The sequence below is a fragment of the Drosophila ananassae genome, chromosome XR, assembly GCF_017639315.1.
Source record: "Drosophila ananassae strain 14024-0371.13 chromosome XR, ASM1763931v2, whole genome shotgun sequence".
Taxonomy (NCBI): Eukaryota; Metazoa; Arthropoda; class Insecta; order Diptera; family Drosophilidae; genus Drosophila; species Drosophila ananassae.
Genome location: NC_057932.1, coordinates 19,750,990 through 19,823,078, shown reverse-complemented (window position 1 = coordinate 19,823,078; position 72,089 = coordinate 19,750,990). Strand labels below are relative to the sequence as shown.

Here is a 72,089-nt window from a genome sequence, read left to right as displayed (position 1 = left end):
CTAGGGAGGCTACTCCATTATCTGCCTCAGTATCGGCTCGAGAATCTTCTCGAATTTTTGCTCCAGTTCGCGGAGCTGGTTCTGTTATCCAATCTGCTTGGCCATCTGCTCAAGGATCTGCAGGATTGCTATCCATACAAGGAAATGAGGCAGCCAGTGCATCGGCTAAGGAGAGTACATCCTCACCAGGATCTACATCAGGATCAGGATCAGGATCAGGATCCGGATCAGATTCAAAAGGCGAGACAGGCCGAGCCAAAGACAAGGCTACATCCGGAGGCAAGACCAAGACCAAACCCAAGTCGAAGTCCAAGGGCAAAAATAAAGCCAAGACCAGCGAGAAGGATACGACCACCAACGCGGACAGCGCACAAGGATCCCAAATTGTCGGTTCCATCGTTGAGGAGGCCCTCGATATTGCCGGGAAGCAGATTTTGCCAGATCATCCTCCGGAGAAAGATGATCGCAGCGTGAACGAAGCTGACTTTGAACCCTTCTGAGTCCAATCCCATTTCATAGATCCTCCCTTTTCTGTATGTTTATACGACAATTATGGGATATTGTTACAATCTTTACAAACATCTGTTTCAAGAAGGGCTCAAAGGGCTCTTACAATAAAAACGACAAGAAAAGGAAATACTGGTATAGTTTATTACTAAGATACGACGAAATCTGACGGGACTGACGGGAAATCGATATAGAAATCGTTGAAGCTATTCCACTCAAGAATCTGTTAAGAGTTGGATAGGATATAGACATCGCCGTGGGTCAAATGGGGGTCCCTGGCACTTTTCAAGGGATCCTATGGAAAAATTGAGAAAATATCTAAAAAATATTTTGTTCTCAGATTTTGATGCAGAATGATGGGGAATCGTTTCAGAAATCGATTAAGGTATTCCGCTCAAGAATCAGATAAGAATTGGAGGAGATATAGACATCGCCGTGGGCCATAAGGGGGTCCTTTCCATTTTCCAAGGGGATCCTATGGAAAAATTGAGAAAAAATCTAAAAAATATTTTGTTCTCAGATTTTGATGCAGAATGATGGGGAATCGTTTCAGAAATCGATTAAGGTATTCCGCTCAAGAATCGGATAAGAAATGGAGGAGATATAGACATCGCCGTGGGTCAAATGGGGGTCCTTGCCATTTTCAAAGGGGATCCTATGGAAAAATTGAGAAAAAATTTAAAAAATATTTTGTTCTCAGACTTTGATGCAGGTTTATGGGAAATCGAACTAGAAATCGTTTAAGGTATTCCGCTCAAGAATCGGATAAGAAATGGAGGAGATATAGACATCGCCGTGGGCCATAAGGGGGTCCTTTCCATTTTCCAGGGGGATCCTATGGAAAAATTGAGAAAAAATCTAAAAAATATTTTGTTCTCAGATTTTGATGCAGAATGATGGGGAATCGTTTCAGAAATCGATTAAGGTATTCCGCTCAAGAATCGGATAAGAAATGGAGGAGATATAGACATCGCCGTGGGTCAAATGGGGGTCCCTGGCACTTTTCAAGGGGATCCTATGGAAAAATTGAGAAAAAATCTAAAAAATATTTTATTCTCAGATTTTGATGCAGAATGATGGGGAATCGTTTCAGAAATCGATTAAGGTATTCCGCTCAAGAATCGGATAAGAATTGGAGGAGATATAGACATCGCCGTGGGCCATAAGGGAGTCCTTTCCATTTTCCAGGGGGATCCTATGGAAAAATTGATAAAAAATTGAAAAAATATTTTGTTGTCAGATTTGGATGCAGATTGATGGGGAATCGTTTCAGAAATCGATTAAGGTATTCCGCTTAGGAATCGGATAAGAAATGGAGGAGATATAGACATCGCCATGGACCATATGGGGATTTGCCGTATTTTTGTGGCAATTATCATGACAACCTTCTTGTAATTTTTATTTTTGGAATTTTTGAACAAGTTTCCCTGCAATCACTTGGCTAACTTTCGGGGCTTATGTATTCTGACTTTTGGGGCTATTAAAATAAAAGCATCCTGTGGAGGGTGTGCGAGGCATGTGAGAGTGTGTGGGTGGGAGGCTTTAAGGCTCTTTTTATTTAATTACACACTGACTGGAAGGGGAGCGCCCTGGAAAAAGGACATTTGAAGCGTTGTACATAAATGAAAATGAAATAAATTAAAATAAGTGTCGAAGCAAAAGGCAAAGGCAAAAAGGACCAAAAGGACTATGCGTCTGCCGGTGTGTGTGTGTGTGTGTGTGGAAAAGCTTTCACATGCGACGCATAAGATTACACACACACACACACACCCATGTAAATCTCTCTAATGTGCATGCATTTGTAAAGTTCGAGTATCCTTTTTGTATATTTTTTTTGTTTTTATTTTTTTCTCATTCCATATATGGCCGTACATTTGTTTATCTTTTTTTTTATATATTATATATGTATATATTTTTTATGTTTCCCAAGGAAACTGAAAAGAACGAGCAACTCGGAAAAATCGGAGGGAGGGGGGGGGGATCATGGAATGGGAAAATAAAATCAGAAAAAAATAAAAATAAAGTTGAGAAGTCCGGTAGAGCAAAGACAAATTCATGTTGCATTTTTAGCTTAAGGATATTATTGTATCCTTTGCATCCTTTGTGTTTTTGTTTTTCACTTTTTGCTTACTTTGTTTTTATTTGTATTTTTGCTCAGTTTCTTGATTCCCTTTATTTTTTTTAGGTCTTTTGTTTTAAAGCCCAAAGTGAATCCTGGCAAAAAGGATATAACAAATGCAAGAAGAAAAAATAAAGGACAAAGGACATGAAACTCAGAGGAAGAAAATGTAAAAGTTAAGCTAGAATTTTATGCTTATTTCTTAAGTACACTATTAGTTTGATATACTTTTTGTAAAAATTGAATTGTTTTTGATCAAGATTCGTAAGTAGCAAGGTCACACTAAGATGAGATGGTCACATTTCTTGTGTTTATTAGAAGTAATATATTAAATTTTAGGTCGAACTTGACATTTTTGTTTAAGTTTACTGGCCTAGCAAGGTCACACTTAGGAGCTTTGTGGGCTAAGATGGTCACATTACTTTAAATAAGAGTGGCCATAACTATTTAGTTTTTTGATTTCCCTTTTAAAGTGTATCCAAAGAGTATCTTTTTGGAGCTCAACCAGACAAAGATAGATTCCTTTGGCTCTATGTATCCTTTCTGGTATATATATATATATAAGTATATATGCATAATGCATGTGGGTTGGATGTAAATGCAAAAATAAAACTGCGAATTGCCAACTGCGGCCAGCCCGTATCCTTGGGCGTCTGTGCGTATGGAAAGTCTATGTATATATATATAAAAATCCGTATACATTATCCATCAGAAATGTGCGAGTTTTAGATTTATTTGTAGTTGGACAAAGAAACAGGCTTTTGCCGGAAAAAAAAAAAACAGGCAAGGATAAAAAAGGACTGAAAGGGAGACTATATCCCTCAGAAAACTTTATTTTAATTTTAATGTGGGCGCTTGTAATGCAAAGTAGATGCCCAACAAAAGTTTCTCTTCTTTCCTGGGGGTCAACAAAAAATAAAGGAAAAAAAAAATAAAATAAAGGGGTTGGGCTTGGGATTTTGGGCTTGGGCCGACAGGACATAGGGGTGGCTGGAGCAGGTGTCCTGGCTTCCGTTCACATCCTGGTCTTCTTCTTAATGGGCTTGCCGCACTTTTACAAATTGGCTCAATTGCAAGTTTATGCGTCCTTGTCCAATGGATGGCCGCCGTCCGCCGGAATCCTCCAGCTCCTTGCAACTAATGCCGCCATATGTGTCCAGGACTCGTTAACCTTTTCCGATTCGATTTCTCAGTTTAAGGGTCTCAGTGCCGGTTCCGGTTTTCACACAACTGATTTGTGGGAGTTCAGTGGGGAAGGGAAATAATTTTTATTATTAAGAAAATGTATAAGTTTTAAAAAAAAATATAAAAAAAACCAAGTACTTGTTGAAACTGAAACAGAAGTGAAGAAAAATGTTAGCCATTGTTAGGGGGTATCCTGGCACAAAATTGTATTACACCTCAATAACAACATCAGGACATGGTGATATAGCATTGGGGCTATAGTCTGGAGGAAGGTCTTGTTAGGGATGTCCTTTTTGTCACTCGTCCTCCCCAACCTCCCTCCCAAAACACACACGTATCTGCTAAGTATGTGTGACAAGTGATGCGTGTTTTGTTGCGGCCACTGTCCATCGAGTCCTTCTTAAGTGATGTCCTTTTTTTCTCAATTTTTGTTTTTATCGACTAGCCAGGACACGCTCAACGACTAGCCCCCTCAGGCCGCCTTCCACCATCTTTTTTTTTGTGATATTTTTTTCATGCTTAATTGAATGGGTCAGTCATGGGCCGTTGTCCGGTTGCCCACATGGTTTCCATGGCCATAAGCGTTGTCAACATTCCAATACCAATCCCGGGGACTGATACCGATTCGGATACGGATACGGACACTCCGATACCCACCACCACCACCGCCCGGAAATGTTCAATTCAATTTTTTATTGAGCCCCCAAAAGGCCAAGGATGTTAGCTTGGCTTTTTTTAGGGGGATTATGGTTTTCTTAGAGCTGAAAAAATAGTTTAGATTTAGAGAAATATTTATAAATGATATAAAATAAAGAAATTCCATTTTAGCTATTGGGACTTTATAAAAAAAGGATTATTTATTATTTCTATAGGAAAAAAAGAATAGTATAAAAGTTTCTAGTTTAGAAATTAACATGTAATTGAACTCTTTTCTTTAGTAAATAAAAAATTTGTTTTCTCTAAACTTCCTATTAGCTAAAAGTCCTTATTTCGACCATCACTGACCACCTCTCGGCCCAATAACAGCCGTGTGGTTATTGAATATCGAGCACGTTCCGGCCCTTTCCCTTTTGAGTTTTCCGGCTTTGTTAGTCCTTAACGCTTCTGGTCATTATTAAGGTTATCTGTCTAGCTCAGTCGCTTATTATTATCCCAATGTCCTTATGGTTATTGTCCTCCTGCCACAGTTGCCTTCCACTCCCTCCTCTCCCGATTTTTTGTCTTGGACTTCGTGCCATATCCATGTCTGTGGCCATTAAAACAAATATGGATCCTGGCCGAAGGACCTTAACTATGCTTAGCACGCACCAAGAACAGCTTGGCACTTTTTTGTTTTCGTAGCAAACTCACTTTTTTATGGACCACTTGACCCCCGGGGGTCATAGGAAATTTGCCAAAAAAAAAAACTGCTAAAAATCGAACAAATTGATTCTTTTGGGAAGGCGGTAAAATGTACCATAAAAAATGTCTCTTAAAATGCTCCCCCCCCCCCCTAAAATTAAACCATAAAAATAGTCACTTAATTAAGTCACTAAAAGCTATGAATATCATCACTAACTTAAGAACTTGCTTTTATTTACAACTTTTTCCCCCAAAAACAATCAACCACCAAAAGGCAAAAAAACAGAAGGGAATGTGTCATAAACCATATTTTATCTAAAAGAGCCGTAAAAAAAAAGTAAAATACATATATATTAATGGCAGAAACTGCAATTTGTGAAATTTTGCCATTTTCATTTCCATTTTTTTTTGCTGATCTATAGCAGAGAGAAAAAAAAACAAAAAAAGAATCATAAAACGCGGTTTACAACTCCCATGTGTGTAATCGGCGACGTTTAACTCGAGGGTGGAACGACTGAGACAATCCAGCTATAGTCCTGCGAAAAGGACACTCACATCCTCACACACGAGACACTTGTGTGTCCTTTGGGTATTTGCCAAAAAGCCTGTCTACCATCCACAATGAAAATTGGTGAAAAATCAAAACAGCAGCAGCCAAGAAATTTAATGAAAATGTAAAACAATTTTAAATCTTATTTTGATTCTTTTCGAAAAAAGGCTATTAAATGGGATTTCAACTTTGAGGGATGAAAAAAAGGATATAGAGGGGAGTCCTTGGTGACTATTTTTAAGTTTAATGATCATATTTGAATAATCCTTTATTATAAAAAATATTTTCAATTAAAACTTACCTGCGAGTTAGTCCTGTCATCCCATATGATATATATCAGCAGCTTCCGCATCCTTTTCAAAATCCTTAACTTTTCACACGCACTAAGCCCTTCGGCTTCTTCACACTTTGCACCTGCCCGGTATTTATCTTTGTCTTTATGATGGCTAAGGGGTTAAAGGGGTTAAACTAGGGTTAAACGACTTGTTGTTGGCAAAGTGTTATTGCACTTGAAACGCGCTGACAAGGGTATTTGACACAAATTCGCGTAGTTTTTCAGTTTTGACACATGTCACTCGGAGCCAAAGTATACAGGAGGCACTGCAAAAAAAATCTACCCACAATTACCAGCTACATATAATTTAAAAAAAATATTTAGCAGTTACTATTTTATCATAAATTAATATTATTAATATTTCATATATTTAATATTTTAAACTTATTATTCGTATTTTTCCAAACAAGTTTCTTGTAGTTTTTGGATGTTGGCTCGTTGACAAATTACTTCAGTGGGGACTCCCCCCCTTCAAGGTAAAAACAAGAAAAACAACAACAACTACCTCCCCACCCTGTTCCCCGGGTGTTTATTATTATCCCAACGGACACACATGTCACCCCCTTTTGTTTTGAGCCAGAACCCCTTTTTTTTGCAGTTTCGGACGTAGGCTAATAAATAATAAACAATCCTTGTGTCTCCTCCTTCAGGCGGCCGGAGGGAAAGTAGGGGGGGGGTTGCAAGTCCTTTTGGCCCCTGCTCCTTGCTGTTTTTTTTTTGCAACCCACCGACGTTGAGGTTGACAAATGTGTCAGAATGCAAATCCGCAACAATTAAAACAAAAATCAACACAAAAGGCTAAGGTTTGAGGGCTAAAAGGGGGCGGCTATGGCGTTTATTTTTACAAAAATTTATTCAACTTTTGTTTATACTCTTATGAGGTTTATAGAATTTAATAAAATTAGTTTTAGTAGCTATTAGTAGTATATTATTATAGTAGTGTATTAATTAGTAATAAAGTTTAATAAAGTTTGAAAGGTTTTATTTTCTTTGCTAATTATATTATATAAATTCCTGTTCCCACCGAGTTAAAAAAATAAAAAATATAAAATAACATAGTATGACATTTAAAATGTAATTTTCAACTGCATTAATTTATTAATATATAATTTTTATAATTTATTTTAGTTATTAACTAATTTTAGTAGCTTAAAAACCAAACTATCACCCACTTCTATTCTTCTAGAATAACGAATACCCTTTCCTTTCCCAACCAAACCCCGACTTGATAAAAAGTGTCATTCCGCACCACCACCACCACCACCACCCACCCACCTTGCAACACTTCAGTGGCACTTGTCGCCGTTTTTCCAGCAATTGTCGTTCCACTTTGGAATTATTTGCACAAAATCTTTCAGCGGCTGCAAGGATTCTGTCGCTCCTTTGCGCCCCTTGAGGTCCTTGAGATCCTGTCGACCAGCTTGTGCTTCATAAATGTCCTTCAGGGGAATGAGTCTAGGTGTTGGGGGGTGGGGGGGTGGTTGGTCGCTGTTGCTTAGCGGTCTTGCAACTTCAACGCCTTTTGTTGCCTTGGAAAAAATACAAAAAAAAAAAAAAGAATTGTATTTTTTTCTACAGTTTCCATCCACAATTCTCATTATTATTTACCCTCTTTGGCGACGCCTCTGGGCATTTTTGGTTTATCGTTTTAATTGGCTTGGTCTCCTTGGAGGAGGAGAAGGAGGAGGAGAAGGACTACTGGGGTAATAGGGGGTGTCCTGACATCGATGTATGAGTGTCTGGCTAATGATAAGCACACAGAACTCATTCAAACCGGAATGCCACACATGCGGAAATTTACTAATTGGCTGAAAATTAGTTGCCAAAGAAAATTCAAATTAGCAAATTGCTTTTTCCTCTACATCTCCAAAATATTTATGGCCAATGATTTTAATTTAAAATTAATGGGAAATTATTTCCGAATTTTTTCTTCCAAATGATTGGAAACGTATTTTGTTTATAAATGTGTTTTATTTATTAGTTATTTTTTTTTTTTAAATTTTTTTATGATTAGATTTTGTCATAAAATATTTATATTTAGTTTTGATTTTTTAACAGTAAATTAATAGATGTAACTAAACCTTATAATTTTGAAACGATTTTGAGGCGTTAGACTTCATAAAAAAATGATAGAAATAAATTAAAAAAATGATTAGAATCTACATATATATAATTTTTTTTAAATAAAATATGTAAGACACTTAAATAAGTTTAAAAATAATTTATTATATATGTAGATATATATTTTACAAAAAAGGACCAATATAACCTATAACCTTATAGTCCCCTATTTGGTTTACAAAATCCCGATTTTAGCTTTCGATTTTTGGTTGAAATTCGCAGGACACCGTTGGAATTTTCCGGCGGCTATCTGTGAATTTTCATTTGGAGGAAAAATCAGTGAAAATCCGTGAAAAATCCGTGGAGCTGGTGATTTCCAAATCGAAATTCGCTCATTGGCTGCATTGACTCGAGCGGAACGCGTAGTTTTGGTTGGCTACCCACTGGGATATATATCTCCCTATATATATATGTACAAGGATATGTACATAAGTGTGTGTAATGATTGTGGTTGAAAGTGTGCCAGCGTGTGTGTGTTTGTGAGTTACCCTGTCCTTTGCAGATGCCTGATTAGAGGAGTTTTGATATAGTAATCGACCGCAGCGTATAATAATTCCTGCGGTTTCATAATGCCCGACCACACACACACACACACACACACACACAAGGACACACTCACCCTTAGTTTGTGGTGGTGCGCAACCGCTGACACCAACACACACTAACACTTTCACACACACATACGGAAAACCGCACACCCCTTAACACCCCAAACACCTATTTTTTTCAAGAAACCGCAAAGTTATAGAGGGTTGAAAAAATAATAAATTTCTTAAAAACCAAAAATCCTGAAAAACAAAAATATATAAATATTAAGAAATATATTTGGGAGGTCCTTAAGGGGGTGGTACCTATGTGGTTGCACAAAAAAATGGTTTTCTTTCCTCCCAAACCTTGGAAAATATTGGTACGTCTTTTTAGCCACAAATGGCAGCCGCAAGATTTCATCTCTCTCGCTTGCTCCTGCTCCCCCAAATCGCCCCATCTCTTTCCCGCTCTCATATACCTGTCTCTTTCGTTGGCTTACCAATTCCTGGTTAGCTAGAGGCTTGCCACAAAGCCGCGTCTCCAACGCTTTGGCTTTTCCTTTTCCATTTTCATTTTTTTTTGCTTTTGGTTTTTACTTTACTTTTGAGAATTTTCTTTTTTTTTTTTTGAGTCACTTCCAAGACGAAATTCTTTTGAGGGTTGAACGGAAAAGACAAAAAAATAAAGAAAAATAAAAACAGTAAAGAAAATATACTGCCTTTGGTGGCAAAAAAAAAGCTCAAGAAGCTCTTTCCTCTCTTTCCCGCACCGATGATGCCATCTCACTCTCGACTGGAAAACTCACTCCAGCGCCCAAGGTGCGCCAAAAAATTGAGTGCAATTTTTCTAAGTCCTTCTCAGTGTGCCTGTGGTGGGTTGGATTTTTTCCAAAAAGAAAAAAATAATAACAATAATGAGGGGGGGTACTGACTCAAAGACAGGGACGGCAGGGGGAACTGGGGGTCCTGGGAGGGGGCGGTGCCAACTTGAAGACGTCGTTGCGGCCTTTCTGCTTGTGGTGTAGTTGACGTTTTCTGGTTTCGGTTTTCGGTTTTTGGTTTTCGGTTTTCGGTTTACTTTTCCCCAAGATGCCTCCCCAGGAGGAAAAAAATAAGGATACCCAAAAACGTCGACTCCGCTGCCAGCTGAGACGCCGACGTCGACAGCGCTGCCAAGTGGAAACCGCTGCTACTGGTTCTCGCGGTAAATGTTAAGCCAAAAAGAGGAGCACCACCGAACCACCGAGCCACCAACAAAATCGGCAAAGACGGCAAAAAATCCCAAGAAGGCTCCACAGTCAGGCCTCCCTGAAAGGAATCACTCAAAAGCTTTTGCTGGGAGAGAGTCCTTCAAGGAAACAGTAAAGGATCTGCTAGCCTGGGTAATTATTTGGTAGATTTTTCTTAAATTCTAAATAAAAATAAGAATACTAAATAAAAATTAAATAAATAATTAAATAAATCATACATTTCATATACATTTTCAGAATAAGGTTATGTATAGAAGTTAAAAAAAGAGATATTTTAAACTTTTAAATAAAAACATAAAAGTTTTTTTTTTTAATACGAAAAATTATTCGAATTTTGGTAATTATTTGGTAATTAATGAGTATTAAAACAATATATGTAAGTTTCATCTAAATATGTATTCTATTAATTTAAGACTCAAAGACATAATTAGTCTATTAATCTATTAATTTAGAGTTAAAAATAAAAGAAAGATGATTGTACCATTTTATTTGGAAAAAAAAGTTCTGAAAATGATTGAAATCTTAATAAAAAGGTGAAATCAAATTTTATTTTAGAGAAAAAACTGTAATGAAGAATTCTCTAAATATTAAATAATAAATTCCCTTAAGAAATAACCATTTTTCTAGGCTTCACTGTATGTACCCCAAGAAGCTGAACGGCCAAGAAGCAGACATAGACGCTGTGCCTCTTGGGGGCGGGGTAATAACGCAGGACAGAGGGGTTGGCTCCGGATGGTGGGGTTGGGGGGGCTGGAGGTCGTAGGTTAGAGAGTGAAGGGTGAAGGGTGGACCCTGTTTCGCTTCTTTCGTTTTGTGATTATGATGAGGCGTCGCCTTCGTGAGACTTCGTTACTTGGATGCTGAGATGGCTGCTTCGGTATTTTTTTTTTTGTTTTTTTTTCTTTTTGTGTTTGGAAGGAACTGGGAGCAGAAGGAGGCTTTTTGGGGGGTCGGCCAGAAGGTGGTGCCCTCTGCCTTCTGGTCTCTGCCGGCGCTGGCGTCGCTGTCGACGCTGGTGGTCGACGTTGCCAACCGCTCGTAGTGGTCGCGTTCATGGTTACCGCAAAAAAATAGTTTAATATCTCCGTGTCGTTTGATTCGATCGCCAGAATCCAGTCTCAGTCTCAGTCTCAGCCCCCGTATCTTTGTATCTTTCCATCTCAGTATCTGTATCTGTGCCAGTGCCACTTACTGTGTGTGCGTGCGTGTGTGTGCTTAATGGATGTGCTAGTGTGTGTCAGCCGACCAAACACATAATTATCATAATTAGAAAGCCCCAAAGAAATTATTCAAAAAAAGTGGCACAATTTTCAACCGTTTTTTTTTCAAGTGTTGTGTGGCAAGTCATTTTTTAAAAATTAAAAATAAATATACTAAAGAAATTTCAATTGAAGAAACAACAAAAAATACAAAATATATTAAAAATTGATCAAGTAAAGTAAGTCAAGAAAAATAGAAATGGAAGAATTTCTTAAAAGTTTTGAAACAAACTGGGATCTTGTTATAAAAGATCATTCCAGATTGTCAGAAAAGCCTTATAATTTTTTAATTTTAATAGATTTTTATGATCATTTTTGAGGGAAGTGAGATCAATATAAATAAAAGTAATGTAAATTATTTTAAAAAAATTAAATAAAAAAAGATCTAGACTGTCTAGACTTCAGTTTTTTGTGTAAAGTCATAGCCACTTTGTTGATCTAATTTTGTGGCTAACCCCATCGACCGACTTGTTTGTTAACCAATTCTATAGACCCACTTCTGGCTCGATTCGTCCTGGATCCTTGTATCCTTGCCGCCCAGTATCCTCGTAGCTGTGGCCACATGTGTCGCCACATAGTCGCTTGGCCAGCTTATTTCGTTGCCATCTGCGTTTAAAAATTTACATAAATATAAAAAATCTCACACAAATACACATAATCAGCGGAAGTTGTTGAAAAACTTCCATGTGTGCGTAAATTAAATAAAATATTTGTATTCTTGCATAAATATGTATGGATTTCCAGGCAACACTTGCTGCTAATATAAAAAAACAAGAAGTTTAAAGGATCATTAATTAGTTGAAGTTTTAAATACACTACCCAGCTTTCTTTAATTTCTTTTATTAAAGTTTTATTTAAAAAAATTATAGAATGATTAATAAAAGCCAAAACAATAGAATAATTAAAAAGAACAAATTGCGATCACTAGTCTTTTGTTTTAATTTTTATGGATGAAAAAAATAATTAATAAAAGAATTTATTTTACTGATCATTTTTTCAATCTTTCTTAAAATTTGGATTATATTTGAACTATTTTTTCCCCATTTCTTTTTGTCAACTTTTTCCAAAAGAAGTTTCCTTTTTTTTTTATTAAAAGATCCATCAAATAGTTGGCCTCTGTATCTCGTTAATAACTTTTTTTTTTGCTTTATTTTTTATTGTTTAAACAAGAGCACGATAGCCAGGAGGATATTGTTGATTTTTTGGTGGCCAACACACACACCCACACACACACACACACACAAGCCGGTAACATCTGGCGTTTTCGATAATTTTCTCTTTTTTTCCAGCCATTTGATGAACATTAAATGGAGTTTTGTGTATTTTTTTGTTGCTGTTTCCCATTCGATGCGACACAGATGGCCGTCATGCATCTTAGTTGAGAAAACGGGGCTCAGCTCCTCCACTCCCTCATTATTGGTTATGATTTTTTAATATTTAATTGAGCTGCACTCGCCGATGGCGGCTTAAATGCAAATTGTGCGCAAAGGTGTGCGGTTCAGTTCGTTTCGTTTCGTTTGGTTTTCGGTTTGGTTGGGTTTGGTTTGGTTTTGGCCATGTCCTGCCCCGGCCTGGGTGTCCTTTGTGCCCCAGGTACTAAAGTGCAATAATAATTGAGCTCTTGCCTCGTTGACAGCCATAAACAACAAAAACAACAAAAAAAAAAATACACAGAAATCTCGAAAAATGCAGTGTGAGAACAAAAGTGCAGCATACTTATGCGGGCAGCAAATGTGAAAACAAAGAAGAAAAACAACAAAAGCGGTAATATCCCCAAAAAAAAACTCCACAAAAGAAGGAAAAGAGTGAAATTAATGTTGTCCGTGTTCCCAGAAACACTTTTCAACAAAAATTAAAAACCAGCGAAAAAAATTAACAAATTTATGGGCTTAAAAGCTTCAAAAACCAAACCAATGAGGGTTATTTAAGAAGAAAAAGGATGTTTTTTATGTTTTATGTTTTTAAATCAAGAGAAAATATAGTATTATTTAAATTAAATTTATTTAATTTGTTTCTTTTATTAACAAATAGATAAAATATTAGACTAAGTCTAAGTCCTTTAATGCAAACTCTTATGAAGATTCTTATTATTTTGTTTAATTTTAATTTTAAACTTTATTAATGGTTTCACAAGAAACTCTTTAACTAAAATATTTAGATTTTTGACTACTTTTTCCTGATTTTTTATGTTTGATTGAGTAGTTTTATTTTTTTTTATTTAATAATTTTATATAAATCAGATTACATTAATTTTTTTGTTACAAACTGGAACAACTTTGGCGCTTTCCTGTCATTTATAAAAAAAAAAAAACCGGAAAACAAAAGAAACCCCAATCGCAATCCACATTAATTTTCCAGATTGACCAAATGAGCTGACAATGATCGGATTGAAAGCGTCGACTCTTTGAGGCAGCAGGGGCATTGAAATCAAACCGAAAACCAAAAGCAGCAGTAGCAGCAGCAGCAGCAGCAGTAGCAGCAGCAGGAGGAGGAACACAACCTGATATACACGTATATATTGTGAATTATTTCGTGAGTCAAAGCTGAAAACCAGAGAGAAGCCCTGAATACCTTGTTGCAAGGATAGCAGCTGCAATAATGCACATATCTGCTGAGGTCAGTTCGACCACCTCAAATCAAATACAGCAGCAACATCAGCAGCAGCAGCAGCAACAGCAGCAACAGCAGCAACATCAGCAGCAACAGCAACAGCAACAGCAGCAACATCAACAGTTGCAGCAGCAACATCAGCAAACAACAAATACCACAACGAAGCGACGCAATGCTGAGTCCTCATCCAACAACAACAACAATAACAATACCACTAATAACAACAAAAATAATAACAACAACAGCAACAATAATAATAACAACAACAATACTACAAATAATAATAATAATAATAATAATGTTAAAACAAAAGCAGTGGATACAAGTCCCTACTTGACGCCGGAGAATCTCATCGAAAGAACCGTCGATGTCCTTCTTGCCGAACATCCTGGCGAGCTGGTCAAGACGGGATCACCACATGTGGTTCGTATTATATGCTATTTTTAAAATAAAAATAATAATAATATTATATGCATAGGTCTGCACAACATTGCCCACGCATTGGCGCTCGAATAAGACCCTTCCGATCGCCTTCAAGGTCCTGGCATTGGGCGAGGTCATGGATGGGACCATAGTCACCATCCGGGCCGGGAATGATGAGAATTTCTGCGGAGAATTGAGGAACTGTACGGCCGTAATGAAGAATCAGGTGGCGAAGTTCAACGATTTGAGATTTGTGGGCAGAAGTGGAAGAGGTGAGTTCATAAAGAATGATATTTTCTTAATAAAGAAAAAGTAAAAGGATCATTAGGTTTTATAGACTCAAAAAAAGTGGTTTATTTTCTATTTATCTCTGAAGAATACATATTATAGTACTTAAAACTATAAACTATACTACAAACTATAGAATAAAACAATAGTTATTTATTTAAAACTAATATTATCTACTTAGCAAGACAGTAGCAGGTATCATATAGTCCTTGAACCCAAAAAACCAACTCCCTCCTTGTTTATTTTCCATCAATTTTTCATTTTTGGTCATTACCATTTGGCGTATCATTCGCGTTGATTGCTAGCTTCCTTTTCGACCGCTTTTCCACGCATATTGTCACACCAGGCACATCCTTATATATCCTTATAGCCGTATATCCTGATAGACGCAAAGTAGCAGCTTCCGGGCTGCGTCCTTTTCTCTCTTATTCTTATTATTATTATTTTTTTCTTGGCATTTTTTTTTTTTTGGGCATCAACAAATAAGATAAGTAGTCTGTAGTTAATTTTTATATGTCTATGGGGGGACGTCCAGGAGCGAGGTCCTGCCAGCAGACGGCAGACGGCAGACAGTCCTGACAGTTGTCAATTTTGTTTGAGATTTTTGTGTTGGCGCCGTTATTGCTGTTCATTTCGTCAATTTATCACGAACGCAATTTAAAAATCAAATCGAGGGTGACAGACAACATACTGTGATAGAATTTCGTCCTTCTCCACCATTTTGATTTTTTCTCTTTTTCTCTTTTTTTTTTTGGAAATTAAATCAGCGTAACTGTTTATTCAAATCCCCATCCGAAGGAAATAAGCGACGGCAACTTTTACTTTTTAGCCCGAAAAGTTATTTTTCTTTTCACGGCCCCCAGACTTTTTTGTTTTTTTTTTTTACTTTTTTTTGAGAAGGACTTGAGTTTTTTTTGGGGCATGTCTAAGTGCGCTTTGCCGCGGCATTTGACAATTTGCTCATTAAGTTTGTCTGACCCGGGGTCCTTAATTTTTTTTGCTTCCTTTCCCCTTATATTCCTCCGCCAATTTTTCCTTTTGTTTTTGTTTTTCGTCACCCTCATCATCGGGCTCTGGCATCTTGGGTTCTGGCTCCCGGACATCCAGCCCAGGCTCCAGCATGTTTGACATTTTTAAACGTTTCAAGTGGCGAATAATTCCTTGGGATTTATTCCAACCACTCCTTCCGAAAAATCTCTTTTTTCGCCTACTAATTATCGCTACTAACAGAAAGGACAGAAAGGACTATTACCAAAAAGGCAGCATCAAATGTTCTACAAATGGATTTAAATTATTTAACCCAAAAAAGCGTATCGGTAGGAAAGCGTAGCTCCCCCTTAGCCCCTTAACCCCTTGAGTTTTATTTTATTTTTATCATTTTAATGCGCTACAAAAGGATTACGTGGGTCAAGTCCTTCCATCGCCCATCGCCCATCGTCCATCTCTTTCCATTTTTGTGTGTGTCCAGGTCCACCCTTCCCTCTCTCTCTCTCTCTCCAGCGAGGGGGTATCGTGTTTTATTTGCTTTAATTTCAATTAGCAAACAAATGCAAATCCCTTGTACTAGGAAAAGTAATGCAGAGTCCTGCAATTGTAATTGTTGTTCCTTGTTTCTGCTCTCCTCTAAAAAAATAAATAAATATATATATATATATATTTAAGTATATAATTTACGTGTTTGTACGTGTACTTACCAACAACTAATGCCACTTGCAGTTGTCAAGGCTGCAGACACTCCAACATTTTTGGTATGCAACAGAATTTATGAGGGCCCCCAGGACGAAAATCCTTCGCCGGCTAGTAATCCGCGGGCGGGGGGGGGAGGTATGGGCAGATGAGGGTGCAGATGGTCGGGGGAGGACTCATTGATAGTCCTGTGAAAAGCATTTCATTATCACAATTGTAAGGGATACTCTGGTAATCAAAGGCCTTACCCCAAAAACTTTGCCGCTTCGGGGCTGGAAATTGTTTGTGTTTTTTGGCTAACTGGTAAGCGGTAGCTTGAAATTAAATTGGCTTTTCATGGAATTACAAAGTATACAAAGACGATTTAGATTTTTAAATTGTATCCATTTTTTCAATTTATTAAGTTTTTTTAATTTTTAAAACAATGTTTTCATTAAATATCTTAAAACTTTAATATCCACCCTCGTTTCAATGTCCCGATATTCGGATACGCTGGGAGGGAGAGTGCGAGGATCCACGAACTTGGCTCCACCTGCTCTCCCACTCTCTTTCTCATTTTCCACCTCCTGTTCTTCTTCCTCTTGCAAAGTACCTTGCTCTCACCTGCTCTCCCCCACCCATTTACTCTCTCCGCCGTTGATCTTTCGCTCTCTCCGCTTATTAATTGTGTTTTCCTTTCTCCTTCTTCTTCTCAAAAGGATGCTGGAAATCAAAGTTTAGTTTGTTTCGCGTCTCATTACAGTTCGGATTGGCAAGATCCTAATCGGATTTGTTCTTAATCGCGTTTCTTTTAAACTTAAATACTTTTTTAAATTGGTTAAAACTATATATGAATTTGAGCCCTGTATATTGGGTCATCTATTTAATATTAATAACCATTTAAAAATAATTTTTAAATGCAATAAAGCATAGTTTTGTGAAATAAGTACAGTCTCCTCCGCGTCGCGTGTGTTTGGATGTGTGCGGGAGGGCGAGAGTGGAAGCGGCAGGAGTCCCAAGACGCCGCCCAAGATGCTCCCAAAGTAAAGTCCCGTTAACTGAGCAATGCGTAAACTACACTGTAAACTCCGGGCGTGTATTAATATTATAAAACAAATTAATTAAATAAAAAACAATAGTAATATAAAATAAAATTGTAAATATATGCGTTTATAATGTTTTATTTTTACGACTGAAACATGTGAGTTTTATTCTTTTTTGTTTCATTAATTTAATATCCTATTATATGATATATTATTTCATATTTTTATTTTTTTATATTATTTTTGGTATTATTTTATTATACACTCTTATTATTTCCTGTTTAAAAATAATTGTAAAAGCTATACAGTTTTATTGAATTTGAAATATATCAAATATTGAGTTTATTTTTCTTAAGAGTTTTTCTATTTTTTCTTCCTCGTTTTCTTTTTTTTTTTTTGTATCCCTAAGGACTAATCCTCGCTTCCATTCTTGTCCTTTATGAGAACTATACTATATCATGTACTATATTTTATACTATCTACATATCTCTTGTGGACATTGGCTTTTTGGAATTAAGAGAAAAACTATAAAGTATAATAATTAATAAAATAAGAAATAAGTAACATTACTCTTTTCCCCAAAGATAGTTTGTTTTCTTTCTCATTTTCTTGCTTGTTTTTGTTGTTTTGGAGGTCTCTCTGGAGGTAATATTAATGTTATGGAATACCCGGCGTATGCGTAATATGGAGGCATCATCAGAGGCACTAGAGGCACAGGGAAGGAGGTGAAGCGGGGATTTTCGCGATTTCGTATTTCATGGTGGGGGCGTGACAGAGGAGAAGGAGGAGGAGGGGGGCGACGCAATTAGATAAAATGGCGGCATCAGCAGCTGCAATCGCAATCGCAATCGCAATTGCAACGGCAACGGCAACGGCACTGCAGACATGCCGCTGTGGAAATGGAACTGCAGTTGCATTCAAGCGGAAACTGCATAATCCACCACTCACACAAATGCACTTCACACACAGACACGCATACACACACATACATGTATAGAATATAAACACACATTGGAAATGCATTTGGTTGTTGTCTACTAATGAATTACAATCACTTGGATGCCATTTGGGGCATGGGTCATGGGGCATGGGGCATGGGGCATGGGTCATGAGGCAGGGGATGGATGGGAAAGAGATTGCTTGGAGATGTGCAACAAAAAAGGTGCAGGCCTAGGTCACAGGGGGGATGGGGGGTCACAAGGGTGTCCTGTCCAGCAGCAGACACACACGCAAGTGTCTATAGTAATTATTGCCAGCATATGCATGTAAATGAGAGCCCGGCCGGCCATTCGCATTGATGTGCAAGCACTTTGAAGTGCATTACCAAAGTGCATTCGGAATACCATTCAAATACATTCTCTCTCCGACCAGCTACTGCCCAGTTACTGCCCAGCTACCGCCCAGCTACGGCTTCTAAGCTCCAGCTGCATTTGCGATAATATGTTAATTAACTGCAAGTGATTATGGCCTGTTTATTGCTCAGTTTAAACCCCCGAAACATAAGCACCTCCCCATCTATCCTGCCATCCTGCCATCCTGCCATCCCACTATCCGTTCTCGTTCAAAGACCAAAAATAATGGGGGTGTCGGTCTCGGCACTCGACACTAATCCCTTCGATTTAGTCTAAAAGCTATATATATATATATTATGATTATAATCATTCGAAAAAGCCTCTTTAGAAGTCTGGTAGTGGTTTTTTTTAAGAAGTATTTAAATGCTATTTAGATTTGAATCTATTTATGAAGCAATGGACTATCTAGGGATCTATTTGTGGATCTTATCTTGTTCTTATATCTTATTTATATTATATATACAATATATTATAGTTCTTATAAGTGTAGAGGCCTGTTTAAGGCTTTTCTAGAACTATTTTAGTATATTTTAGAGGGTATTTAAGTTACAGGTATAAAATATGGAGAATCTTTCTTTATTATAACATCATTAGAGTTCTTAAAAGTGCATTTATGGAGAAAACAATGCTAATTTTTATTCCAAAACATTCAAAATATATAAAATTAAACATTTAATCACTTATTCAGGTTATTAATTAATATCTAGTCTGTATTTTGATACTATATTCCCTTAAAAAGCCATAAAAATACTGAAAATATACAAAGCATATGTACTTAACCTCAAAAATGAAGAAGAAATATTATTTGAACTTAAATATTTAGGTGGCTTTCTGAAAAAAGGTATTAAAAAATATATAAAATTACTTATATAATAAAAAAGATTTATTATATATAAAAATATACAAATTTTAGGCCCATTTCGTGAATTTTTAAGACAAATTATAGCAATATTAGGCAAACTATAATAAAAGCAATTAAGAAATAAAAGTTTGTGGCCTAGTAATAGTTAGTACTAAGCTAGTAGTTAGTAGTATGTAATAATAGTTAGTAAATACTATAAATAGTTTCCTAAAAAAAGAAAAATTACTAATAATAATAGATAATAATAAAAAATAAATCAAAAAACATGATAAATACAACCCCAATTAAAGTCAATTAACTAAGTTCAGTTTCTTTCCATTTATTTCCATTTAAGTTCAGTGCCTTCAGTGCCTCCAGAGCTCCAGAGTTGCCGAGCTGCTCCGAGTTCCGCTTCCGAGTTTCTTTAAAGCTTCCGGCATCCATTAAACTCCATTAAAAATTAAATATGCTCCCCAGCGTTGCCGAAGGGGGCGGCTTTCTTTCTCTATCCCTCTATCTCTCCCTCTCTTTCTCTGTCTCCTTGATTGGTGGGCGTGGCAGTGCTCACTTTTTTGAACTATGTACCTTTTGAACTGAAGACCAGCCCCCTCCCAGGAGGGGAGGGGGAGGCAGGGGGCAACCCTTTTCTCTACCAACCTGACACGCATCAATTTACAGCTGTGCCAAAAAACGAAAAATGCTCAAGACTTTTAATGAGATGAAGGTGAAATTTCATAATGAAGTTTTTGCCTCGCTAAGATGCCAAAAAGGGTGTTTCGGGGCAGGGGGAGGTAGTAATGGGTCTGGGGGCTGGGGGCTGGGGCCGGGGGTGTGGTTGCGAGCGGTAACCTCGTTAAGCTTAATTAATAGCAGCAATGTGATAAACACCCAGCCAAGACCAAGACCCAAAATGGTCGCACTAAGGCCGCCATTTTGTGCCGAAGCCTCTTTCTAGAAAGTGCACTGAAAAAAAACCACTATTCTGACATGAAATGTAGAGAATAATAGTATTTTAAGGTATTTTTTGCAGCAAAATGTTTCAATATTTTAGGAAACATAGTTTATTTCTGTGATTTTTGGCTTTTTTAAACTGAAAACTCACTCTTAATGTGCCCGTTTCTTCTTTAAATACATTTAGTATTAGTATGTAGGGGCACACTATTTAAAGCTAGGTATATAAAGCCTCTTCTATATAGATCTATATCTTCATTAAAGCTAGACCAAGTGTGTTTTTAATACTAGATTTTATTAAAATATCAAATATATTAGTGATATATTAAATTATTAATGTATATATCGCACAAAAAACGATCTATATGAGACGAGAGCTCAATTCCTTTTTACTGTGAACATTATTTTGTAATATTGCACTTAAATTACTATTTATAAAAATAAAAAACCTACAACAAAATCACTTTTAATTATTTTTCTTAAGTAAAAATCATGAGAAGCGAGGAGGAGAGCGCTTTTATATAGTAATTAATATTTTATAGTACTAATTATTTGTTTTATTTTTAAATTCTTATTTAGTTTCTTAACTAAACCCCTTAAGAAGCGAGCAGAAAGGCTTAGGATTAACTTATTATATGAGTTTTCTTTCGGTGTCTTCACAAACACTCTGAAAACTTTCGCCCAGGTGTCAACTACAGTTCAAGAAGAAGAAACCAACAACAACAACAACAAGAAGAATAAGAAGCAGTACAACAACAAAGGCAAACACCATTTGGGACAAGTTCGTTTTTTAATGAGCCAACGTCAACGCTGCTGCCACTGACATTTGACAGATTTCCTAGGAGCTTGCCGCTTAGATACATTTTCCATTTTTTTTCTGGAGGGCGGAGAGTGGAGTGGCGTGGGGGAGTGCAGAGAATTTTCTACTTATTTGGGCATTAGTCGTAGCCAGCCAACCGAGCCACCCAACCACCCAACCACCCAGTGCCACAGCCACCCGCCAATTTATAAAGTCCAACCCCCACCACTGACCTCGCTTTTTGGAACTTTTTTTCTTGAGATTTTTTGTTTTTTACGGAATTTTATTAACGGTTTATTAAGTTTTAAATAATTTAAGATTATTTTCTTGCAACTAATAATAAAAATATTATAAATACAGTTTTTTTTTTAAACAAAGTATGGTCAGAAAGATTTTACATATTGTATTTAACAAATTAAACATTGTAGTTCATTAGTGTTTATTTTCTAAAAGAAGAACCTGTTTTCAAGTCAAAATGATTAAGAAATGCAATCAAATTAAGAATATTAAGTGAAATTAAAGACTGTCCCCCTTACTTTTTGTAAGATTTATAAAAAAAACTACTTACTACTACTTAATACTTATAGAGTCATATTAATACTATATTAAGTAATAAAGTAATACTAATTAATCCTGATCCTATAGTTTACTATAAGAATAGTGTTTACAACTTAATAGATACAAAAAACTACTTACAACTACTACTTACTACTACCACTGCTACTACTTAATACTACTACTAATAATACTACTTAACACTACTTAATACCAAAGAAAATACTGCTTCAGATAAAAGAGGCTCTTCTCCAAGCAGCTTCTCATTGCTTTTAGTTAATAAATCTACAAAATAATAATGAAATTACGTATATTATTGTTTTTATTAATATTTAAACTATTGTTTTTATTATTCTTACTAGAATTTTACTTTTATTCCACTAATTATTATATTAATTCCATAATACAAACTCATACTTCTTTTCAAAACCCCTTCACTTGAAACCCTTTTTGAGGACCATTTTAGCCCCAAATTTGAATGGAATACTATGGCATTACCTTATTGACTTGCAGATCTTGCAGGATATATCCCCAAGTCCTGGCAAGTCCTGGCAGGAGGTTTTTTTTGGTGGGCGAGTAAACAGGCAGAATTTTCTTTGGCGCTTGTTGGTTTGTTGGTCTGTTTGCCTGGCAGTTTGTTTGTCTGTTTGTTTGTTTGTTTGTTTTCCTGTTTGCTCATAATGTTTGTTTGCCCAGTTGCCGTGGCGGAGTGCCAGAGTAGCGGAGTGGCGGAGTGGCAAAGTGTGTGTGAGTCCTTAAATTCCTTGTCGCAAAAGCATTTTGGGCAGTTTGGAGCCCAAAAACAGTCAAAGGCGGTGGCGAGCGAGAGCGTTGCTGGCAAATATTTGCTTGAGGGACAAAGGACGAGGGGGGGAGGAGGGACAAGTATGCGCAATTAAAATTTGATTTAATACACACATACAGATGATTTTACAGAATACAGGATACTGGATAAAGGACTAAGGACATGTGTATTTGACACAGAGAGTATCCAATTTCAAGAATTATTTGCGCATCATCGGCGCAGTCGGCAAATTCCTCGAGTATCGAATGGAATTTAATTGAAGTCACGATATTTTCACAAAATCAAGTAATTCACAAACACATTAGCACTTCTTTGTGCTTCTTGTTCACAGGATATATGTATATTTTATTATCCTGGGGGATGAACTATACACTTGCCTTACATTTTTCTTGCTTTTGATGTTGAATTTTTAATTTTCATTAAGCAGGGCCGCCCTTATGACAGCTTCTACAGGGGGTGGGGGGGTTGCTAACTTTTGGTTGGTGGCGCACACACACACATACTGAGCCATCCTCCCCCCCTCACACACACACACACACACACATACACTTGCTGTTTGCTGTGTGCTTAATTGATATTTGTATAATGAAATGTGCCACAGGATTTTCTGGCCCGCATCACTTTGAATGGCACGGGTCGCCCGTCCTGAGAACCAGCAGAAGGACCTTGTCCCTTATCCCTCAAGCCAGGACCTTTTCCAAGGGGCTTTTCTTAATTTTAAATTATTTATCATTATTTTTTTGGGCCTGGTAGTAGTTTTGGGGGAAGACTTTTTAGTCTATTTCTTAGAGGTTTTGGCTTAAAAAACAAGTAATTTGTTTAGTATTTTCTCAAAAACATGATCATTAATACTCTTGTTCTGAATCTTAGATTTTTTAGCTAAAAATAATTAGTAAGTTTGTCATATTTTTGAGTCAGAAATATAAGAAATAGTTTTTATAAACTAAATAATCAAAAAAAAGACAAAAGAAATAGTTTATAAGATAAACTATTCACTAAACAATTTAAAAAAAAGTTATTTTAGATTGAAAAAATACTAAAAAAGATCATAGGTTCTAACTCCCAGCCCCCATTAGAACCTTAAACATTAAACCCTAATCTTAAAAAAAAAAAAACTAAAACCTTAAGCTGATTTATTAGGACCTCCCCCTGATCCCTATCCATTATCCCTATCTCATCGCAGGACATCCCTACAAATTGCTTTTTCATTTGGGAATTAAAAAAAAAGGAAGAAAAAAATAAACCAGAAACCAAAACCAAAATACCGTTTTACAAGTCCTTTGGAAATTCCTTTCCACTTACTGGACCGCAATCAATAAATTTCCCGTGTATACATATTTATTTTTAAAAACATTTCATTTTGGTGGCCAATCTTTATTGTTTCTTGTTGTTTTTGTTCGATGTTTAAAATGCGATAAATTAAATTAAATAGCTTAAGGGTCCTGGGCCAGAGCCTGGGCCAGGAGCTGATCCTTGGTGTCCTTTATTTCGGCTACTTACAGATTATGTGACATTTATTGTTCACGCTTAAATCTCGAAAATTGCAATTTAGCGGCCCTTGCCGTTGGTCCTTGCGGGGTAGGTCCTTTCCAGAGGAGCGGGGGTGGCTTATCAGCTAGCCCCAAGGACAGAATTATGTCCTTGTCGCCATCGTCTTTGTCGCGTTTATTTTTGCGTTGTCTCTTTTGATTTTTGCAGACAGAAAAAAGAGGTTTCTTTTGTTTTTAAATATTATTTAGTTTTATAAATATATTTTATGCTTTTTAGATATTTTTTTTAAAGATATTTAAGAGTTTATTTTATGTTTTAGATGTCAGTAAAGTGGTTATTTTAATTCTATCTTGTTTTAGTTAGTTGTAGGGGTAACAATATGTAAACTAAGTTTAATTTTCTAGAAGGCTCAGACTAACTCTTTAATCTTATTTTACTGATAAATTATTTTTATAAATTATTAAAAATATATAAATAAATCTAATTTGCTTAATATTATCTCACCTATATTTTTTGTATAATTTTTTTCCTTAAGTGTGAAACATTTTTGTGCCGCCGCCGCACAGTTGTCTCGAGTTTCCGTTTTAATAAACGTCGATTCCGGCTTCCTGTTTGGCATTGCTGCGTATCACAGCCCACTGCCACGCCCCCCACCGACTGCGCCAGATCGGTATATATAGATATGCCCGTATATAGATGTTTATAAGCCACCCTCGCCAAATGAGAAGACGTAATTGCAGGCTGGCTGGCTGGCAGCGTCTGGTGCTGCGTCCTTCGTCCTTGCTCCTTGCTCCATCTTCGCGGGGCTGGTGTGTCCTCATTTATTGCCAATATAATTTTTGACTTTGCTGGAAATTTAATTTCCTTTTTTCTTTCTTTTCTGAAAGTCTGCCTGGCTTCTGGCTGCTCGCTGTTGGCTCCTGGCCGCCCGCCATCGTCATTTTCATCGCCATTATCCTTAGTCCTGAGTCCTCAGTCCTTAGTATCAGTATCAGAATCAGAACCAAGCCCCAGGCCGTGTCGTGGAAACAAAAAAACGGATGTCAACACACAGAAAGCCAAGTCGAAGCTGAAAAAGGGTTACTATTTATGATTATTAAACTGAAACCGAAAACTCTAGAACTAGGAGTGGGCTAGGAATGGGCTAGGAATGGGCGAGGAATGAGCTAGGAAGGAGCTAGGACTAAGAAGGGAAAATGGAGAACAGCGCCTCTGGGCTGTAAACAAGAGAGTCGAAAAGACTCTCGACAAATAAATATAATTACGGCGAAAGTAAAGCCAGGAAGTCATAAATATAAATCAGGGGATAGTCTTTAATAAAATACAAGCCAAGGACGAAGAGTAGAGGACTAGAATCCTTCCCAAAAAATATCCTTAAATATCAAACAATCAACAAAGTGTGTGGCGAGTGTTTCCAATTTTGATTTCAAATCAAGAAACACAAAGGACCCTGTTCTTTTTTTGGCAATAAAATAAACATATGAATATTTATGGCTGGCAAGGATATGCTGGGAGAGTATCCTTGTGCCTCTGGGGAGTCTGAGGGGCAGAAAAATGAAGTCGCCATGCAAATAAACTCCTGGGAGTCTGGAAGGCTGAGAAGAATATGGGGAAAAAAAAGGCCAAAAGACTTCAAGGATATGGAGAGATTCGTCCTGCAGGCTTAAGAAAGTTTCTCCGATGTGCATGTCCTGTGCAGGATAAAGGATATGGGCAAAGCCTCGATGAAGCCTGGCCATTAGGCAAATTCGAAAGTGTTGAAATTATGATCTGGCAAGTGTCTAAATACGGCAAGTCCTGGGCAAGAGTTGGGGTATCCTGGGCATCCTTTATAGAAAGGGTGGCTCGACTTCTGCCCTGGCATGGCCTGTGTATTTAAAATGTCATTTTGTTGTCAACCTCAGACTTCTTGTCTTGTGTCAAATTATAATTATGGCGCCATGCTACTAACGACATTAACAGCTTCCCTTGGCAGGACCAAGGCAGGAGCAAGGAGCTGTGGCAGGACGAGGAACAGGAACAGGAACAGGAACAGGAACAGGAGCCATTAAATTGCCTAAGCATACGACACCCTTGCTGGCTTTGCCGGCTGTCCTTCGTCCTTGCAAGTCCTGCCTTTTGGGGGCTGTTGCCGTCGTCCCGCCTTCATTATCAGCATCGAAAGTTAAAATTCAGGCAGAGGTCCTTATGCCCCCCTGCCCCCTTCCCCTCGCCCACGCCAAATGAAACATTTTTCGTCCTGCAAGGTTAAACGTTTCAAAAACTTTGTTTTAAAATCACTTAGCGCCCGGTAATACACACACACACTACACACACACTCTCTCTGGCACAAATGACAAGGACTACAGGGGTAGGTCATTATAAGGAAGGATTTAAGAAAATAAAATAACATTTTTAGACTAATAGGTTATTATGCTAAGGTGTTTTTCTTGATTTATTATATTGTCGTTATCATTTATTTCTATTATTATTATTTAATAAATATTTTTTAATAATTGTTCAGATCCCAGTAAAATATAAACAAGGACTATAAGATACAAATGTTGATTTTTAAAGAAAAACTATAATTAAAGCTTAAAATTTTAAAATAAAACTAATTATATATTATCTTACTTAACTTTGACTTAATTTTAAAACTATTTAAACCCTATTTAAAAACAATCAAATCATATTTCTAAATAATTTTCTTAATTTTCTAAGCTTCACTGTAGAACACATCCACCCACACTCACGCACACCCTGACACTGACACCCACACTGACACAATTATATGCACATGTAGAGACAGTTAAAAGGGTGCAGACTTTGTCCACAATTCCTGCCACGCCCCCACTCCGCTCCAGTCCCCATTTTTAAACATTTTGCAAACTCCTTTCGGCATCGCCATCGCCATCCGCTGTCGTTGTCCTTGTCGTCGCCTTTTGCAAAGTGGTGATAATTTCTGCTTTGTTGCGAAAATGACAACATTTTAACCCGACAAAGTCTACCCACTTGCAGCCAAGTGCACTAAAAATAAATAATAAATAATTTAAGTAATAATTAAAAAAGAAATTAATAAGAAAGAGTAAAATGATTGAGAAAGTAGTAGAAAGTAGGAACATTTTCTCCCTAGGATCTGCCATTTTAAGATAATTTTCAATGCCATTTTTTTATCTAAAATTGATCTAAAAATATTCTTTTTCAAGTCTTAATATTTCAATATATCGATTTAATCGATAAACTCACAGCTAGGGATCAGATAATAGTTATTTTTTAAGTTAAACTTAGCTTAAAGGTAAAATAATATATTTTATACCCATTTTTATTGGTTATTTTATATAAAAAAAATTGTGGAAAAATCAATATTTTAGCACAATCATGTTTTTAATAATTTCTATTTCAAACTATCTATTTTTCCAAGTGTATATCGCATTTAGAGCCACTCCCCCCACTTACCCCCTCACGCAATGGACGCGACTTGTGTCGACTTTTAATGGTTTTTCATCTTATTAGCAGGAAAAAGTTCTTTGTCGCCTTTTGTTGCCACGCCCCCATACTCCTTCCATACGCCTCCTGCCTCCAGCTCCCTCCTCGTCCTGCAGGCAGCTCCGCGTGGAAAATGGCTAACTGCTTCAGCGTTTCAGATTTATTTGCAATTTTTGCTCATTTGGCAAAAAAAAAAAAAAAAAAAATACAAAAAAGGGAGGGGGGGGGGGGAAACTGAAAAACGCCAAAATAAGAGAGAAAAGGATATAAAGAGAAACAAAAAGGACGAGTAGTAAACAAAAATAGAGGACGATGCCGAAAAGTCCTTTGTCTTTAGCCACTTTGCTGGAGTCCTCCTCGGGTTACATCCTTTTGGCTTTTCTTGCCCTTGCCCCACCCCCTAGCCCCCTAACCCTTAGTCCTTGGACCTCCCCCTCCCCCTCCCCATCCCCTTTAGCACCGCTTTTCCGCTTTTCCAGCTTGTTGCTCTTCTGTTGCTGAGGGCGCATAATTAAAAAAGTTTCATTTCATTTTGTTGGGTTTCTTGGTTCGTTTCGCCTGTTTATGTTCATTTGTTTTCTTGTGTAGGTTTCTGGGGTTTCTTTGCCACTCCCCCTCCCAACATCCTCTCTATCAGGATGGCTGTGGGCGTGGCCATACACAGACATCCCCCAGCCACCGCCCCCAGTTTGCCGCCTTTTGTCTTAATGATTACCGCCTTCTTGCGTTTTTTGTATGCTTCGTTTAATTTAATATTAATCTTAGAAGTTTGTTTGTTTTTTATGTGTCTTATTCTTGTTCTTCTTGTTGTTTTTGTTGTTGTTGTTGTTGCTTTTGTTTAACCAAAAAGCTGCAAATGACTTGCGACTTATTATTAAATGGCTTATAGGACTACCACCAACGGCCTCCGCCAGACCACTGTTAACTTTAATTAAAATTATGTTTTCGGCTTGTCCCAGAGGGGGGGGTCTAAGTGTTAATTGATTTTAAATACTTACAAATTGGTATTAAGGATCTAAGTATAATGGTTAGAGGTATTTTTTAAGGTATCAGTCTTTGGAATCGGTTAGTTATGGGCCAAGATATAGGCTTTCCTTTAGAGAACTTTTAATTTTCACAAAAAAATAATTTTGGAAAAGTTTTAAAATGTTTTTTTTTTTTTTTAATTAAAATTTTACCACAGATATAAAGCTTTAAGTTGTCTTTTAGCTTTATTATTTAAGCTTTAATAAGCTCTTGATAAAAATTAAAAAAAAAAATTAATTATTTTTGAAATTTTTCCCCTTCCATCCGTCGGCCTTATATAGGCTCAGTCAGAACCGGTTGCGAATTATATCACTTGTAAATATTTTTTATTTTTTTTATTTTTATCCAATAAATGCCATTTGACGGGTAATAATTAGTTTAAGTTTAGTTTATGTTCAAAATAGCTTAGAAGAGTCCTTGGACAAAATGTTTGGACATATATTTTAATAAAGAGTTTTCAAAAAATCGATCTATCTTTGTTATATTTACCTAAAAAATCGTTCTACTTATAGGTCATAGATCTCCTACATAGTTTGTACTCTTAGCTATGTTTATATTTTATTACTAAAAATATTTAATTCTTAAAAAAAATCATAAAATCTCATAGCCCCGTGGCTTGGATTTGAAAGCACACAGACTGTGTTTGAGAACCATTCCAATGCAATCAGCGGCCAAAAATGGCAATGGCTCGGCATCCAACCCGCCCAACTACCCACTCTTTTTCTGCCAGTGTGGGTGCGAGTGCTGGCAGTCCCACGGCAGCTGCAAATTATGCTGCGAATTTATAGATTTTCTATGACCCTATGGGTTGCCATGGATGGTCCGTGCCGCGGATTTGCCAAATAGGGGGGTGTGAACTGCACATGGAAATTAAAGTGCGGAATTCTCTGAATGAGAATCAGCGGCGGGAAGGTGGATGCGGGGCAGTGGGGGGTATGGAAACAGTTTTCGCGAAAATTAACCCCCGACGGAGTTTCGTGAAAGGTTCATGGATAGCCCGGCGGATAAATGAATGAATAAATGAATGAATGACTGCGCAGAGGAGGTGGAATAAAAGATAGTGGATATGCCAGAGAGTAGTAGAATATTTTTCAAAAAAAAAAATACAGCTAAAATACAGGGAAAAACAGCATGCACTTCCTTTGTTGCGAATGCAATATTAAGTAGCGTGCGGCGACTTTGACATGCCAACTATTGTGGATTTGTCTGGTCGAGTTGGCAGTGTCTGGGCCTGGTTGGGCCCCCTTCTGGGCCACGCCACTGTACGCCACCCCCCTTGGCATATTTCAAATGCATATCCATAAGGCCGGAGCGCTGGGAGAGCGCGAATATGGAATTTGTTTGCCAAACATTTCGAATTCCAAACAGTTCCAGAGTTAATCAGCAAGAAAGGTGAAGAAATGGGGAGTTTTTAAAGGGAGTTTTTAAAGTGGGGGTTATCCATAGAGAGGAGGGCTTAAAGAGGACTTTTAAGAAGGAATTTGAAGATTTTAAGATATGATACCCGGTACTTTCCCATAATCTTAGCTCTCTCTTGGGAGAAAAACTAAAATAAAATATAAAATCTATTAAAAACTATATCTATAAATATATAGAACTAAAAAATATAAGAACCGTATATAAAATACTAAATAATACTTTATATTCCCCACTTTGAAAGGCAAAAGCTTCACCCTGACCATCGTCATCTCAACGAATCCCATTCAAATAGCCACCTACACGAAGGCCATCAAGGTGACTGTGGACGGACCCCGGGAGCCCAGGTCAAAGGTCAGGCACCAGGGCTTCCATCCATTCGCCTTCGGGCCGCAGCGCTTTGGACCAGATCCCCTGATGGCAGGACTGCCCTTCAAGTTGCCAGGTAAGCCTTCAATTTTCTTCAAAAAAATATTAAAAAAATAAAAACACTCTCCCAGAACGGTTCTTTTGACTTTCCTGTCGATTTTAAGAGGATAACCATCCGAGTTATCCGATTTTGAGGGCTCAGCGACATAGAGAAGGACTAACTGGCAGGCCATGCCCTCGAGGGCATCTCTCCCCCGACATATCAATGTCACAGGCATCAGGGGGTTAAGCCTAATGATGGGACAAGGTGGTCTGGGGCGGGGCACCCCGGACCAGGTGAGCTTAGTGCCAGTTTATTTTGGCCGCGGGCCGTGCGCGAAATTAGCTGTAAATAAATATATTTACCAGCCCCTGGCCCCTGGCCCCTGAGCCTCGTCCTTCGAAGGATTAAATGAACCGAAGCCCGAAAATTCCAATGCCCGCGGCGCCAAAAAAAAAAAGGTCAGTTTGGGGGGAGTGAGGGTTAAGAGCGGATCTGGATTGGCTAATGGGTTAATTAGAGATAGCTGCCGACTTAACCGGATAGGTTGGCGATAAAAACAAATAATCCCCATTACGGGAGGAGCTACTTTGTCTCGGCCTCTAATGAGATGGCCTGCTCTTTTGTGGATTTTCAGGCCAAGTCGCATAACTTGATATTTTTGCAATTGAAAGCGATAGTGAGGTGGGGTAATGGATAATTTTTGTTAGGTTTTCATTTCTTTTTTAATAAACATGTTCTAATGCTGAGGTTTTTGAAAGGTTCGCCAACCGCAGGGGTATTGGGTTAAAGGTTAAAAAGAAGGAGGCTCTTTGGGCTAAGAATAATTTTATTAATTAGCCGACATATTAATAGGTACTAATTGCTATTTTGGATATATATATTTGAAACATATTTTTCTTAAAATATACATTTATTTTTCGATTTAATTTCGACTGCCAGATTCCAGGGCTACTTTAAAATAAGTTTAAAAGAAGCGCATATCGCAACCCTACCAAAAATCGATAACTGCAACATACATCGCTTGTTATCGAGACTAGTAGGCCCTGATGGAGGCCATTTTGGGCCAAAAACTGTATAAAAGGCAGCCTTCCTTCCATTCCAAGTCATTAGTCAACTGACCACCAAACAATTGACTTTTCACTCCTTTTTATTTTTATTTAAATATTTTTTGTAAATTATAAATATTGTTTGCAACGTTGGGCTCTTCTTTCCTCATTTTATTTATATTTTTATTAAATACTTTAGTCTTTGAAAGGAGATGGCCAGCAAATCTAGGCTGGTCTCTTATTTTCTTTTAATTGTATTTCATTTTTTATTTTTTAACCTTGGTCGTAATTTCAGGTAGTTTCACGTAGCAAAGAGTGCTTCTTTTCTTATATTTTTAAATTTAATTTATTTAATATATTTTTAATAAAAGCCTTGGGCTCTTGAGCTCTGACTTGGCTGATCCCGGGATCTGTACTTTTCTGTTACTTTTCTGTTTATATTTTTATTATTTTTATTAATTTTATTATTGGGCCCTACTTGCTGGAAGCTCCTGGCTGGTCTCTGATTTTCTTTTAATATTAAAAAAATAAACTTTATAGAAAGATTCGAAGACGGACAAGTGATGTCTGATTATCTGAAATACAAAATCGATCGAGAAAAGCCCCTTAATGACGCCCAGAACTGGGAACAAGTGTTTTCGTAAGCCTTTGTTGGCAAAGCCACGACCCAAAAAAAGGCGAAACGAATCCAATTGAAGGGAAATTGGAGTGAAAAACAGAAATGAGGAGAACCACCCGGAAGGCATCATAAATTTCATAGCGAAATTGTTAAATTTTAATAAAATCAAAGCGTATCAAACGCGATTTGTTCACCAGACGACGACTACGACTGCGGAGACTGTTTCTTGCTCTCCCTTTTTTTGTTTTATTTTTTAGGCGTAACAATCGTCCTTGGCAGTCGTTATCCTTGTTCGCAGCCTGGTTATATCGCGTGTTTATTGTTGCAACAGACGCGCGGGGCTCTTTAAAATAATTTAAGGCCTTATAGCCTTTGGGAGGGTTGGGTTTTTGGTTTGGTTTTAGGATTTGCGACGATTTGCAGGGTTCACAGTCTACAGGACGAAGGGCGAAGGACTCTCTGTTCAACCACCGATGCGCGATGCGCATTTTCAGGACTTCTTCTTGGCAAGCCTGACTCGCGCAACTGACTCGTTAAAGGATTAAAATCATTTTAATGGATTTTTCAAGCTGTTGTTTTGTTGTATAATTGTCGCCAGTGTTGTGCGCCGTGTGCTTGCCACTGTTTTCATAAATAGGGCACACGAACCAGGGTGGCACTGACAGCAGCCCATCCATCCCCTCTGCCTCCTGCCTCCTGCCTCGTCCTTTTCGTCCTGCGCCCAACTCATTTGTCATTATCCTTATGCTAATGGCTTGAGGTGTTAATGAAGAACATTTCGCCCAACACGTAGGCTTCAAGAAGGTTCTCGAAACTAAATTATTTATCTGGTAGTCTGGTAGTCTTAGTTTTTATTTAAGATTTTATTTTCGAATTTCTAGCTTATTTAATTTAGTTATGATTCCATTAATTGGAACTATTCCTCTTCACAGCCCTTTTTTGTTTACTAATTTTTAACCCTTTATTTGTTCAATTATTGCTGTCTTGTTTTCATTGAAATATTGATGAATTGATTAAGGACCAAAGGGTCAGAATGGGAAAGGGTCAGAGTCCGAGTCAGGTTCAGGTTCAGGGTTGCTGGAAGACTTCATTTAATTTTAAAATAATGATTTCATTTAATTTTGAATCCTTTTTTATTGATTTTTGTTCTTTTTTTGTAGCTTAAAAGGTCATATTTTATTGTCAGACATTTTTTATAATTTGTTTTTAAATGTTTATGAATAAAAGTTTAATATATATCATCCCTTGCCGTAAAGATTTTATCAAAACATATATATTTTTTAGTCCTTTTAACTTATAGTTCCTATTTAGACTAAAAATCTATTCAAAAGTTACTTAGTTACTAAAAATATTTTATAAAGTATAATAGCAACTATTTTTTAATAAATTACAACCAAAAAACTATCCAAGAACCTTAACAAAAAAACTAAAATACTTAAACTTAAAGTTTTCCTTTTTTTTTATGTATGGCAAGGACTTGAGTATTATTTTCTGTTGCAAGGCCCGAGGATGTGCCAGGACCTCTCGCCCAGCGCCGGCAAAGTGACAGAGCAGCAACTGAAAAAGTCTCAAAATTACATTAAAAACTAAAAGGACTTTGTGTGCGAGAGTGTGTGTGAGTCAGTGTGTGTGTGTGTGTTGGCTGCGAGTAGTTTTTTGCCGAAACGAAAAATGTAGTTGACTCCTTTTTGGCGAAAAGGACGAGACGAGACGAGACGAGTCGACGAGGAAGGACGACGGGGGCATGGCATCTGCGTGTCAGAGAAAGTTTGCCAAATGATTAAAAGGACTCGGCAAATATGTGCGATAGTAGTTGAGTAGTTAAGAGTCCTTTTCGCCCCGAGACGCTGTAACGAAATAAATATAAAATGGCGTTGTAAGCAGAAGCACATTAGTGACACACACACGTATCCTTTTTGGTCCTCAACCCAATGTGTGTAAGTGTGTGTGTGTGTGTGTGGAAAAGTGGAAAATTTGTAGCTTCCGCAGCGGATATCCTGTTTCACACACGTCTTGCCTCCCGTCTCCCGTCTCCCATCTCCCGACCCCCTCGCTCCTTATTTTTTGGCTGTGTATGTGCGTGTGTGTGTGCGAGTGGGAGTGTGTCTATGTGTGGGTGTGTGTTAGTAAAAAAGTTTCGCGTTGCGTTTTTAGTGAAAATTATATTAAAATTTTACGCCTGATGTAATTTGTGTCATAAAAAGCCAGCGACGTGCTAATGTTTTAAATGAATTTTCTGCTCGAATTAATTTTTGTCCCTCACACACACACACACACACACACCTACCCCCTCCCCCTCTCCTCACACCTTACTTGGCCCACGAATCTTTGCAGTTTCTTTATATTTTTTTTTCTAACTCATTTTTTTTTTGGTTTGGGGAGTAATTTTTTCCCCTATTTTGGGATTATTTATTTAAAACCCCTTTTTTGTTGGACCGACCGGCCGTCAAAGGCAAAGATCAAAGTGTGCTGGCTCCACACCCTTAAGCACACAAAGGCACATACGCACATGTCTGAGCAGTTGCTTATCCTTGTTATCCTGGTTATCCTGCGATGCCAAGGGGGCGTCCCAGCACTCCCCCCTCCCTAAATTGTTATTCCTAAAGTGTTAAAGAAGCTTAAATACATTAGTGAGTGTTGTTTAAATAATTTTAAATAATTTAAAAGGATTTAAAGAGTTAACTTTTTTAAAAGACAACTATTTAAACTCTAAAATTAAAAGCAAACTAAAATAGATTTTATTTCAAGAAGGAATAGTTTAAAAAAAGGGACCCTTAACCTTTTAAAACGTTAACCCTCTTAAAAAAAAGATAAAAATCTCACAAAAAAAAATCAAACCACTTAAAAATAATAATCAGAAGCCATAGATAGAGTCATTAACCCCTGACTCTGGCATCTATATTAGCACTGACTTTGACCCGAACAGCAGCACCCTCTTTGATCTATTAAGTTGCTGCTGGCCCCCCTTCGGCATTCCCTGGCTCTGTTGCTCTGTTTTCGGGGTGGCTTTAAAGGGTTAACTGCAACAGCAGCAGCCTTTAAACAAGTTAATAAACTGAGAGCCCTGCCTAAAAAAATAAATAGGAAAAAAGGCGAAGGGCGAAGAATGAGATGATATAGTACGTATAATCAAACATGCAGACAGACGCACAAAATTTGCACAGTCACGGGCCATGGGCCATGGGCCATGGGCGTGGGTGGAAGGGGGCTCTGGGCCCTAAGGCCAGGCCAGGGAAAACAGCCTACGGCTCAATTCGCCAGACAAGAGCTAAGCACACACAAAATATATACATATTCGTAGATATTTTAAAGTCATTGTCCTTGTGGGTCCAAAAATGAGCTCGACCCTCTTCGCTTCTCCAGTTTTCCTTTTTTTTTTTTTTTTTGGCTCCCCCCAAGGACATATTACAGCATTGATTCAATTTCATGTCAATTTACGTGTCAATGCGACACTAATACGCCAGGGGTCGTGGCCTCTGTTCAGGAACGGAAGGTGGAAATGGGAAAAATGTGTGGGTGCACAGAGAAAATTAGGGTCATTTTGGCAAGGGGGGTTTCTATTAAAATATAATATTTATTGTACAGATTGGAAAAGGAACTAGAGCCTAACATATTTTCGATAATTAAAAGTAATTAAAATGTTTATTATTTTTTAAACCAAACTCGAACTCTAAGCTTCATCTTAGAGCCTAAAAGTAGGCCATGATCTTAACATTTATTTAATATAATTTCTCACAAGTTTTCTCTCACTGCATAAACGGTGTATATTTAAAATTATTTACAACTTTTTGGCAAAAATATGTTTGTCAAAAAAAAAAAATACAGGGGTTCGACTCCCTGCTCGTAATATTCTTCTCTTTTTTTTTTTTTTTGGTAATAACTTGCGGCCTGTTTGCGCCTTGGCCTTGGATGGCATGTGTGCGTGAGAGTGTGCCTGGGTGTGCCCGGACAAGGGGGCATATCCTGCGTATCCTTGCAAGTGTGAGATTGGCATTCCAAGGCAGCTGACAGAAGGCGTCCTGCCCCCTTTGTATCTCACTTATTGAACGCGTGTGTTGACAACACTTGTGTTTCGGTGAATTTGTGCGTATTGTGCGTGCGAGGGTGGGCTGGTGGGGTGGTGGACTGGTGGAATGGTTGGTTAGGTCCTGTTGCCAGGATCCCTGACAGGAGGCAACAAAATAGCAACAAATTTGCCAAAACAATTTGCAAATCTACAACAAATTCATGTAAATACTGATATGACAGACACTCGACACAAAAAACACACTGGCTTAGGGCGGAGGTTGTGCGTGGCGGTGTCGAGGGGTGGCATTTAAAAGTGAGCCAGCAGGGCGGGGGCGGGGGTAAGGCGGAGGTGGTTGTGCGGCAGGACCTCTCACCTGTGGCGAATGCCGTCGATAAGCGATTGGCAACAGCTGCCTGAACCAAAAACAAAAAAAAAAAGACCAGCTGGGAGGTCTTTATTAACTTGCTACCGTTCTCGAACGAAGCGTAGAAAATGTTTCACTTTTCACCTTTTTTTTTCTTAATACAACCCTGCTCCCCATTGCCCAGGGTTGCCTAGGTTCTTTTGGGGTGGGGGTGGAGCTGTTAACTCCGGCATCTCTTTATTGATAACTTATTGTATCACATTGTGCGACATTTTTTAATACTAATATGCATATTTGATTCGTTTCTCGCCGGGGGAACTATTTTTATATTAAGTTTTAAGAAAGAGCTCTTTTTTTGTAGAAAGTTATTTAGAAGTTAGATTTGAGATTTCAAAGAAAGTGTAAGTTAGCAGTTTTACTTTAAATAATATAAATACATTTATTTTAAACAGACTTTCTTAGTTATGGAGCTTAGGATTTAATAATAGTACTCAAAATGGTAAATATTACTAGGTGACAAATCTTATACCAATTATAAGTAATTGAACTTGAAAAACATTTAAAATATTACTACTCTTTATCTTTCTCTTAAATTTATCCTTTTTATATTATTTTACTTTGATATTTTGGACATTTTTTGGGGCATAATTAAAAAATTACTGTAAAGCTTAGAAGAAAATGTTTATTACTAGTATTATTATATTTATTTAATGTTAGTAGAGTTATTCAATAAATATTTCTTAAATTATTTTGCAACAAACAATTATTTGTACAAAAAAAATATTAAAAACTGTTCCCCAGACAGTCTAGTATTTTTTTGAGAGGGCTATTAAAAAAACGGATTTAAAAAATCTTATAAAGGTAATAATTAAAAAGGTGGTGATGTTATTGAGTTTATGATTATATAAATGAACGATTTTTTTTAAATAAGATGCAAGTTTCTTAAATCTTAGACGAAGGCTTCTTTTCAAACATTCCTTCCATAGACATGTGTTCCATTTCTTTTTTATTCCACATAAAAAAATACTTATTTATAAATATTATAAGATTAAAAAAAAAAAAGAAAACAAAAACCACAAACTTGTAATAGATAAGAGAGAAAAACAAAAAGCCAGCGGCATTTGTGAATTTTGCGAAAGTTCCGCGCTGAAAAGTAGGCAACGGCAAGCAGCAACAGAATGTCGGGTGCGCCTTCTGCCATCTTCTGCCGACGCTGGTGCCTTCGTGTGCGTGTGTGCGTGTGTGCGCCTGTTCGTGTGAGTGGGTGTTGCTACTGTTGCTGCTGCTGCCTTTGCTTTGCTTTGCTTTACCGTTATTATCCTGCGCAGGCGTTGTGCTCTCGGAGCTTCGAGTGAAAACTCAACACCGCTTTCGAGTGACTTTTCGAGTGACGAGACCATATACTTGAACGATTTCCCCTGATTCGTCGGCTGGATAAGCGAGGGGTGGTGCGGGGTTGGCCCAGCATACAGGACACAGCACAGTAGCCAGCCACCACCACTCGCACTCCCATTTCCACTCCCCCGGCCCCTGCCCTTCACTCACCGCCCACCCTCATCCCCCTCATTTTGTGGTGAGTTAGAATACCGACTTGGTCTCATTTTTTTGTTTTTTTTTTGGTTTTTTGTTTTTTTTGTTTTTCTTTTCCAAGGAAACGTCTTGTGGCAAGAAATTGTTGCGCACCGTTGAGTTGTTGTTGTGCTTTTGCTTTTTGCTTTTTTGTTGTTTTGTTTTTTTGTTTTTGCTTTCGTATTTCTTTGCTGCTTTTCGGACGCGCCTTTCGTTTTCATTGCGTGCGGTTCGGCGAGGATGGTGGGGGCGAGAAGGGGGCGGCCGCTTTTCCGCTTTTCCAGGCAACTTGGCGAAATGCCGTCGGTGGCATAGAAATTTTAGCGCATTTGCCGACGGCCTGTCGCTGCCGCTTTAGCGGAAGGTCTTCGACGAAATTCCGTGGGAGTATTTTCTTCTATTTTCTAACAAGGATTTTATTCCTTGGACTTTTAAAGTGATTTTATAGTTTAATATAAAATATTTTTAAGAATTTGTTTAGTGTTTTTTATTGTTTATATATTTTTTAATAATACTAGATAAAATAAAGTTAAAGAAACCTAAACATTCTGTTTTGTTTACAATTAGATTTATTCTTAACATTATTGGTATATATTTTTTTTGGTTTTTAATAAGATTTTTGAGTAAATTTTAAAATATATGTATTAAAATTATTAAATATAAAATAATATAAACCAAGAGAAGCCAAGTCAAAATTTCTTATTCACTTTGGTTGGTTTATTATTTTCTTATAAATATCCTTCTGTTAGCAACTTTTTATATAATATTCTCAGTATTTTTTACATAAATTAAAAAATATAAAATTAAATAACTAAATAGCTACATTAAGTATAGTAAGTTGCGTGCTTTCCAAACAAAATAGTTTAATTCCTTCTGCAAATAATTCTATATTCTAGAATGTATTTATTATTTTACTAAATTTATTTATTTAACCATAAAATATTTAATTATAAATATTAAATTTCAAAAATAAACAATAAATTTTTCCGCTGGCTACTGGGCCCCGAAATGTATGCTATGATTTTTTTTGCCCAAGAGATGCCGCAGAGGCGGCAACAAGCATACGCCCCGTATGGCGCCCTCCTCTTGCTTCTTTAGGGCGTCCCCCCTCTCCGGCCTCCCACCCCAGCCAGCCAACCAGAATCTCCCCACATTGCGGTACCCAAAAAAAAAAGAAAAAGTGCAAAAAAAAGAAAAAAAGAAAGTAGAAGAAAAGAAAGCGGAGAAAGCCAAAGCGTAGGACGTTGGACTCATGAAAGCTTTTTGCGGCGCACCAATGGCACCGCGTTATGCTCCTGCACACACACACACACACTCACACTCACACTCACACACACACACACACATATGGAGTCAGTCATGTACTTGGGAAAATCCTAGGGAAACTGTAGGAGGCAACTTTCGAGGATGTCCCAAAAGGGAATGCACACACACAGAGGCACATTTACACACACACATACATGCTACACCATCGACGAATACCGTTACGAGAAGAAGAAGCTCAAAGCAAAAAAAAATAAAAAACAAAAAGAAAGCAAAGAAGAAAAATAAAGGAAAACGCAAAGGAATGGCAAACCCAAAACTGACACCAAAAGCGGCTAACCCTTTATCGCACATAGGGTTTCCTTACAGGACCGCATATTTAGGTTTCAGTTATGGGGTCTCACTCTACCCCATACCTCCGGGTTGCGGACGCCTTCTCTTTCTTCCACACCCCCCCACCACCCCATTGGCCATCTCTTTCCTTTCGCCTTCTCGCTCTATCACTGGACACACCAACACTAAGACATATGTACATAGTTTTGGGTTACCCAAAATCGACGTGATGTTATATTATATGGAAACACAATTTGCTCAATGGTCTGCTGCCTCGGCTGGCGTCTCTGCCTCAGTTGGCGTCGCTGTCGCAGCCGCAGTCGACGCACATAGCTCTGCCAACTTTAAGTAGCACTCGACATCGTGGGCGGTACCCCGATTTCTATATGTATCTTTCTAGAAGGCGTTAGGGATTGGGGAAGGGGGTTGTATCTAGAAGATGGAGTCAACAAGGGGCAAGGGGTGGGGCTAAGAAAGACAAAAGGGAGGGGGGGAGGGGGGAGGGGTGATGGGTAGTAGTGCCCCCTCCGATCGGTGTAGTTTTGCGGGCAGTAACTGCTGCCATTTTGTGTGACACAAAACTAAGACCCGAACTATAAAACAGCGCCCCAGCTGCCAGGATAACAAACAGGATAAAAAAAAAGGATACTCCCGAATAAATAACTGAGCCAGCCCAGACATGAGCCCAACAATGCCAAGACTTTACAAATTTCATTTAAAATAATAAACTTAAATGATAAAGTTGAATGGAATTTAAAGTAACTTTTTTTCGCAAATAGTTTGGAGATAATGGCTGATGGGGATTTTAAATAGAAGAGTATATAAGCTGCTTAAAACATAATTAAAATATATCAGGAAGTTTTAAGAGATCTATAGAGGTCTATTATATAATGATAATATAATATATACAATATAATAGACCTAGAATAGAATATCATAATTTAATAGATAAAAATAGGAAAATTAATGCCCCAAGATCCTTTCTTATGAGAAACACCTATAAACTAGAACCATCTTATGTCTCACTTGAAAATTATCTCTTAATTATTCAAAAAAGTGTCTTTATAAAAAACTGACAGCTAATGCTAAAGTTTAAATATAAATCTTATAAAAAATATATTTTTTTTTTAATAGTTTAGACGTTTTGAAGACGACTTTCTTGAAATCAGTTCCTTTTGAGGAGTCTCTTTCAAGCCTCTTACTTCACAATTATATTTAATCTAGCTTATTTTTAACAAAAGCTAACTAGAAATATGTTATATAATATTGTTGTTTACTTTTTTTTCATTAAATTACATTTTGTACTTAAAAAAATCGCCAAACAATAAAGAAATTTGAACAAACAGACCCTAGACCCACTATAACCCTCCAATAATACTCTCCTTTGTTAAGACCCTAAGAAAATCCTATTCAGTGCAAAAACCCCTAAAAAAGAGCTCAAATTTCAATAAAGAAAATCTTAAAGCGAGAAGCCACTTCATTATCCTGCAGGATTCTCAATCCTGTTTCGAGTGCTTCGCATAATTAATGCGAAACTCGAGCCATTTCTAAAGGCTCTTCTTCGGCAGACAATGGCCCCTCGAGGAAACTTGCCTTCTCAATGACATCCCTATTGCAGTTTATATATAGTAGTGCATACTATATTCCCCCCCTCATGGTACCCTCCTTTATTTATTGCAATGTATCCCCCCCCCCCCCCCCTTATTCCAGAGAATTGTTCTTTCTTCTGGCTTTGTTTTGACGGTTGAGGAAAAGTTTTCATCAAAAAAAGATGCCAGACGGGGAGCTTCTAAGATGATGCCTGACAACTTGTGACTTTTGCTTGTTTGACCCACTTTTCCACGTGTATTGTGCCGATATCCCATCGACTATATATATATATATATACGCTATATATAGCATGGCCATATAAGAGTCGCTGAGGGGGGGATGATACTCAAATGAAAATGGAAATTGTCAGTCGGCCATGCCAATCAAGTAATGCATTTCATGGAAAATTCACAGCACTTGCCAGGAGGTCTTGAGACCAAAATGATGTCTCCAGGAGAAGTAAAGGGCGAGGGGTGGGGGTGGGGGGGGATGTCAGTGGGACAGTGGCATTCCAAAAGAGCGGGGGCGGGGGCGGGGGCGGGGGCGCTGGGGCATCCCGGAGGCTTGGTTCCTTTGGTTGGTTCGTTGGTGTCACATTTTCGGTAAAATTTTGGTTTGCAAACTTTGGCAAAACTTGGCCAAGTATTTAGCCTCAAGTGTGCCGGAGCGAGACGGAAACAGGCCAGTCAGCCATCTACTTGAAAGAGACAGCTAGCTGCCATATGTGCTTCAAGTGTGAAAGAGATGGGAGGCGAGGCGAGGTGGCAGTGGCAGTGGGAGCGAGGAGGCGAGCGATAACATGTGAGTGTATTGCGGTCGGTATTGGAGAATTCTCTCGGTCTCAGTGTCTCGGCTAGAGAGTCTTGGCGTTTTCTTAAGCAGCCACTGTTGGCCATTTCTCCTTGGCTCGAAGGGCACTGCAAAAAAATGGGAGTAGGTTGCTTCAATTTAATATAAAATTTGTTTCTAGTTTTTAATATTAAGGACTTTTACATTCTTCTTTTTATTTTAATTTAATAAGTAAAAATAAAGAATAATAGTTAGAAGAAAATACATATATAAATATATTATAATTTATTCTACTAAGAATAATAATTATTTGTATTCCTTAACCTAAAACTAGCCGAGTCCACTTGGCGTATACTTGATATATTTTGGTTTCCGTGTCTATGCCTCTGTCTTGGCCTCTGTCTTGGTTATCCTGGCCGCAGTCGGCGTCTCGTCCTGGCGTCTACGTCGGCAATCGAAGGAGCCAGAATTTGGAGCCAGAAAGGAGCAGGACTCTAGGAGGCCGAGTGCAGTGGCAGCGGCAGCGGCAGTGGCATGATGCGATGCGATGCCCGCAACTGTGGGCTGCCACTTGATGGCGGACTTGGCCACACCGAACTTGGCCCAAAGCGAGCGAGCGCCAGACAGAGACACAGCGAGTGTGTGAGAGCGAGAGCAAGAGCGGGGGGTCAGGTGGGGATAATTTTAATGAATTTATTTAGAAGTTTGTCTTGGGGCAGGTGGCTGCTGTTCTTATTGGACACACAGCCACATACAAAGGATACAATCTCCCCCTCTCAAGGACCTTTATATAAGCAGCAATGGCTGCCGTTCTAAGTGTCTGAGAGTCCTGAGGAGGGAAGGCGAGGCCATGGCGAGGTACATCCTGGCCAATGTTGTTGTTTTCCCGGCAACCAAAATGTGCGGCAGCATTTTTGGTCTTGCACAGTGGGCTATATGTGGTCAAGACGAGGCTTTGTCTTGGCCCGCTTGGCCTGTTTCGTTGCCACTCGCTCGCTCTCTTTCTCTCGCCTTTTTTTCGGCTTTTGTTTCTCGGTTTTTTGGCCAGCCAGATTTTCGGGTTATTGGTCTTGGCATTGCACTTTGGCCAAAGGGGTTTATGAACTGTCTGGCCGGCCAGCTGCCTCACGGGAGTTCTCTTCAAATAAACTGACATTATAGCAGGTGCTTGTTGGGAAATATTAAAGAAATATTAAACATTTAAGGGTTCCTTACTTTCTTATTTTAGTTGATTTTTTAAACTTGAAAACTAGTGTTGAGAAACTTACTTTCAGTAGGCGTTGATTAAAACTTATGGTAGTGTTGCAAAAGTTATATTGACTCTCGAACTAGTGTTGCAAAATGATCTTGGAAATAATTGGTATATAAGGAGGCTCTGTTCCAGCCATAGTCAGTTGCTGCCCGCCTCCAGCGCAGTTAACAACTCACTTCTTTCCTTATTTTCATTATTTTTTATTCAATTTAAATATTTCACCTGGCTTTTGGAGAGTTACGTTATTTTGGTCCAGGATCTTATTATACTATTTAATACTACTTATTATTAAATCCAATTAATGGTTTGAAGGAAAATAAAATATTCTGGGTACTGATTTTCTTATTTAATTGGCTTTTATTTTTTATTTAATGAAAATATTTTATTATCGAAATATTCGTAGTTCTTTTCTTATTTTGGTCCCTCATTTCATTTGTTATTAATTTATTTGTTTCGATATGCAGTGGCCTCTCCAGCTACGCATATAGTCTTGGTGGTACTCCTTTTCTTATATTTTTTTCCATATTTTAATTCTTAAATAAATTATTTCTAAATGCAGTGGATTCTCCAGCTACGCATATAGTCTTTGTGGTACTCCTTTTCTTATATTTTTTTCCATATTTTAAATGTTAAATAAATATTTTATAAATGCAGTGGCCTCTCCAGCTACGCATATAGTCTTCGTGGTACTTATTTTCTTATATTTTTTTCCATATTTAAATTCTTAAATAAATTATTTGTAAATGCAGTGGCCTCTCCAGCTACGCATATAGTCTTTGTGGTACTCCTTTTCTTATATATTTTTTTAATATTTTAATTCTTAAATAAATTATTTCCAAAAGCGGTGGGCTCTACTTACGACGCACATACTGCTCTAGTTTGGGTTAATTTTAAACTTTTCACTAGTTCTTAATTATTTTTTAATATTTTACTTTTTAATTTAATGTTTAATTGAGGCTGAACTCTTCTAGATCCTCAATAGTGTATCCTGGGTCCTGATTTTCTGATTTTTTTATTTTTCCTTATTTGATTCATAATTTATTTCGACAGTGCCTAGCTTTGACTTGCTTGCACTTCTTTCTGTGATTTTCTGTTTAATTGTTTTTCTTATTTTTATTTTCCAATAATTTTATTTTAATAATAAAGAAGTGCCGAAAAGGTCCAGTTTTTAAATATTCCTTTTACTAAAAGCCGGTCCTATCTTGAATATATTTTAGGATTCGCCCATCACCTGGTGGGGATGCACAGTCACCTGCATGCCCCCGATTGGCGCGCCCACATGGCCTTGGGTGGCCGGCCGGCAGGATTTCCCGCAGGACCTTTCTTCGGGCACCATGCAGCGGCCGCGGCGGCGGCTTTCCCTACGGCCAGCGGCCTCCGTGGACTAAGTGGTTGGTTTTCCCACATCCCCAACTATTGTTTCAAGGATACTTATACTACTATTATCCTTTTGCAGCAGCAGATAATCAGCAGCAGCAACAACAGCAGCAGCAACAGCAGCAACTGGCCCACAGCACCACGAGCCCCGAAGGATCTCCCACCACCACCACAACCACCAGCGGCCACACCCAGCTGAGCGCTTTCGTCCAGCCGCCCATTGGATGCTCCTCGCCGGTCCTGGCTCCTCTGACCAGTCTGCAGGACAACGAAAACGACAACAACAACAACACAAACAACAACAGCAACATCGATGCAGGATTCGAGAGCGATAGCATTTCGGTGACAGGATCACCGCGCAAGTCCCTGGGCTCGCCGCTGACCCACGACGAGGAGGAAACGGATTCGATATCCCGCGAAGAGAACACGAATCATAACAATGGGATGGCCGGGTCCTTGGGTGAGAGCTCGCCAGGATCGGGAGGAGCCTTCACAGCCCTCATCCAAAGGAGCAAGAATCCGACGGACTTGTTTGGCGGCTTTGCCGGGGCAGGGAGCGGCAACCATTTCCCGCCCGCGCACAGCTTCAACCCCGCCCTGGCCGCCCAGCTCTTCCTGCAGAGCCCCCTGCTCCCCCAGTCCAGCCAGTGGCTGTACAGCCAGCTCTACGGCAGCTACAGTGATCTCCCCTGGCTGAGGAACGCCGCCGCTGCCGCAGCAGCCTCCAATCTCAACCCGAACACCACTCCCACGCCCGAGGGGGTGCCGCCCTCGAGTCAGGACCACGACGGGGTGAACCTCATCAAGCGCTGTGTGACCTTGATAACCCACAACCCCCCCGACGCCGAGAACGCCAACCCGAACGCCTCGCCCCCCGTCAGCTCCAGCCGGCGGTCGCCGTCGCCCGTGGAAACCATCGATCTGGACGACGTTAGCACCACCTCGAGGTCGGCCAGTGGGGCGTCCAGCGGCGAGGCTGGCGGCGGCGCCAGTGGAGGACTAGCAGGCGGCGTGGGTGGAGCAGCGGCAGCAGCAGCAGTGTCCGGAGGAGGACCCATCCGGAACAGGACTCCCAAGCCATCGGCGGATGTTTGGCGACCATACTAGCGGCTGGCGGCCGCCTTGCTCGGGGCGGGGGCGGGAGTGGGAGTGGGAGTAGGGGCGTGGCCTGACCCAGGGCTTGGGTGTGGGAGTGGGAGTGGCTATACCACACCCCAAGAACAACAACAACAACAGCATTAGCAGCAGTAGGTGTTGGGAATAAATAGTCGCCATATCGCAGCTGGCCAAGATTGCTTCACAAGTGGGTGTGTATTTTGTTTTGATTTTATTATTTTTTTATCACGATTAACCAAAATAAAAATAGCTAGCTTTTAACTAGCTAACTCTGTAATAACTAACTCGGAATACTAACTCTAGTTAGTTATAATTCAGCCAATAGTCCTTTGATTTTGAAGTGTTATATCTTTCGGAGCTTGGCGATTCAAGCACTATTATTTCCAAAATAGTCTAATAAAAATGGATCACTTTTTTTGAAAATTTTTGTAAGGGGTAACATCATGAAAATTAACGAAAATTGGATCAAAATTTGTGTTGCTAGATTTTAATGCCGAAAGATAGTGATTGAAGAGCCAATCACAGAAAGATATGACATTGATGGATCGGACAAATATTAGCCGAGCTATGCTTTTTAAAAAATGGCATTTTATCAAAAATTTTCAAAATCTTTCAAAAACTGAAAAATTTAAAATTTTTGTAAGCCTTTAGGCCAATATTTTAGATAATTCTTAACCGATTTTGAAATGAAATACCATAAATGAATCGAGATAAAAATCCCATGAAATCTGCTCAAAAGAAAATTCAACGTAAAAAGTGTGACCATTTTTTCTTTCTTTTGAGATTTGAAAAAAAATGTGGCTTCACTTCTTTTGGGATAATAAGCTTCTCTTTTAAAAACCAACCAAAGAAAAGTTTTAGGTTTAAATTAATAAAAGATGATATCCAACGCAATTCCATTAAAAACTTTCCCAAAGAATGAGTTAAAGTTTAAATAAAGGAAACTTATGATCCTTAAATTTCTTACCGATTATTTTAAATAAAAACGTGCAATATTTGTTAATAAAATAATACTTGTTAAAAATCCATCAAGATAGTACCTTTAGAAACTCCCACTCTTAAGGCCAACTTGTGAAGCAATCTTTGGAATATGTAATTTTTGTGTGTTTGTATTTTTTTTTTTGTTTTTTTGGTAAACCCTAACGTAAGCGGCTCACATATCGAATTTAAATCAATTAGCAAGGCCCTAAGAATCTTATAAGTAAATAGTTCGAGGCAGGGGCCCCTCACACACATATAGAAGGATATATGCAAATCGAAGTATAGATATATAGACACCAGATCTGTGGGGCATCTGGAGGGGCATACTTGCCCCTCCTAGGAAACCAAAATAAAAATCCAACAAGAATTACATTTAGATGTTTAAGAAATAAGAAAACGAATAACTTTTTTTTTTGCAACATAAAATGGAATACAACTAATGACGAAGCATATTTTAAAATTTATTGAAAATAAATTTAAGAAGAATACACCGAAAGTCAGATGATTTGTATATAAAGGTACTTTCAAGTAGTGTGAAAACCCTAAAAAAAAATAAAACCAAAAATTCGTTAATAAAAATTTCAAATTAAAAATTCAACTTCTTGACTATTAATATTTTAGACTATTATTTTTTTTTTTTTTGTTAATCAATTTTGTGTTGATGTAGATCAGGAATTTTTGTTCAACTTTTCTTAAACTTTTTTTTCCAAAGAGGGAAAAATGGAAAAGCCGCAGAAAATAAATGGGGGCGTGAGGGCTATGGCGGGGATTTGGATAATCAGCGCCGCCAAGAAAAGCTTTTAAGAAAATTAATTCGCCACCCCCTTGCCTCGGAAAAATAAAGGGGTTAACAAAATCTGAAAAAAAAAAATAAGAGCAGAGCTGGGAAAGGAAAGAGGAGAATTAAATTTATTACCGAGTCTGAAGTCTTTTTGGCGCAAACAGGGAAATCTCCGAGCAGCCGAATAAAAAGTTTAAATAAATGGTCAAACTTGAAAGCGGAAAAAAGTGGCAAAAAGTGGGAAAAACTGGAAAAAGTGGCAAAAGGGTCGCCAAAAGTCCAAAAGGGGCCAAAAGACTTTCAACTTGTGATGTGTCCCGCGACGGGCCTGGAGCTTATTTAAGACCTGTTCCCAGCGAATAATGAATGAGTTTTCCGTCTCATATTAAATGAGATCTGGCTTCCGTCCAAGACCGAAGATATCTCTCTTTCGGATATTCCTATATCATTTTTGTTCCTCTTGTTTTTATTTGAGTGCCTAATGAAGCATAGAAACAATTAGCGAATGGCTTCTAAGACAGCGCAGAAGTGAAATATACGGGGATTATCCTTTACCGAACCCAAGGGCTTACTGTAATCGTTTGTCTTTAGCAGGGGATTAATTACTCCCGCACTTGTTCTTATTCTAAGGGAAAGTTTTTTCCCTCAACTCTTTTTTTCTTTAGCCACTTAGGAGGCAATGAAAAATGTTAATCTTCAAGGCTCTTAATCATGTGATTAAAATTAAGGAAATATAATAGAATACTTAGAGTTCTAAGATTTTAAAATATTTATTTCTTGTCCCCGAAAGGTGTCTGATGTGATTTCCTTCGGCCTGGGACAAATGGAGAGCATTTGTCAACTTCTCCGCCATCCCAGCCATATGTGACAGCCCAACCCCAGCCCCAATCCCGGACAACCCTTTTTCGGCACACGAGTGCGGGGCAGGGTTAAGGAAAGGGTCTAAGGGCTCTATAGTGTGCCTCGAAAATCAGAAACAAATGACACAAAATTAACTCTGCCTTATGAGTTGGAACTGACAAATCGTCAGGAGCAACCTGAACCTGAACCTGATCCTTAAAAGGATGCAAATTAACATACAACACACTTTTGGCCTTAAAATAAAAACATATAGGGAAAAAGACAGAAAAGAAATTAAAAATGAATAACCTGTAACGAAGGTTATCCTTGGTTATCCTTCGGGGGTTGCTTTTTGTCATCAACCTGGTCTCCTGTGTCGCCTTTTTTCGAGGACTGTCCTGGCTGGCCAATGGCCCTTAATGTCTCAGCTGCCTTTTGATTTTCTTTGTCTGCTTGGATGGCTATGGATTTGAGGATATGTAAGGATGTATAATCATTAATTTTAACTGCTCTTGGGACAGTTTTCTGTTGGTATTTATATTCTGTAAAAAATCTTTAACTTTCTCTCTGGAATATAGAATTTTAAAGTAATAAAATTCTAAAAAAATCATCACTTTTTAAACCTTTTCTTTAGATTTTCCTTTTATTTTCCATTGTATTTTTTTTCCTTCCTCAAAAATGTCAAAAATCAGACTTAAAATTCTGGCACTGCCTTCCAATTTGGTCTGTCATAAAGTGGACTTGGGGGAGGGTGGGCCAAGGATCCTGTCTGAAGACGTTGTCCTGGCTACCCTGGATGCCTTCTGCCTCAAATAATGACTGGCATTTGATGGCGACGAATCCGGAGGAGGTGACTCGAGCCGAATTCCTGTCCAGTAGTGTGAGCGGGCAATCTTAAGAAATGGCAACGACACAACCTAATAAACAGTTGCCCAGGACGACCAGCGGTTGACATTGGCCAGCTTTTTAAATTTTTACACTAGGAAAAAATAATTATTCAAGCCTTACCTGTAACACCTTAGACCTTCAGGTCTTAGATCTTTTCGTTCTTTTAATTATTTATTTTTCTATTAATATTCTAAAAATATTTTTCTGAAAATATTCTATAAAATATTTTCAAGATAAAAAATCCTACATCGTATTAGTACTTATTTTTCTTAAAATTTCTCTCAGTTTCCTAATTTGTGGCAGCTTGTTGGCAACAAAGGACGAAAAGGACTTCATATCGTGTGTTTTGAGGTTGAACAGGTTCGAAATTAAAGCAGCTGTCCTGGCTGAAGCTTCCACCCAAGCGTTAAATAGAAAATTTTATGTCCTGGCAACACACTCCTCACCCACACACACACAACTGCCCACCCGAAACGAGAGATAGACTCTAATGCAAGAAAAGAGACGGCCATAGGACATATACATACATACATAAATGTCCTTTTGTGCATCTTTGAGTCGCGTTTTCATTTCAATAAGTGGGCTTTCAATTAACATGTTTCCAACCCTCGAGCCATTTGACTTTGAATGTCATTATCAAGCGCCAAAAACTTAAGGCACGAAGGCGGAATCTACCGTTTGTTGCTAATTATGCCATCATTAGGGAGGACACACATCCCAATGCGTGTGTGCAATAAATTTAAGTGTCGCCTCACCAACAAGAACAACCAACGGGAATTGGGAATGGCGCCCCCAACTTCCCCTTATTCCGGTCGGCATCATGTGACTTCAGTTTATTGCAAATTGTTGCTCAGGACATGGCATGGGAATGGGCCAGGGAATGGGCATGGGCCTGTTTATTATGACGCCTGTGACAGGCGGCAAACAAACACACGCCAAAGCATTATTACACAGGGCGAAAAAAAGGGTTAAATAAATGGTTATCCTCACTATCAATTGCTCATATATCATTGGCATTTATTACTAATATTTATAATTGCATACAATTATTTATATTCATATTTGAATAGTGTTTTTTGTAAGTGCAGTCGCACATTAAAATGTCTCGTGCATATCAGAGGCATCTCCTTTCGGCAATTCCCATCAAATCACTTGCAGTGCTAATTGCAATGCTTATTATTAATAAATTGCTTGATTGTTGCAGTCGTCGCATTCCACCGATTGCACCGATTGTGGAGCTGGAAGGCCGACAGGAATGGGAACAGCAACGGTAGCGACATTTTAAGCTTGGAATGCGTTCATGAAGTGCGACAACAATCGGGGATAATCGGAACTTATATCGGATGGAGTTTGACGTTATGAAATGTAAGGACTACCCCAGTTTCCCTCAAAATAACCCTCTCATTTCCCAACCTTCTTTGGGCATAACTACGATACTCATGATACTTGCTATGAAGCAATTCCGATAGTGCAGTTACAGAAAGTAGCTATAGAGGACTTTGAAAGTGATTTTAATAACACTGAAGTCTGTGTTGTGAAAGGTCATTATCTCTCGTTGCATTGAGCCAAACCAGTGTTGCAAAATTCAATTAAATGGTGATAGGCCCTGGAGGTGGTATATAAGGAGGTTCTGTTCCAGCCAGAATCAGTTGCTGCCCTTCACAGAAGCAGTTAGCATCTCACTTCTTTCCTTCTTATATTTTTAATTCATTTTAGTTTTTTACCTGGATTTTATTTAAATACTATTTTGTATTTAATTCAAAATGGGCTGAAGGAAAATAAAACATTCTGGGTACTGATTTTCTTATTTAATTGGCTTTTATTTTTTATTTAATGAAAATATTTTATTATCGAAATATTCGTAGTTCTTTTCTTATTTTGGTCCCTCATTTCATTTGTTATTAATTTATTTGTTTCGATATGCAGTGGCCTCTCCAGCTACGCATATAGTCTTTGTGGTACTCCTTTTCTTATATTTTTTTCTACATTTTAATTGTTAAATAAACTTTTTCTAAATGCAGTGGCCTCTCCAGCTACGCATATAGTCTTTGTGGTACTCCTTTTCTTATATTTTGTTCCATATTTAAATTCTTAAATAAATTATTTCTAAATGCAGTGGCCTCTCCAGCTACGCATATAGTCTTTGTGGTACTCCTTTTCTTATATTTTTTTCTATATTTTAATTGTTAAATAAATTATTTCTAAATGCAGTGGCCTCTCCAGCTACGCATATAGTCTTTGTGGTACTCCTTTTCTTATATTTTTTTCTATATTTTAATTGTTAAATAAACTATTTCTAAATGCAGTGGCCTCTCCAGCTACGCATATAGTCTTGGTGGTACTCCTTTTCTTATATTTTTTTCTCTATTTTAATTGTTAAATAAAGTATTTCTAAATGCAGTGGCCTCTCCAGCTACGCATATAGTCTTTGTGGTACTCCTTTTCTTATATATTTTTCTATATTTTAATTGTTAAATAAATTATTTCTAAATGCAGTGGCCTCTCCAGCTACGCATATAGTCTTGGTGGTACTCCTTTTCTTATATTTTTTTCCATATTTTAATTGTTAAATAAACTATTTCTAAATGCAGTGGCCTCTCCAGCTACGCATATAGTCTTTGTGGTACTCCTTTTCTTCTATTTTTTTCTATATTTTAATTGTTAAATAAATTATTTCTAAATGCAGTGGCCTCTCCAGCTACGCATATAGTCTTGGTGGTACTCCTTTTCTTATATTTTTTTCCATATTTAAATTCTTAAATAAATTATTTCCAAATGCAGTGGCCTCTCCAGCTACGCATATAGTCTTTGTGGTACTTCTTTTCTTATATTTTTTTCTATATTTTAATTGTTAAATAAATTATTTCTAAATGCAGTGGCCTCTCCAGCTACGCATATAGTCTTGGTCGTACTCCTTTTCTTATATATTTTTCCATATTTTAATTCTTAAATAAATTATTTCCAAATGCAGTGGCCTCTCCAGCTACGCATATAGTCTTTGTGGTACTCCTTTTCTTATATTTTTTCCCATATTTTAATTGTTAAATAAAGCCTTGGTAGTACTCATTTTCTTATATTTTTTTTGTTTTATTTCTGCGCATTTCTGCGCATATACTGTTCTAGCCGGGGTCTTTCTTGTATTTGGAGTTTGTTGTGGGGTTCTTTTGTGATCATTTGTTACTTTAATTTTTAATTGAACCAAACTTATTTTCTTATTTATTTTACCTATATTTAAATTTTTCATTTTTCATTAATTTCAAATTGGAGCCGCATTCTAAAATATTTCTGAAAAGCTTACAAATACGTGGAGGCCTGACGATCACAAGAGCTGCAGCAACATTATTGCAGCAACATTTGTTGCAGCAACATGTTTTCCAACACTAGATTCGTACGTTTCGCAACACACAAGCTTTTCGTTTTGCAACACTGTGTATCTGTCTCTTTCAGAACCACGCCAAGAAAAGCTGCAAAAACGACGATTTCGACTTTTCCAAGGCAACCAGAGAAAGGATTCTCAGCCTGGAGCAGAGCGAATGCAAGGGGAACTGGTGCCGACGACGGGGCGAGGTCCAATACATATCTCTCTTGCAACTATCGCGAGCTACCACATGATCTTGCAGCCGGCATGGAGGCTTGGGAATGACCACGACAACAAGTTAACGATAAGTTCATTAAAAACAACTAGCACATTATCCGTAAGATAGTTTTTCCCTTTGCAGCTTCCAATCACTTTATGTGCGACGGCGCCTCAAGCTCCTAGACATTGTCCAGGAGTATAAACGATCCAGAGTGCAGGCCGGCCACATTTTGACAGCGCCGGGTACGCACCAAGTGAGTACGCGTTGCAAATCTGAAGCTTTCCATATCTGAATGTGGAACGGCACATTTTAACGGTCCAGTTGACAAAGTCGAAGATGCAAGCATTGCCAGGATCAAGCCGCTTATTATGAACCTGAAGGGAAGCCTGGAGCCGACAGTCAACTATATTCGTGGTCTTGCTGCTGTCGGACCGGCATGGAACTGCGGCGGCTGCAGACGAGAGTGCTGCGGCTAATAACAATGTAGAAACCGCGACGACGATGCCAGAAAATAACTATGTAGGTGAGTGTTGTGGCAAAAGTGTTTATTTACACATAATGTTCAGCTTGAGCTAATCTTGTAATGTTGTATTTCTAGGGCCGACAATGTCAACAACACAAGTTCATCACGGAATGTTTCACTGTTGCCTGTCATTGGAGGGAATGCTTTGAATGGAAGGAAATTTATCTGAAATTCTTGGGACTACTGCTTTGAGACGGAGAAGACTGGAAGCTTCAACAAACAAACAGAGTTGAGTGCCGACGATTCTGCTGGCCTAGGGTCCGGAGAAGATCTATCTGGACATCTACGAAGACAAGCTAAGCTTTCCGCTGAATATTATCCTGCTACGCTTGATGATCTGATGCTGAAGCTACCACCATTGCAGTCAGAAAGAGGTGTTCTCAATCTCGGGTGAGTAAATATCTTTAACAGGAGAAAATCATGTTGCCTTAGGTAATATGGCTTCTACTTCCCAGGTGAACGAGATACAGCAGATTCCGGTACGCCAATTAATGTGAATCAACGCTCTATCGCCTTACGTTGATGGCCCAACCCAAAGAGGCTCCTCAGCTGTCGTCCTTCCCATCAGAAAGCCATCGGGACCTATGTCGCTTGATGCCCATAAAACACTATTCCCTGAACCGCATTTTTTCCTGAATTGAATCGACATATTCTGTAAACTCCCAATAAAGAATTTTTGTGAGGGTTTTATTCAAGGGGGGGACAAAGATTTCCTTATCGCATCCGCTTCTAGCGTTTGATGGCTCGAAGACCTCGGACGAAATCTGTTCGTGTGAAATCTTAATGATTTCTGATATTTTTGAAGCATTTATGAACCGATCTGGCAACGCCGCTCATTCTTCAATGTGGTCTATGGCCCCTAGAAACTCCGTTCCTGGCCCGATCTGGCGACGCTGTGCATTTTTGGAATCAGGACTCGAATGTCCTTCGAACTGCATCTTTAGTTTTTCGAAATCGAACAACTCATTTTCGACCCGATTTTTGAAAAAATGGAAAGGGGTTACATCACGTTTTTTCTCGATTTTCGCGAAAAATTTTTTTGTCCAATTCCGGCGATCTTTGGTTGCATTTCGACTAATTTTGGGGCGCTGATTCTGAAAATGTAGGGCATTGCCAGATCGGATGAGAAATGGCCGAGATATGAGCATTTGAAAAACGTGTACTTTCTATAGCTCATATCTCGGCCATTTCTCAACCAATCTGGCAACGCTGTGCATTTCTGGAATCAGGACTCGAATGTCCTTCGAACTGCATCTTTAGTTTTTCGAAATCGAACAACTCATTTTCGACCCGATTTTTGAAAAAATGGAAAGGGGTTACATCACGTTTTTTCTCGATTTTCGCGAAAAATTTTTTTGTCCAATTCCGGCGATCTTTGGTTGCATTTCGACTAATTTTGGGGCGCTGATTCTGAAAATGTAGGGCATTGCCAGATCGGATGAGAAATGGCCGAGATATGAGCATTTGAAAAACGTGTACTTTCTATAGCTCATATCTCGGCCATTTCTCAACCAATCTGGCAACGCTGTGCATTTCTGGAATCAGGACTCGAATGTCCTTCGAACTGCATCTTTAGTTTTTCGAAATCGAACAACTCATTTTCGACCCGATTTTTGAAAAAATGGAAAGGGGTTACATCACGTTTTTTCTCGATTTTCGCGAAAAATTTTTTTGTCCAATTCCGGCGATCTTTGGTTGCATTTCGACTAATTTTGGGGCGCTGATTCTGAAAATGTAGGGCATTGCCAGATCGGATGAGAAATGGCCGAGATATGAGCATTTGAAAAACGTGTACTTTCTATAGCTCATATCTCGGCCATTTCTCATCCGATCTGGCAATGCCCTACATTTTCAGAATCAGCGCCCCAAAATTAGTCGAAATGCAACCAAAGATCGCCGGAATTGGACAAAAAAATTTTTCGCGAAAATCGAGAAAAAACGTGATGTAACCCCTTTCCATTTTTTCAAAAATCGGGTCGAAAATGAGTTGTTCGATTTCGAAAAACTAAAGATGCAGTTCGAAGGACATTCGAGTCCTGATTCCAAAAATGCACAGCGTCGCCAGATCGGGCCAGGAACGGAGTTTCTAGGGGCCATAGACCACATTGAAGAATGAGCGGCGTTGCCAGATCGGTTCATAAATGCTTCAAAAATATCAGAAATCATTAAGATTTCACACGAACAGATTTCGTCCGAGGTCTTCGAGCCATCAAACGCTAGAAGCGGATGCGATAAGGAAATCTTTGTCCCCCCCTTGAATAAAACCCTCACAAAAATTCTTTATTGGGAGTTTACAGAATATGTCGATTCAATTCAGGAAAAAATGCGGTTCAGGGAATAGTGTTTTATGGGCATCAAGCGACATAGGTCCCGATGGCTTTCTGATGGGAAGGACGACAGCTGAGGAGCCTCTTTGGGTTGGGCCATCAACGTAAGGCGATAGAGCGTTGATTCACATTAATTGGCGTACCGGAATCTGCTGTATCTCGTTCACCTGGGAAGTAGAAGCCATATTACCTAAGGCAACATGATTTTCTCCTGTTAAAGATATTTACTCACCCGAGATTGAGAACACCTCTTTCTGACTGCAATGGTGGTAGCTTCAGCATCAGATCATCAAGCGTAGCAGGATAATATTCAGCGGAAAGCTTAGCTTGTCTTCGTAGATGTCCAGATAGATCTTCTCCGGACCCTAGGCCAGCAGAATCGTCGGCACTCAACTCTGTTTGTTTGTTGAAGCTTCCAGTCTTCTCCGTCTCAAAGCAGTAGTCCCAAGAATTTCAGATAAATTTCCTTCCATTCAAAGCATTCCCTCCAATGACAGGCAACAGTGAAACATTCCGTGATGAACTTGTGTTGTTGACATTGTCGGCCCTAGAAATACAACATTACAAGATTAGCTCAAGCTGAACATTATGTGTAAATAAACACTTTTGCCACAACACTCACCTACATAGTTATTTTCTGGCATCGTCGTCGCGGTTTCTACATTGTTATTAGCCGCAGCACTCTCGTCTGCAGCCGCCGCAGTTCCATGCCGGTCCGACAGCAGCAAGACCACGAATATAGTTGACTGTCGGCTCCAGGCTTCCCTTCAGGTTCATAATAAGCGGCTTGATCCTGGCAATGCTTGCATCTTCGACTTTGTCAACTGGACCGTTAAAATGTGCCGTTCCACATTCAGATATGGAAAGCTTCAGATTTGCAACGCGTACTCACTTGGTGCGTACCCGGCGCTGTCAAAATGTGGCCGGCCTGCACTCTGGATCGTTTATACTCCTGGACAATGTCTAGGAGCTTGAGGCGCCGTCGCACATAAAGTGATTGGAAGCTGCAAAGGGAAAAACTATCTTACGGATAATGTGCTAGTTGTTTTTAATGAACTTATCGTTAACTTGTTGTCGTGGTCATTCCCAAGCCTCCATGCCGGCTGCAAGATCATGTGGTAGCTCGCGATAGTTGCAAGAGAGATATGTATTGGACCTCGCCCCGTCGTCGGCACCAGTTCCCCTTGCATTCGCTCTGCTCCAGGCTGAGAATCCTTTCTCTGGTTGCCTTGGAAAAGTCGAAATCGTCGTTTTTGCAGCTTTTCTTGGCGTGGTTCTGAAAGAGACAGATACACAGTGTTGCAAAACGAAAAGCTTGTGTGTTGCGAAACGTACGAATCTAGTGTTGGAAAACATGTTGCTGCAACAAATGTTGCTGCAATAATGTTGCTGCAGCTCTTGTGATTGTCAGGCCTCCACGTATTTGTAAGCTTTTCAGAAATATTTTAGAATGCGTCTCGAATTCGAAATTAGTAGGGCAATCTTGAGTATATTGAAGATCTCGAGGGCCAGCCTCAATAAAAAATTAAGCAATAAAGTAAAAAGAAAATCTCCATCGTCCAGAAATGATCAAGAATGAAGATTATGATTGCTTGCCTTCATGACTAGAGCCAGTATTTTTCCCTTTAAGCCCACCAATTGGAAGTGAAAGTAGAGACTTGCCAATTAAATTGCAATTTGCGAGCTGCCGTGGAAAATTCTCAATTTCACTTAAATGCCAAAAACACACGAGCACTGCAGCGAAATGGGGAACGGGTTTTCTAGAAGCCCAAAATAAACAACAACCAGCAGCCGGCGGCGTCACCAGCTTGGTAAGAGGAGTATAGTATGGCCAAAAGTGAGGGGGCAGGCTGGATGGCGGGGGTGGGGGTGGTAAGGGGGGTAGAAACGGGAACGGGAACGGGAACGGGAACCACAAAACATTTTGTTGGACACCGAACGGCCGGCAAAGGACATCGAAGCGACAGCATCGCCTGTAACATGACAGGTGGCTGCCACCCAATGGCACCTTCACCTCCACCACCACCACCATCACCACTTCCATTTCGAGGACATTCAGACCATACCCCTTACCTTACCCTTCCACGGGCCATGCCCCATGGAGTGTGGCAGTGGCGCTTTGTCACAGGAACTGTTAATAATGTGCAGCGTGAGCAGGAACGGAACGGAAAATCAGCGTCATTGGCGCACCTACAACATGCGATGTTGTGGTTAGCGACAACTTCGTGCCGCTGCAGAAGAGCGGGAATAAAAATCACCTTCAGGCACCCAAGGCACTGCAAAAAAATAATGGATAAATATTTGTAGTGTTTGGTTTAGATAGGTTTGTAAATTGTATTTGAATTTATAGAGAAATAAAGATGGTTTTTGAGTCCTTTAGTTTCTTTTTAATTATTTAAACTAAGGACTCTTTCAAAGTAGAAATATTTATATATTTTCCCTATATATAGTCTTTTAAGAATAATTTATTATATTTATATTATATAACCTATCTATACAGTCCAAGGAATAGATGAAAAAATTAGGATTTCCTTGAAAGTTGTTTAGTTATTCCAAAATGTTTTTTCTATTAATTATTCTAAAATAGCTATAAATTATTTAGCGTGTTCTATTCTATCCAAAAATGGTAAAATAAAAACGGGAAAGCTATAGATGCCAGGCTAGTGGGTGCTCTTGGGGCTGGAGGGGGAAAAACTGAGGGGAAATGGGAGAAAGGCAGGTCATGAGTGACGGCGCCGCTGCGTCAGCGGCATGTAATTTTCACGGTTTTTCGCAAATACGAAAAACGAAATTTCGCTAGACGAAAATTTTATCGCTCCAAGCTGCAGTTTTCCTCCCAAAAAAGGGGGGTTTTCCCACCTTACCATCCAAAAGTTTCCACCATTAATTCGCTTTCTAAAAACTAAACAAAAATGAGAAAAAAATCAGATATTGAAATGAAGTAGAGGAGTTTGGGGTCTGGGGTATATCTTGGATAGATGGGCTTGTGTAACTTGTGTAGGAAAAGTTTATTTTAGAAATTTTTAAATCCCCAAAAACAAGGTGTGGCTTTTTTTCGGAAATGGGCGTAAAGTTTGGAGGGGGTAGGGGGTGGTTGGCTGGACAGTTAAACAAAAGCCACCGCCACTTCCCCCAAGCCTCCCCCCCCCCCCCCCACCTGTTTTGTGACAACAGCAGAAACAGCTGAAAATGCTGATGAGTGGGTGGGTGGGATGGGGGTTAGTGGGGGTGGTTGGGTGGTTCTATGCTGGCTTTTTAGCGCCTCCAATGCGAAACAAAAATTATGCAATGCCACGCCCCCACAAGCCCACTGCCCACTGCCACGTATGGGAGGGAGTATTTGTATTTGTATTTGTGTGTGCATTATAGCATGCAATTTCTGTGCTTCCTTGCCTGTGAGTGTCATTTAATGAGCGTTTGCAAAGGGACAGGTCATGGGTTAAGGGTTAGATCATGGGGCATCAAGGGGGCTGGGGAGGGTGAAGGGAGGAGAGAGTGGTGTTGATGCAGCTGCCGACAATGCAACAACGCTTTACAATTTTCATAGGCATTCCATGCATTTTGGTCAGTTTGATGTGGGTTTTCCTTTCTCGGTGTCGCTTTCCCCGTTTTACACAAAACGGAACGAATTCGCGACCAGAAAACGAGAGAAATCGGTGCCACCCACACACCCACACACAAACCCAATGGCATACGAAAATTTAGAAACGTGCTGTACGCTGAGATACAAAAACAACAAGGAACAAACACAAAAAAATAGTAGGAAACCATCCACATAGCTCGCTATCAACAACGTCAACAAATACTCCTCCAAATACACGTTCTCAAACTCAAATGTCCGATTCGTATTCCGATTCCCCTTCCCCATCCGCTCTTCTACTCCATTCAAGTATTTTTCGCCAAATGCAAACACCGAAACAGCGCACTAAGGGGGGGCCCGGCTGCATACCGCCCACCAGAAAAACCCGGCCAGCCCCCCATAGTCGTCGCTAACAATAATGAGTTCGTAATTTGATGTCGCTGCAGAAAACGCGCTGGACAATACACTCGACAAAAATGTATAGTAATGAGAGTGTTTTTCGCTTTGGAAGGACTAAGGGAAGGACTTACTTTCCTTACCTAATAGGGAGGGAATATCTTATATTTTTATGACTTTTAAAGACTAGATCGCATAGATTTTTGGCAGTGCCTTACTTGCCACATTACTGCTCACAAAAAAAAAAAAGAGAAAAAAAAGAAGAAATAACAGCAGCGGAACGTATAGGAAACGTAGTCGAACCCGAAACTCACATCCATTTGTGATTTATCAATGTCCGCTCGTCAACAGCCATCTATCCAACTAGCCTGAGGGTTTTTGGCTTCTGCTTTCCCACTTTCCCACTTTCTCCTTACTCCAAACCATTTCCACACACACTTTTCCCGATTTCCACACATTTCCCATCCCTCTGGGCCCCGGTCCCGGTCCCGGTATTGTGTCAGCCGCACATGTTTCCAGTTTGAAAATGAGACAAGTTTTCGAAACGGACGAAAGTACGCTTATTTTTTGGAGGGGAGTGAGTGAGTGAGTGACGGGGGAGGACATAAACTATTACCAGTGTCAATTGAATCGTTCAAATAATTAAAGATCAGCTCCCAGTGATAGATGACTGGCCGGCCAGGGTTATGCTTTTTTTGTCTTGCCCGGCCAGGATCACCAGGAGTCAAGGATATGAGTCAGCTGGAATAAGTCTGGCAAGCCGGAAGCTGTCAGAGATTATCTGCTTTTGATAGATGGATGAAGGAAGAGTGAGTCTTGAGTGGTTTAAAATTTAAAGAAATCTTTTAAGAAATAATATAATTTTTAGGAATTTGTCTCAAGAACATCCCAATTAAAACTCATTAAAATCTTTTCTTTCCTCGATGCAGATACATATTCTTTAAAGTTAAAAAAGCAAATAAGCCAAATTATAGCCCAATGTCTGAAGAAAAATTAATTATGGCTGTCATTTGATTTGATTAAAATTTTAGCCAAAAGAAACGAAACGAAAATAGAAAAATCGAAGTCCGGCGAGTCAGCAATTTATGTGTAATTTTTCTTAATTTACATTAGGGGATCAGGACCAATTTTATTTTTCCTATACAGAGACAGAGGCAGAGGCATGGACAGACTGAGAGCCAGACAAAATTTTTCCTTCACTTAGACAATAAATTACACAGAAAACTGGAGGGTCACCCAAATCAAACTCAACTTAACTAAACACGCCTTAAACGGGCATTATCTGCTGGCCAGCACATTTAATTTCAATAAGCTTTACGGTTTTTTTTTCTGGACGTTGGATGGAAAGGACAAAGGACCCACACAGAGTGTCCTGCGGAGTCCGGGGTTGTCTTTGGGGGGGCCACCTGTGACCAATTTCGATTATGAGACTTTGGAAAAAAGAAACGTCGCTTCTCCCTTGGATTTTTGTCCATTTCTTGGTGTTTTTTGTTGGTTTTTTTTTTTACTTTTGGGTGTCCCCATCTTGAAGACCGAGAACCCCAGAGGCGTTGTAAATTTTCGTGCCTCATAAAATTCTCGACCATCCCTTACAAGGAGTTCATTTTTTTTTCTACTTCTTCCATTCGATGGGCGATGGGCGTTGGGCGGAGTTGTGAAGGCGGGGTGGGAGGTGGCTAATCAGCTTCCGGATTTTTATAGTCCGGACGGACGTGTAACGGAAATCGCAAGTAGCTTAGCCTAATATGCTTTGTGTTCGGGCTCTTTATTTATTTAAGCCACTTTCCCTTTGTTCTACCTCCTGCCTCCTCTTAGCCCTATATGTTCTCTGCTTTTTTTTCACTTTTTCTTGGGTCAGCAGCTTGTTGTTGTTGGTTCGGGCCATTTGTTTTACTTGGCCTCAAATAAATCCAAATAAATAATTCATTTGCCGCTGAGTTTGCTCTCAAGATTTTCACAAATTGATTGAGTATTTTGGGGAGGAGTTACTGAGGAGGGGGGTGTGGCAGGAGGATAAGGACATCGAGTGGCTTGTTGACTAATCAAATGCGTGAATTTTCCAGCTAGGAGTTGGGAGGATTATGTTAACTGTCTGTTACAACAACAAAAAGTTGCTAAAGAATGCTAAAAGTTGGCCAGGACTTGTGACAATTTTTTTGCATTTTTTGTAGCATACATTTTAGGGCCATGAACCTAAGAGGTTTTTAAGTTAAGTTTTTAAATAAAAAACTTAATGATTCTAGAGGGTTAAAGTGATATAACCTAAGAATTAGGCTTAAAATAAATAATATTAATAGAATTTAGCCAAAAATTATACTCTTTCTTTCAAAATCTCAGATTTAAGAGCTCTCTGATACATTTTTTTGGCCATTTAAATTTGAAAAAATGTTTTCTTTAAATCCAAAATAGCTTTAATTTGTCTTTTGGCAATGAGTACTGCAGAAACCTCCCCCATTTTCCAAGGTTGGCAGAAAAATGGCAAAATAAATACATAATTCATTGCTCTCGCTGCGTTTGCTCTCAAGATTAGCTAAAGTCCTGCAGGCTGATAGGATACAAATGGGTGTGTGGGCTGTCCAGGATAACCCCTGTAGTGTCAGGGGGATGACGTTGACTTGTTGACCAATTGTGTGAATTATGTGCCACGTCGCTGTCTGGCATATCAAACAAATGGCCCACTTGGCCCACTCAACTGGGTGTATTATTTTCTATATAGATATATACCTATATTGTAAGGGATATACATATACATATATATAATATATCAAAGAGAAATCCGAAATCGCGGCCAGCAATTGAAGAAAATTAATCAAGGCGCCAAAAGGAGGCTATCCACAGTCCAGAGTCCTGGCCTCGGCGCAAAATGATTTATGGTCGAGCAAATAATTTCGACATAAAGGTAACAAATACTTTGATAATCATAAATCACAACAACTTCTCCTGGCCAACTCGGTCTCTGTCTTCGATTCTCTGACTCTCCCTATCGCTACAAACCGCACTTTTTGGGGGAGGCAGTTCGCAGGAGGCGTAAGAAAGATAAATGATATTAAATATAGTAGCTGGAGATTCCATCCATCCACACCCACTCGCCCATCCTGTTGTTGTTGACCGGCCTAATGTGTGAAACATTTCATTTCAACATTTCGCAGGCTCAGGATTGCAAATTGCCTATTGAATGATTAAAGGCTCTACCGGAGGACACTGGAGATGGCAGGAAAGGATATGATTTATGGGATTGATGGATCGTGTCACGATGAAGGAATATATATCTTTCGATTCAAAAAGTTATTGCTTAAGATTTGACTTTCTTTTAATTTTAAAAACTATTTTTATATAAATGTACTGTGTTAAAAAAAACGAACTATCTATGAAGGCTAAAATAGAACCTCTACTAACCAGAAACCCCCATCTCGTGTCACGTTTACAGGCTTAATAGCCACGTGGGCCATCCTTAAATTTGTGGACAGGACTTTCATTTTGGGGAATCGCGTGCGTGGATCATAAATCATCGGGGTCTGAGGGATTTCGAGAGAAAACAGAACCAGAACCAGAACCAGAACCGAGAGCTCCGGAACATATGAATTAGAAATTGTTGCACTGTCGCTTCTCCACCCACAGGACTAGGACTAGGACTAGGACCAGGACTACCCCCCCCCATTCATTCGCCCTCAGACTAACCGGATATCCTGAAGGTAGCCTGGAGGGGAGGTCCTGTCAACGGCAACCGTATCGCTGGCAGGACGTGTTGACGTGCATGAAATTCTTACGGTAAAGGATTCCATTACATTTCGTTTCATTTCATTTTCGACTCTTTCGACTCTTTCGACTTTTCGTCTTTCGTTTCATTTCAATTGCCGCACGAGTGAATCAGGCCAAAGAACAGAAAAGGGAAAGGATTCGCAGGATTTGCCCTCGAAATAGCGACACGTACATATATTTCTTGTCTATAATTTTCACAGCAATTTTCGGCCAAGAAGCCTTGCATTTTTTTTCTTTTAAATCGTTTTTATTGGTCTGCGTTTTGCGTTTTGCGTTTGGCGGCTTTTCAGACTCCTCGCCCATAAATCCTGCAACGTGTCCTGCATTCAATTTCCTTTTTTGCCAACAGATCCTGTATATTTCTTAACCCTTTTTATTTGGTTTTTTTCTTGGTTTTTTATGTCAAAAATTAGACAAGCTTTAAGTGCTTGGAGAAAATTAAAAAGAATTTAGGACATATTTTCACCTTTGGGTGACGCATCCTGTAAAGATTTTATGTCCTGCACTGAGAAAGGAGTTGCTAGGATTATAAATTCAATATATTTTTATGCAAAAACAAAAAAGAAAACAACAAGGACAAAGGAGTTGTCTTTCATTTACCGCCAAAAGTCCCGACAAAAGGAAATGAGTTTCGAAAAGAAAATATGAAAAGGACAACCGCGACGACAGTTGAAACGTGATGTGAAGGACCTCCGCGCGCCCTCTGCCACAGAGATCCTTTTTCCCAGGGCACTCCTTTTTACCATTTAAAACCATCCATATCCTGGCTGGCAGACTGTGCAAATATTTGGCATCTCCTAAGACCGGAGGCGCTATTTGGTTCCAGCTCCTGCAGGATTCTGGACTCAGGATCCCTGGTTGGATTTTCTTCATTGCGTTTTTTTTTTTGTGTTGTTTTTTTTTCAACTGCCTCGCCTCGACTCGACTGGCTGGCTGGCATTTTGTTGTGCTCGAGTTTTTACCGCCAACACAAGATTTAATTAAACCAAAGACTTGATTTATGAACGAAAGGATTCGATGTCCGGGGCAGGATGTTTGGCAGGAGCCAGGGGGTTGGCTTTTGGCTGGGTTGAAGGTTGAAAAATGTGGGGCGGCGGCTGCTTGCAAGGACCTCCTCAGTCCTGCTCAGCCTTGCTCAGCCGTGCTCAGTCCTTAGTCCTTTCTATCCTTTGGCCTGTTGTTTTTGTAATAATGATTTGGGGATGCCAGCTGAACGGGCCGTTAAAGGCATTTATACCATACAACATATAAAGAATTGTTTCATTTTTGGTTCTGTTTTTTTTTTCTTTTCTATTGTTTTAACCCTTTTCGCCGCTGGTGTATTTTTTATTTTTTTGTCCGGAAGTGGCAGTGGCATTGTGATTGTGGCCTCTCGCCATTGCCCCGTAAATCGATTTAAATTTTAAAACAACAATACCAGCAGGCCCAATATTCCCCAATTCAATTGAATTTGTAGTACTTTTTCCTAAAGAAATTTAAAAAGGATCTATTTAATAGGTATTTCGGGGATTAAGTAGATCTTTTCTTTAGTGGTAACTATTAAAAATTGAATTAAACAAGAAAATAAGGGATCTGAACCAAAGAAAACTAAGTTAGAAGAGCCCAAGACGCTTCAAGTTACAAAAAAAAAAATTTATTTTTAAAAAATCAGTAAAGAAGACTTCAATTTGAATAGACTATTATTTAAATTTTAATAAAACTTATAAGAACCCGATCTCGTGAGAGCTGAGTTAGAATTAAAGAGCCCAAGTCTTAAAATAAATTTAAATGTTGGAGAGCTTTAAATATAATTAAAAATAAAACAATAATTACAAGAAAATGAGAGGCCATTCCATTCCAGAGTCCAATGTATTTAATAAAAATAAAAATAAAAATAAAAAAAAAGAGTGAAAAGTAAACTGTTTGGTGGTCAGTTAACTAATGACTTGGTGGGGAAGAAAGGCCGCCTTTTATACGATTTTTGGGAATAAAAAATCCTCCATCAGGGCCTACTAGTTTCGATAAAAAATAATTTGCAGATTGCATTTATCGACTGCACCTAGGGTTGGATCACACACTCGGTAGCCCTTTACTAAGGGCTGTCTTTTAATGATTCCCCAAAATCGTTTATAAAACTCCATATTCATAAAAAAATGACAAATTGTATAAATTGAATTCAAAAAGCCAACCCGCAGCAAGGCAAATTCCATTTTTTAGCAAAAAAAAAATAAATTTAACCCCGAAAGCCAATAAAATTTATCTCTATTTAGAAACCATTTAGTTGAGTTTCCTTAAACCTGACTTTTCGCCTGATTGGCCAGGATTGGCGTTATTGAGTCCTGTGAAGCGAATTATTTTAATAAATCCTTGAAGCACCGGAGCACAAGGATTGCAATTGTTAATGTCCAATTCTTGGCCGCAAAGGATGTCGACGTTGCCATGGAAATACCAAAAGGACTTTATTAATTTCTAAATATTTCTTTTTTTTTTTGTGTTTTGTATTTGTGTTGGCCAGAGAGCCACAAGCTGGAATATGCACTAATTGGGTTACATATTTTAGAGGGGAGGCGGGGAGCGGCGGCAGCATCATAAAATGGTCAGTTCCTTGGCATATTTTCACTCAATTCTTGAGTCCTGGCTTGCAATATTGCAACATTGCTGCAAAAGTTGCTTCCATTATGGCAACCGCCAGGCTGGCACAAACTTTTTATAAGTATTTCGAATTTTTCAACTTTGTAGCAGCCTCCCCCCGCCCCCCTGCCAAGGCAGTCGCTTAATATTGTTTTTGCCACAACCTCAGTTTTTGCTAATTTTGAGTATTGCCATCGTAAATCTTTTCATTAAGCAAAACTTTTGCATAAGTTTTCTCCACATTTCTCGACATGACTCCTTCTTGAACTGAACTGAACGCCCTGCTCTTATTTGAGTTTTGCCCTCTGACCTCCGTGGTGTCAGGAGGAACGGCGTGTTTTCGTTATTAGTCTGATTAATTTGGCTCTTTTCATAAATTGCCAACAGCTTCCAGCCGCAGCTTGCCAGCCTTTTCTTGCCCATCCACGCCCATCCGACTCCCTCGCCCTTGGGTCCTTTTTTGGCCAAAGCACTTTTACAAAAGCCCAAACTCAACAGGATACCCGCAAAACAAGAGACTTGAGATGGAAGTTTTTTTTTTGAAACTTATAGAGAAGACTGAATACTCTTTAAAATATTTGGAAAATTATATTGAAGACCCAAGAGGCCCTTATACTTCAAGTCTCAGTTAACTTTATGCCTAAAATAATAATTACTTTTAAAATTTAACCCTATATTGTATAAAAACCAAGCTACCCTTAATTTTCGAAACATTTTTCGGTCAGAGAGGGTCTAACAAGTCTGGCAAAATACTCATCGCCTTCGTAGTCGTGAACCTTTTTCAACTTTCGTCCTTGTCTATAAAACACCCAACACCCCCCCCCCCCCCCCCCCCCCCCCCCCCCCGCCAGAATCTTTTTGGGCAAAAACTCTTCGGGAACCACATCATACATTATCCTAATAAAGGATAATTCATTAGTATCTGAACTTTTTGGCATTTTTTGAAGTCTTTTTGGCTGACGGACGGACCAAGCGCCATTTTAATTGCCGCCTCAAATATTCTTTCCTTCCTTGAAAATACTTTCGTTTTGGCGGAATATACATTATTTTTGGTTTTTTCTCTTCCATTCAAGCTTAAGCTTGAGTTCTGTATTAAAAAATTCCAATTTTCTGTCTTCCATTTTTCCACAGAGCGTATACACTGGCGGACCGACTAAGGAATGTCTGCCGCGAATTTTTATTAATAAAAATTTCATAAAATCAATAGCGAAGCGGGCAAAGGATATTGCAAGACAGACGAATAGCATTATGGCTTAAAGGGAGACTCTATTTTAAAGTATATAAGACTCTTTTTGGCAAACAAGATTAACAAAATGTTTTTCAGACTATTAGAGTTAAAAAGAGGCTTTCAAAACTTCATTTCCTAAAAGGAATGACTTCATTATGACATCTCTGATGAAGTCTGCTGACTTTACTCTCATGACTCAAGACTTTAAACCTTCTATTTATTTCACTTTGAATCTATTGCCCTCTAAAAACCAATTTTTAAACTTAATCTTCTCATTTTCTTTGTTAGTTTTCATTAATGCAGTACAGCCACAAAGTGGGAAAAAGCTTCCAAGTTGTCTTTTGAAAAATCGACATTGTGGGGAAAATGAGGAAAATGGAAAACGGAAAAGGTGGCAAAAGAGGAAAGCCATTGAAGAAGAGTAGCTAGTCAGTTAAAGGATAGCCACGTCGCCCACTCAGCCCACTGAACCACCTCGTCACTCATTATGCACTGTGGCACTTTCCGCCTTAGTCTGACATATATTAGTATGGATTTTTAATGGATTTTGGCGTTAAACTAATGTCACAGCTTGGTGGCGTTGTCTCCTCTGATGTGGTTCAGTGGTTGGGAGTGGCAGTGGGAGTGGGAGTGCTTCAGAGTGGGTGGCTGATTCACTGTATCCTTTGCAAGGACCCTTCTTAGCTCAAAAACTTCAAGTCTCGCCAACATATTGTCGGCGGTTAGCGACTTGAAAGGCGATTCGTTTCGGCCCAGCTAACTATTAATCTGCTTTTTGGCTTAAAAAGATGCCAAACCAGACAGGAAAGCTAACTTCGAGCATAGCCGAAGGTGAAATGCCCTCGCAGCTTGGTTGCAGCTTGTATCAAAAGAACTTCTTATAATAAATATGTTGCAAAAGTCTCGAACTTCTCATGAAAACATTTTAATGATTTTTTAATATTTTTTAAAAAATATAAAAAAATATTTTGTTCTGGGATTTTGACGCAGAATGGTTGGGAATTGATTTTGAAATCGTTTAAGGTATTCCGCTTAAGAATCGGCTAAGAATTGGAGGAGATATAGACTTCGCCGTGGGCCAAATGGGGGTTATCGTACTTTCGAAGGAGATCCTATGGAAAAATGGGAAAAAAATTGAAAAAAAATTTTGTGTTCAGATTTTGATACAGAATGATGGGGAATTGATCTAGAAATCGTTAAAGGTATTCCGCTTAAGGATCGGATAAGAATTGGCAGAGATATGGCCATCGCCGTGGGCCAAATGGGGGTTATCGTACTTTCGAAGGAGATCCTATGGAAAAATGGGAAAAAAATTGAAAAAATATTTTGTTCTCAGATTTTGATGCAGAATGGAGGGGAATTGATCTAGAAATCGTTTAAGGTATTCCGCTTAAGGATCGGATGAGAATTGGCAGAGATATAGAAATCGCCGTGGTCCAAATAGAATATAGAATTGATAGAATTCTCATACCCTATTTTTTCTGTATAATTTTTACCCCAAAAGAACCCGCATACGAACCCCAAATAAAAAACCCCAAAAAGCGGACCGGATTCTTGGCATTTCACCACCTTTCCTGTGATGCTTTTGGGACCTTGAGACCTTGGGCAGCACCCGCCTACCCACCACCCACCAATGCCCAATGCCTTTGCCAGGATTCTCGCCCTCGGACCCTCTCTTTCCCGCCGACATGCGTTCGCACCGTCTCGTTCGCACTCGGCCCGACGAGGCCTGTGTCGAACATTTTCTTGAATAAATGTTGCGGTTAACCGCAACTTATAATTGGTCGAAATGCCTTACGCTTCCCCGCTCGCTTTGCATGTGTGTGTGAGTGTCTGTGCGAGTGTGTGACAGGATAAGGGTAAGTCCTGCGACTGCGTAAGCGTGTGACTTCAATTTATTGATGGCAGCTATCAATAAAAAATATGAATTACTTCTCAGAAGAACAGAAACCCTTTGAAGGAATGACAATATAATAAGAAATAACAATTTGGAGAAATTAATAAAGTCGAAAGCTTTCCAACTGGCGCCATCTATGGCATTTACGCGGAAGCAACGTCTCGAAGGACGAACAGCAATAAAAAAAAAATTCAAAATCCCTAACCGTTACCCAAGGAGTCCTCGAAAAAAAAAAAAACCATCCCCATTGGGCGCCAAAAAGTTCCGTTCCGTCTTGGACTTTCACTTGAAAGACGCGAAAGAACAACAACAACAACAACAACAGGGGTGAATGTCTAAGTTAGCTTTCTTCTGCGCAGACTCTCACACACACTCACACACACAAGCATTGACGATGTCCTTGGTCCTCAAGACCTACCCGAGAAGGATACTCTGACTTGGCAACAATTTCTTGGCGCTCGTTGATTTTTTTTCTTAAGAAAACTTTCGCAAGCTTTGCGGGCTTATTAAGATTTTTTCCATATCCTTAAGGATACTTTTTCCATCGACATTTTTTTTTCATTCCAAGCTAAGGAAAGTTGCACCATAGATGGAGCCACTGCATTCAAAGTGGAAACGTGTTTGAAATTAAGATTGTTTGAATATGAGTTGAAATATAAAAAAATAAAAGAAAAAATACGAGATGTCTCAGGATCTTGTGTTTAATATTTTTTAAGTCTATTGATATATTCACTTTATTATGTATCTAAGTCTAAAATACCAAGGGTATCAAGTCGTCCAGTCTACCATCACTTTCAACTAAACATTTTAGTTGTTATGCCTGCCAATAAATAAACATGCGTAATGAAAACTAATGAATAATGTAATCATTTTCCATTTTCTAATTTTGATATTTTAATTAAAATGATTTGCAACTCGTAAAAACCACAAAACGATTTCAAATCATTTTATTTTCTCGGCTAGAGATTCAAAAAGGGGGGTTGTGTGTGTGTTTTTTTTTTTTGGGGTCGGGATGGTGCTCTGGACACGCAAAATGTGTTGCCGAGTGGCAAAAATTTTATTCAAATCATATCATACATTAAAAATGTTGTTTCTGTTTCTATTTTTGTTATTGTTGTTGTTTTGTGTGTGGCAGCCATTTTGTTTTAAAATGATCGCATTTATAGTGCAATTGCCGAAAAATCAAAATCATTTTCTCACCCAGGACATTGTCGAAATTTCATACGTGTGTGTATGTGAGTGTGTGTGTGTGGCCCAAAAACATGGCCAAAACAATATTTGTTTTGGTCAGCATATATCTGTTGTCCATAGAGATATATATATATAAATATATATATGGAAATTATAGAGCTGACAGTGGTTGAAGGCTACGAGGAAGTGGCTAGTCAAAAAAGACTCATAGTCTCTTAGTGAGAAGTTCTAATAAACTTTGTTATATTTAATATATTTTTTTCTAATAAAAAATTATTATAAAAGTCTTAATTTATCTCTTAATAATATGTATTTGCAACCACTGTCCTTATAAATTTATTTATACACGCACTTCTATTTGTGCGATGGCCTTTTGTGTGGTAAACGCGTTTCGCTCTTTGTATTTCCTCCAAAAAATAAGGGGGGGAGTGCATGGTGCAGCCGGGCAGGTGCAGGGGGGGCACTCGTTTGAATAGCTAAATGTTTGAGTTTTGTCGCTGTTTGCTGTTGTTGCCGCCGCTTTTGGCAAATAATACAAATATGTTGGCATATAATGAATATAATAATGCATTTGAATGCATTTTATTAAATATGAAATATGATTTTATGCTTGCCAAATGGGGAATACACAAAAAGAAAAGTTATTCACTGTTAAAAAAAATTAATAAAACTTATTGAATGATAAAAAAATAAAGAAGTTATAGATCTTTTAATAAAAACATATTTTAGAAATTATTTGAAAGTGCTTGGTGGCTCTATAAGCCCAGCAGTCTTCTCTAAGATATTAATTTAATTCAAAGAATAAGATTTAATAATTTATTTTAAATATCCTTAGTTTTTTGGTTAATTTTCCAAAAAACCACAACTCAAACGTTGCCTCCGAATTTTTGGGTGCTTTATTTATTTATTAGTTTTTGAAAGGAAATTCAATCATGCACACATGCACCCTGTCTCTCTCACTCTGTGGTGCGCTGTCTCTTTCTATTGGGGCAGCCCTCTCTGTCGCTCGCATGTTAAGGGGGCTAGTGGGGCTGTGCAAATGCAATCAATTTAGTAGCAAATTGCATAATTCGACTTCAATATAAATTTTCCAGCTTTTGCGCCTAAAATGTTGCCAAAGTGTCGCCTCCTGTTTGTCTCCCTATGCCAGCCATCTCCCTCTATCGTTCATCTCTTTCACTCTGTTTTGTGTGTAGTCGTGCATTAAAATTAATTAGATTCGAGGGAGTAATTCCAGCGACAACCGCACGAATTAATTGATTCAAATCAATATTCGGCATTTTGGCCATGCCACCATACTCCACTCCTCTACACTCCCTCCCTCGCTCAACAGCACACACAAAAACCCAACCAAAAACCCAAAAACTCGAAATTTAGTCCTGCCACGCCCCCATCCGCTTCCCTATATATCCTTTTTTTAGGGGGGTTTTTAGTGGGTGGCAGTGGGCGTGGATTTAGCGTTACCCATAACAAACCATATTGAATACATACGTGCTCGAGTCGTTAGGAGTTCAGTTTCAGTTTGATTTGCCTGACAGTCTTCGACCGCTCCAACATTATCCGGTCCAGGGCACTGCAAAAAAATAGTAGAGTTTGGTAAATATTTTTTCAGAATATTCCAGGATAAATCTTAACTATTTAACAAGAGAATTGATTTAAAATATCTTAGGAATTGACTAGAAAGAATCTTTTAACTGCAAAGAACATACATTTTATCTTTATTTTTTACCATTAATTATTAAGTCTAACCTCTTAATTTTTAATCTAGTTGCTAAAATACTTTACTATTTTTTTATATATTTTTGTTTCAGTGGAGTAACCCCTTTCTACTGAAACTTCCATGCCAAG

At 38.7% G+C, this 72,089-nt stretch overlaps 2 protein-coding genes and 2 long non-coding RNA genes across 8 annotated transcripts in view; 3 read left to right on the top strand and 1 right to left on the bottom strand.

Moving 5' to 3' along the window:
- LOC6498767 overlaps nucleotides 1–627 on the top strand; it is a 3,090-nt gene extending 2,463 nt beyond the window's left edge. Inside the window, exon 5 of the mRNA XM_001967211.4 lies at nucleotides 1–627. This exon is cut by the window's left edge and continues 546 nt beyond it. Coding sequence (XP_001967247.1) covers nucleotides 1–500 — 500 coding nt within the window. The 3' untranslated portion in view covers nucleotides 501–627.
- A 12,908-nt stretch (nucleotides 628–13,535) lies between these two features.
- LOC6498768 lies at nucleotides 13,536–47,191 on the top strand. The gene is made up of 5 exons (XM_044717351.1): nucleotides 13,536–14,226; nucleotides 14,282–14,498; nucleotides 30,168–30,368; nucleotides 44,387–44,560; nucleotides 44,626–47,191. Exons 1-5 carry the CDS (start codon nucleotides 13,792–13,794, stop codon nucleotides 45,651–45,653), a joined length of 2,055 nt encoding a protein of 684 aa, XP_044573286.1. The 5' UTR covers nucleotides 13,536–13,791; the 3' UTR covers nucleotides 45,654–47,191.
- A 5,261-nt stretch (nucleotides 47,192–52,452) lies between these two features.
- Nucleotides 52,453–53,948, top strand: LOC116655125. Of its 3 annotated transcripts, none has more exons than XR_006507699.1 (4): nucleotides 52,453–52,807; nucleotides 52,857–53,253; nucleotides 53,329–53,643; nucleotides 53,709–53,948. It is a non-coding gene; the product is annotated as an uncharacterized LOC116655125 (long non-coding RNA). The 3 variants fall into 3 exon arrangements; XR_006507700.1 differs by having other exon boundaries at nucleotides 52,458–52,983; nucleotides 53,052–53,253; XR_004310281.2 differs by having other exon boundaries at nucleotides 52,466–53,253.
- Nucleotides 53,949–55,507: 1,559 nt separating this feature from the next.
- Nucleotides 55,508–56,953, bottom strand: LOC26515508. Of its 3 annotated transcripts, none has more exons than XR_006507701.1 (4): nucleotides 56,649–56,953; nucleotides 56,203–56,599; nucleotides 55,813–56,127; nucleotides 55,508–55,747 (listed from the first exon to the last, which is right to left on the bottom strand). It is a non-coding gene; the product is annotated as an uncharacterized LOC26515508 (long non-coding RNA). The 3 variants fall into 3 exon arrangements; XR_006507702.1 differs by having other exon boundaries at nucleotides 56,203–56,404; nucleotides 56,473–56,950; XR_001408234.3 differs by having other exon boundaries at nucleotides 56,203–56,945.
- Nucleotides 56,954–72,089: the final 15,136 nt, after the last annotated feature.

Bases quoted from the DNA above. Each gene is read 5' to 3' on its own strand.
- LOC6498768 (XM_044717351.1), top strand. From the start codon at position 13,792: ATGCACATATCTGCTGAGGTCAGTTCGACCACCTCAAATCAAATACAG. The intron at 14,499-30,167 runs GTGAGTTCATAA...CCACTTTGAAAG, and splicing joins TGTGGGCAGAAGTGGAAGAG to GCAAAAGCTTCACCCTGACC. The intron at 30,369-44,386 runs GTAAGCCTTCAA...AATATATTTTAG, and splicing joins ACTGCCCTTCAAGTTGCCAG to GATTCGCCCATCACCTGGTG.